This window comes from Anguilla anguilla, chromosome 9 (genome assembly GCF_013347855.1).
Source record: "Anguilla anguilla isolate fAngAng1 chromosome 9, fAngAng1.pri, whole genome shotgun sequence".
NCBI lineage: Eukaryota > Metazoa > Chordata > Actinopteri > Anguilliformes > Anguillidae > Anguilla > Anguilla anguilla.
Window position 1 is genome coordinate 44,420 of NC_049209.1, and position 72,089 is coordinate 116,508.

At 45.2% G+C, this 72,089-nt stretch overlaps 2 protein-coding genes across 5 annotated transcripts in view; both read left to right on the plus strand.

Annotated features, from left to right (window-relative positions):
* Positions 1-3,945: 3,945 nt before the first annotated feature.
* LOC118234884 (neuronal migration protein doublecortin-like) lies at positions 3,946-53,232 on the plus strand. The gene is made up of 7 exons (XM_035431721.1): positions 3,946-4,095; positions 11,773-12,188; positions 22,789-23,129; positions 46,770-46,872; positions 47,761-47,859; positions 49,937-50,034; positions 50,988-53,232. Exons 2-7 carry the CDS (start codon positions 11,825-11,827, stop codon positions 51,042-51,044), a joined length of 1,062 nt encoding a protein of 353 aa, XP_035287612.1. The 5' UTR covers positions 3,946-4,095; positions 11,773-11,824; the 3' UTR covers positions 51,045-53,232.
* A 10,717-nt stretch (positions 53,233-63,949) lies between these two features.
* Positions 63,950-72,089, plus strand: part of LOC118236416 (calpain-5-like) — a 14,740-nt gene continuing 6,600 nt past the window's right edge. The window contains exons 1-4 of one of the 4 annotated variants that reach the window (XM_035434777.1): positions 63,950-64,280; positions 65,780-65,795; positions 66,840-67,026; positions 69,081-69,212. In XM_035434777.1, coding sequence (XP_035290668.1) covers positions 66,862-67,026; positions 69,081-69,212 — 297 coding nt within the window. In that variant the 5' untranslated portion in view covers positions 63,950-64,280; positions 65,780-65,795; positions 66,840-66,861. Of the gene's footprint in view, positions 64,281-65,303; positions 65,796-66,839; positions 67,027-69,080; positions 69,213-72,089 lie in introns of all 4 variants that reach the window. The other 3 variants (XM_035434774.1, XM_035434775.1, XM_035434776.1) reach the window with 3 other exon arrangements.

Here is a 72,089-nt window from a genome sequence, read left to right on the forward strand (position 1 = left end):
TCCCTAACTGCTCTGGCGAATGAGAGGCATCAATTGTAAAGCGCTTTGGATAAAAGCGCTATATAAATGCAGTCCATTTTAGAGGGAAGGGCCACTGCAAATCAATACAGAGTTATTCTGAGTGATCGCCTTTATCCTATGAAAATCCAGATGAGTGATCGCCTTTATCCTATGAAAATCCAGATGGGAGTGGTCTCTTCCAGGATGACAATGCCCCCATCCACAGGGCACGAGGGGTCACTGAATGGTTTTATGAGTATGAAAAGGATGATGGTGAATCATGCTATGGCCTTCACAGTCACCAGATCTTAACTCAGTTGAACACCTATGATTGGTTGGCAGTTCTTTCCAGCACTTGGGAACTAGACAAGAACTACGTCAAATAGGACAGAATGCCAAGAGGGCACTTCTGAGTCTGTATTAAGCTAAGTACACTTCAATAGTTTGCACATTAATTGTAAAAATGTGTGTGATGGTGATTGCTTGGCTGAGACACATGCTGGATGAGTGACTCCCTGGCTGTTAGGAACTGACTCAGCTCTTTACGGGCAAATGAGCTTACAACCCCAGCAGTCATCAGCTTCGGCTCCCATACACCCCATACACACCCTATACACCTCCATACACACCCTATACTCCTCCATACATATCCTATACACCTCCACACATACCCTATACACCCCCACACACACCCTACACTCCCACACAGCCTATACACCTCCATACACACCCTATACACCCCCACACACACACTATACACCCCCACACACACCCTATACACCTCCATACACACCCTATACACCCCCCCCACACACCCTATACACCCCCACACACACCCTACACTCCCACACAGCCTATACACCCCCACACACACCCTATACACCCCCCACACAACCTATACACCTCCATACACACCTTATATACACCCCCACACACCCTATACACCCCCCCACACAACCTATACACCTCCATACACACCCTATACACCCCCCCACACAGCCTATACACCTCCCCACACAGCCTATACACCTCCATACACACTCTATACTCCTCCACACATACCCTATACACCTCCACACACACACTATACACCCCCACATGCCCCCATACACCTCCATACACACCCTATACACCCCCCCACACACCCTACACTCCCACACAGCCTATAAACCTCCATACACAACCTATACACCTCCATACACAGCCTATACACCTCCATACACAGCCTATACATCTCCATACACACCCTATACACCTCCATACACACCCTATACACCTCCATACACACCCTATACACCTCCATACACACCCTATATACACCCCCCCACACACCCTATACACCCCCACACACACCCTACACTCCCACACAGCCTATAAACCTCAATACACACCCTATACACCCCCACACACACACTATACACCCCCACACACACCCTATACACCTCCATACACACCCTATACACCCCCCCCACACACCCTATACATCCCCACATGCGTGATATATGCACACAAATTAAATGTCTGAATGAGTGCCATTCCTGCCAAGGTGGAGCTCAGACAACAATCCGGTAGCTTTTAATGGGGGAGGCATATGTGCCCTGAATTTGAAGACACTTCCAGTCACACAACACTCCAATGACCGTAAATCCACCCCCCCCCCCCCCCCAACCGGTTGGCTCAGGGCTCTTCTCTGGCAGCTGGCCGGTGAGGAGAGGAGGAGCAGAGAGAGCGGGTGAGTCAAGCAGCGCTATGTCTGATATGCGCAGCAGGAACCACAGAATCCTGCAACAGCTGCTCTTTCAGACAGTCACACAGCATCATCTTTCTGCTGAAGAGTGCTGAGCATGAAGCGCTGAACATGGAGAGCATGGAGCACTGAGCATGGAGAGCATGGAGCGCTGAGCATGGAGCACTGAGCATGGAGCGCATGGAGCACTGAGCATGGAGCGCATGGAGCACTGAGCATGGAGCGCATGGAGCACTGAGCATGGAGCGCATGGAGCACTGAGCATGGAGAGCATGGAGCACTGAGCATGGAGAGCATGGAGCGCTGAGCACGGGGAGCATGGAGCACTGAGCATGGAGCGCATAGAGCACTGAGCATGGAGCGCATGGAGCACTGAGCATGGAGCGCATGGAGCACTGAGCATGGAGCGCATGGAGCCCTGAGCATGGAGCATGGAGAGCATGGAGCACTGAGCATGGAGAGCATGGAGCACTGAGCATGGAGCGCATGGAGCACTGAGCATGGAGAGCATGGAGCGCTGAGCATGGAGCACTGAGCATGGAGCTCATAGAGCACTGAGCACGGAGCGCTGAGCATGGAGCATGGAGCGCTGAGCACTGAGTATGGAGCGCTGAGCACGGAGCGCTGAGCCTGATTTCAGCCAGTAAACTAGGGATTGGGCTACACATCTTAGCCTCTCACAGCACATGTGGGGAGTGTGCAGTATGAAAAGCGTATGCCCATTGATATTACAGCCCCCCCAACAGGAAGTGTGCCCCCCCACCCTGTCACAGTCAACCTGGATCTGCATCCCACTAGAAAGACTGTCAGTAAAAACCCATCTGTTATCATGTGGAATTATGAAAATAAGTGTCCCACAGTACAAAGCAGAAAGGCTGGTCTGGAGGATCAGGTCCCAGGGGGTGGGGGGCAGGGCCAAGCCTGCAGTGCACTGACCGTCCCCCTCACCCAGGTCTCTGGGGAGCAAACGCAGCCCCTCACCCTAACCCCGGTCTCTGGGGAGCATCAGGGACCTGCATTGAGGATTGTTTGTATTGTCTTTGCCATTGTTTTCCATCAGTTTCCAGTGACACAGATGTGTTATTCAGAATCCTGAGAACCTGAGAGTGAGATCCTGAAATCCTGCGGGTGTTCTGAGTGACAGCACAGCTCAGTGCTCCTGTTGGGAGCTGACCCTACTGTTGCACACAAAGTCAAAACAATTACCAAAATTTTCCAATCGTTCATACACACAGCATGTTTAAGAAATACTGCAACTAGTGACTCATTGTCTAAATTTATACATAAATATAATAACGCATTTCTCACATTATTGACTGGCCTTTGCACTGCAGCAATATAGTTTATGAGGTTGAAATGAGAGCAGTTTTGTGATTACCCCATTGTGTACGGTACTATACTGATCATGTTGTCCTAAATTAGGTTTTTCTCACTTAAGTCAAAGCAGTGAAACCGGGCCTTTGGTTTAGAATTTTTTCTATAAGCAGAACACACAGATACAAAAAGACGATGTGTCTTTGAATCAGACACAAGGGGGAGCTGCAAGGAGAAATGGCTTAGAGTGACAGAGAGAGTAAGCCTTTTATCTCCCCCAAATAGCCCAAATTAATCATGATTAATCTCACAAAGGTACATTTTTTGTTTAGATTCTGTTCAGTGCATTTGGGGTGAAATAGAACTATGTTGGGTGGGCGGATTATTCTAAAGTGCTCTGAGCCGAACACTGAGTATGGAGAACAGCCTGAACACTGAGTGTGGAGGAGAGCCTGAACACTGAGTGTGGAGGACAGCCTGAACACTGAACAGAGGAGAACCTGAAAACTGAGTAGAGGAGAGCCTGAACGCTGAGTGCGGAGGAGAGCCTGAACGCTGAGTGCGGAGGAGAGCAGTTATATAGCTGATAGGTACATTCATAAGTGTCATATAAACAACTTTTCCTGAAGAGAAAGAGGCATTTAGTCATTTTTGGTTTAATTTGTATACTTACTAGCTTATTATATTGCAAAAATATTTAAACGATTAAATAATGTAATAATGTAAAAAATGTATAAATAGAAACGTATTTAATATATTAAATTAACCGTCCCAATTCTCACATAATTAGTGGTATATAAATGTTTTATCAGAGTGTAATGTATATGTAAAACAGGAACTCTTTCAAAATGTGCGCATAGTCTCCTGTGTGTGCCTAGCCTACTGGATGCCGTCATCCTGAGGCGTGATAAGTGGGCTTTAGGACCCAGCAGGCACCTCTGATGAGCAGGCAGAGCTCGTGGACTGAAGCACAGACAAAGGCAGAGACCGTCTCGCTGTCCTGCAGCCTCCACACCCACCTTCAGCTCACACTGGTGAGTACCTCTATGCTTCAATCAAACACTCTCTCGCAATAACCTTTATGACAATGTGTGATCGCTGAAGAACTCTAATCAATCTTTACTATGTGTGATGTCATAGTATAATTGTATTGAAATATAAGACTTTTGTGAATGAAAGCTTTGATGAAAGAAGCAGGTGGTTGGAAGTCTGCTGATGCTGGGTCTAAAACTTCCATTTAGCAGATCTATATTCGCAATACCAGTGATTAAGTTTGACTTCTCATAAATCATTTTCTTTGAATATGGTTAGGGCAAAGCTGTGCTTTGATACTTTTTTCTTTCTTGAATTATCTATGAATGAAACTATGGTCAAATTTTATTTTCTGAAGACATACAGATACCAGCACGTTAAGGAATTTGTGGGCTGTGGTGGCTGGGTGTGACAGGCTCAAGAGTCAGCGTGCTGCTGTGTGTGTTGAACGGATTTCCATTGTGCTATGTGGAGCTGCGTTGCTGTAGTACGGTCTGGGTGTCAATGTGACACAAAAGAACAAGCTGCCACTCCCTCAGGCAGCCCCACGCAGCCCAACGCAGCCCCACACAGCTCAACACAACCCCACGCCACCCCACACAGCCCAACGCAGCTCCACACAGCCCAACGCAGCCCCACGCAGCCACACACAGCTCAACGCAGCCTCACGCCAGCCCACACAGCCCAACGCAGCCCCACGCCACCCCACACAGCCCAACGCAGCCCCACACAGCTCAACGCAGCCGCACGCAGCCCCACGCAGCCCCCCGCAGCCCCACGCAGCTGCACGCCACCCCACGCAGCTCAACGCAGCCTCACGCAGCCGCACGCAGCCGCACGCAGCCCCCCGCAGCCCCCCGCAGCCCCACGCAGCCCCACGCAGCTGCACGCCACCCCACGCAGCTCAACGCAGCTCAACGCAGCCGCACGCAGCTACACACAGCCCAATGCAGCCCCCCATAGCCCCACGCAGCTCCACGCAGCCCCACGCAGCCGCACGCAGCTACACACAGCCCAATGCAGCCCCCCCGCAGCCCCCCGCATCCGTACACAGCCCAATGCAGCTCCACGCAGCCCCCCATAGCCCCACACAGCTGCACACAGCCCCATGCAGCCTCACGCAGCTTCATACAGCCCCACACAGCTCCACGCAGCCCAACGCAGCCGCACGCAGCCGCACGCACCTGGCTTCGGTCTCTGACCTTGGGAGCCATATGATTCTGTATGATTTTTATTCTGTGGGGGATTCAGGGGGATGGGGTTGTGGCAGCCTTTTGTCTGAAACAATAGTATCAGGGGGCGATGTCTGTGGGGGGTGGGGGGGGGGTCAATGATTTACCTAGTCCAGAGAGGAGCAGATGGACCCCAAGCCAGCCTTCTTCAGCTGGGGAACACCCCCCTCCCCCCTGCCCCCTGCCCCGACTGCCTTCCATAAAATGAGGACTTGTGTGTGTGTGTGTGTGTGTGTGTGTGGGTGTGGGTGTGGGTGTTCTGGTGAGAGGGGTTTCAGTAATCCTGCCTGTTTCACAAGGCAGGAATACTGAGTTAGCTGGATAACTGCGCTGAGTAAAACCCTGTATCACAGAGCAGGGTTACTGAGTTAGCTGGATAACTGCACTGAGTAAAACCCTGTATCACAGAGCAGGGTTACTGAGTAAGCTGGATAACTGCGCTGAGTAAAACCCTGTATTACAGAGCAGAATTATTGAGATAGCTGGGTAACTGCACTGAGTAAAACCCTGTGTCACAGAGCAGGATTACTGAGTAAGCTGGATAACTGCACTGAGTAAAACCCAGAACAATCCCAAATCTGGAACATGGAATAAAGTGAAAAGAACTGTTCTGGTTTTTACACAGTTTTCCATCAAGCAATCCTGTTCATAAAATACCCCCAGAACCTGTTAACTCTGGTACTTTTGACCTGTTTGTGTTTGTTAGCTCAAATCTTTGCTTGATACTCCTTGGCCTATCAAACACATAGATTTCCAATAACCCAGGTAGTGGTAGTTCTAAAGGTAGGTGGAGATGTCTTGTACTGAGTAAAGACATGAGTTAATGAAAGCTCATCATGTAAGCCAGAGTAGCAGCAGGATAAAGTCATTATTTTCAAATGTGTATCACACTCCCCTCCCCTGAACCTTAAACTTAGCAGCCTCTAATGTAAGAGGCTCTTAATGTAGAGTGGCCAGTCTGTGGAATAATAAATGTTATGTAGCTCAGTGAGAATTTGTGGTTTCTACTTTGGAATGGGAACATCAGCAAAAATAAGGCTGTCTCACTTCTGCCTGTCAAAATGACAACTTCAGCTGGATCATACTGCAGTATTCACCTCGAGAGAAAGGAGGAGGCCACAGACATGGGGCAGCCGAAGGGAAGGTTATTGAACTGGGATTACTGTGCTAGGCCAAGCAGCAAGGCCAAACCATTACTTTCACTGAATTGGGATTACTAAACTGGCCTAGTGCAGTGTCAGTGCTCCATAAGTAATGTGTGCAGCGTTTATCACTGTGCAGCGTCAGTGCTCCATAAGGAATGTGTGCTGCAGTTAGTGCTGTGCAGTGTCAGTGCCCCATAAGGAATGTGTGCTGCGGTTAGCATTGTGCAGTGTCAGTGCTCCATAAGGAATGTGTGCTGCAGTTAGCATTGTGCAGTGTCAGTGCTGCAATTAGCAGTGTGCAGTGTCAGTGCTCCATAAGGAATGTGTTCTGCAGTTAGTGCTGTGCAGTGTCAGTGCTGCAATTAGCATTGTGCAGCGTCAGTGCCCCATAAGGAATGTGTGCTGCAGTTAGTGCTGTGCAGTGTCAGTGCTGCGGTTAGCATTGTGCAGTGTCAGTGCTCCATAAGGAATGTGTGCTGCGGTTAGCATTGTGCAGTGTCAGTGCTGCAATTAGCATTGTGCAGCGTCAGTGCTCCATAAGGAATGTGTTCTGCAGTTAGTGCTGTGCAGTGTCAGTGCTGCAGTTAGTGCTGTGCAGTGTCAGTGCCCCATAAGGAATGTGTGCTGCAGTTAGTGCTGTGCAGTGTCAGTGCTGCGGTTAGCATTGTGCAGTGTCAGTGCCCCATAAGAAATGTGTGCTGCAGTTAGCGCTGTGCAGTGTCAGTGCTACAATTAGCATTGTGCAGCGTCAGTGCCCCATAAGGAATGTGTGCTGCAGTTAGTGCTGTGCAGTGTCAGTGCTGCGGTTAGCATTGTGCAGCGTCAGTGCCCCATAAGGAATGTGTGCTGCAGTTAGTGCTGTGCAGTGTCAGTGCTCCATAAGGAATGTGTGCTGCAGTTAGTGCTGTGCAGTGTCAGTGCCCCATAAGGAATGTGTGCTGCAGTTAGTGCTGTGCAGTGTCAGTGCTGCGGTTAGCATTGTGCAGTGTCAGTGCCCCATAAGGAATGTGTGCTGCAGTTAGTGCTGTGCAGTGTCAGTGCCCCATAAGGAATGTGTGCTGCAGTTAGTGCTGTGCAGTGTCAGTGCTGCGGTTAGCATTGTGCAGTGTCAGTGCCCCATAAGGAATGTGTGCTGCAGTTAGTGCTGTGCAGTGTCAGTGCTGCGGTTAGCATTGTGCAGCGTCAGTGCTGCGGTTAGCATTGTGCAGTGTCAGTGCCCCATAAGGAATGTGTGCTGCAGTTAGTGCTGTGCAGTGTCAGTGCTCCATAAGGAATGTGTGCTGCAGTTAGTGCTGTGCAGTGTCAGTGCCCCATAAGGAATGTGTGCTGCAGTTAGTGCTGTGCAGTGTCAGTGCTGCGGTTAGCATTGTGCAGTGTCAGTGCCCCATAAGGAATGTGTGCTGCAGTTAGTGCTGTGCAGTGTCAGTGCTCCATAAGGAATGTGTGCTGCAGTTAGTGCTGTGCAGTGTCAGTGCCCCATAAGGAATGTGTGCTGCAGTTAGTGCTGTGCAGTGTCAGTGCTGCGGTTAGCATTGTGCAGTGTCAGTGCCCCATAAGGAATGTGTGCTGCAGTTAGTGCTGTGCAGTGTCAGTGCCCCATAAGGAATGTGTGCTGCAGTTAGTGCTGTGCAGTGTCAGTGCTGCGGTTAGCATTGTGCAGTGTCAGTGCCCCATAAGGAATGTGTGCTGCAGTTAGTGCTGTGCAGTGTCAGTGCTCCATAAGGAATGTGTGCTGCAGTTAGTGCTGTGCAGTGTCAGTGCTCCATAAGGAATGTGTGCTGCAGTTAGTGCTGTGCAGTGTCAATGCTCCATAAGGAATGTGTGCTGCAGTTAGTGCTGTGCAGCGTCAGTGCCCCATAAGGAATGTGTGCTGCGGTTAGTGCTGTGCAGTGTCAGTGCTGTGGATAGCACTGTGCAGTGTCAGTGCTCCATAAGGAATATGTGCTTGTGGGTAAGGGGACCAGCCTAGAAGATACAAATACCAGCCAAACTACAGGAGAAATCTGAACATCACAGGAGCAAAAGTTACAAAGGAATCTTCATAAATCTTCTCCAGCTGATCTTGAGCATTCTCCTATAGCACCATATCTCAAATGCATTTATCCTTCTTTTTGCTTCCTCTGTCAGTGTCCACGTCTCTGATCCATATGTAAGAACAGAAAAATATTTATATTATTAAAATATTTCACTTTATCGTTGACTTAAATTTACATTTGTAGCAGAGAAGTTTATATAGTGCTGAGCTGTGATTGGTAGGTTTGGTTGGGCAGATCCTCACACTTCACTCTATGCCAGGGATCAGCAACTCACGATCCTCGAGGGCCGAGAACTGCTGGTTTTCCACCCTCCCTTTGCCTGGGAGTCAGGTGTGAAGACAGTCTGGCCAATCAGTAGCGCTAATTACCCAGGAGAAAAGAAAACCAGGGCTGGATTTGGATTTGAGGGCCAGAGTTGATGATCCCTGCTCTATACGGTACTTGACACAAAATGACACAAGGCAGATGGAGGTGAAGGCCTGGTTGATGTGGTTAGCCCTTAAGAAATCAATCACATGCAACCATATGGCCTTAAAAAATGAAAAATGAGTGGAAAAATGGTCTTGGTTTTATTTTGCTGTTTCTTGACATGATATTAAAAAATTAGACAGAGACATTAGTTTGTCTCAAATGTTCAGATCAGCATAAATAAATGGAGCAGCGCCCCCTGGTGTTTACATCTGTTTTTGGTCTGTCGGGGTCTGGTTGTGCCACAAGGTTAGGCTAAAGCACACTGCTTGAGCTGATGTCTGCGTCCACTACGCGCACAGATGTAGACCTGTGATTAAAAAAATCTTTTGGGGTGCTCTTAGTCTTTCTTTGGGCTGATTCTTCCAACTATTGGCCTGAAGTTACAATTTCTGCAGGGTTTTAAACACTGGGACGTGCTTCTTCAACCGGCACTTTCTGGAACAGACCTGTTTGTGTTCAAAAGGAGCAGATGTTTGTGGAGAGTTTGGCACAAGAGAGCAGTGCTTTTCCCCCCATGCAGTGTCAGACAGAAATCTGGCCTCCGTTTGTGTTTTTAAGGAAAAAGAGACACTCTAGCAGTCCTGGAACAAAAGAACACAAAAGAAATATTGCCTTTCAGTGCATGTCCTCCTTATTGTACAGATCAGGTAGTGATAAAGATGAACATGCATAGACGGGCTTTGATGCACTGATAGTTCTCTTATTTTCTTTCATTTGCATGCCCTAATTTGTGTATAACTATTTTTTTAGGCGCAACCTGATTTGTAACTCAGATACGACAACACTAACATGAATGGTTTTGTCCTTGTGGCTTGTGTACTTTCACATAAAATAGTGTTAGACCCTTTATAAGTTTTCAAATCTCATGCAAATTTGTGCAAACAGCAGATGACTTTGTGCAGATATCTTTCCTGTATGTGGAGAATAGGACTTGCTTTACTATACTAAGACATTACCAGCACATTACTTTTCACTGCAGACAAAACTCCTTGTTTATGGGTTAACAACATCAGCTAAAATATGAAAAATCTATTGTTTTCTGGTACTAAAATGCACTAGAGATGTGGGTTGAGGAGTGTGAGGAGTGTTTCATTTCTGAAGCACTGCTGGAGTGTTGTATATTTAGAATCAGCTGTCAGGAATAGCATATCAGCTTCTCCTCTTGGTAGAAATGTTCTGTGGCTTGCTGCTGGCATAACTGTAATGCCAACCTCCAAAGCCCTCCAGGCCACTTTCTGATTTAGGAAACAAACCAGTGTCAATTTAAAAAGGCAATTGTGGTCTCCATGTATTCCATTGAGTCTATAGTGGTAATAAAACATTCCCCAAAACTGCTTTTGCTTATTTACATGGATTTTCTTCTGTTTTCACTTTTTATATGGAGTTATTGCCATGGACGCATTGTGTTCACATAACCATAACATTCAGCAGTCAGCTTAGAGAGCAATGTATTAATAAGGAACTAACCATTCCCTAAAAGGGATATATACATGTATTGTATTGTGATGTAATTTTGTTGTGATTTGTTGTGTTGTATTTTAGTGACTGGAAAGCACTTTGGTGCAACTCCTGTTGTTTTTAAATGTGCTATACAAATAAAAGTGACTTGACTTGACTTGATATACTTGCAACTGCCCTAGAAGGTGAATGGTAGGTGACAGGTAGGCATGTTTAGATACCTTGTTTTGGCCTTACAGACACGGTTTTAATGAGCCACTCTATGCATACTCTTCCAGTCATGAAGGCTGGATAAGGCCAGGTTTTTAATAAGCAGTGTTCTGATGGATAGAGGACATTTTCAGCATTGTACACTTTCAATTACATTTAATTGGAAAGTGTTTTGTTTTTGGATTGCCTTCCTTTTTCATGTATTTGCAAAAACAGTCATTTCTTGCTACACTTTAAAGTAGGGATTTTCTCATTGTTTGTAAAACTGATGATCAACAAACAATCTTTACAAAGTCTGTGTGTCTGTCTTTAACACCCTGAAATTCTGTACTGAATGAGAAATATTAATAAAATATAAATAACTTATACTGTCACAGTGCTGTGTTGAAGATTCTTCATTTCCATAGGACACAGGTCTGTGAAAATTTCAGACTAGATTTCAGTCTCATAAAAACATACAAACTAGATTTGACTTCACTAGATTTATAAATATATGTCGGTAGCAGTTTAAAAATCACAATCTGAATTACAAGCCAGCAGAAGCAGGAGAGGGATTGGGCACCAGTAGCCAAGCACAGCAGTAAATTTACCCCTCAGCTACCAGTCAATGGTGCCACTCGGCAAAGTTTGCAAGTTAACATCCGGAGTGGCAAACAGCTAATCAATCACAAATCAGTTAGTACCTGCTAGAACTTTTCACTCTCATTTAGTAGAAGTTCTGCGAGTTCAGTAGGCGGGAGCTGAGCCTGGGGTTCTGGTGGCCCAGGGCCTGTATTGAGTGCTTGTGGCAGTGGCTGGCTCTGAAGGAAGGTTTTGTGATGCAGCTTCACTCTGAATTAAGAGCTCTGGAGAGACAGTGATGGTAGGCTGACATGGTGCCTTGTGTTTCAGAACCACACATTGTAAAGAGCGAGTATTACAGAAACTAGCAATCTTCACACACATGGGCTGTCCTATCGTAAAAAGTTTCCAGATTATTGTATGTTGCCTTAGGTATATATTACTCACAATGCTTATTTATCTGTATATTTGTTACAGCAATTTATTAATGAATAATGACTTACTATTAATATGGTTAATATTACTTACAGCTCTTCCCATTTCCCACTAACATTTTTCATTGGCAGATTCTCCTGACCTCATCACCAGCCAGCCAATCACATTCCCCTGCCTGCCGCCATGGAGCTGGACTTCGGCCACTTTGATGAGCGAGACAAGATATCTCGGACCCCAAAGGGGGGGCGCCTGAACGGGCTGCCCAGCCCCACCCACAGCGCCCACTGCAGTTTCTACCGCACGCGCACGCTGCAGGCCCTGACCAATGAGAAGAAGGCCAAGAAGGTGCGCTTCTACCGCAACGGCGACCGCTACTTCAAGGGCATCGTGTACGCCGTGGCCACCGACCGCTTCCGCACCTTCGACGCCCTGCTGGCCGACCTGACGCGCTCGCTCTCTGACCACATCAACCTGCCGCAGGGTGTGCGTTTCATCTTCACCATCGACGGCGACCGCAAGATCAGCTCCATGGATGAGCTGGAGGAAGGTGAGAGTGCCCGGGTCCAAGTGGAGCTTGCAGGTTCACATCATTGCTGTGCCACATGTATTTAATCTGGTTATCAGCTGATCAGAACATCCCTGGGCTCTCGTTGTGTAAGAACAGACCAGGTAAGTATTTTGTATCCTTGGTGTGTTCAAGCTAATGGGACTTATTCACTGTTACATGATATAAATGGTAATTTAATTGACAGGCTTATTTACATCATAGGAATAAATGATATATCCACTGCAGCCTGTTACTCTGTGCCATTAACTTTTTTTCCAAGCTGTTGGATTTGTGTTCCTAATAGATGTCTGTGTGCATCTGATTGTGTCGTCGCTTCTGCCGTCCCCCGCGATTCAGATAAGCGTATCATAACTTAATTTGTTTCTGCTGTTGCTAGTTAGCGAACATAGTTGTGTGTAATTTAGGTAGCCTAATCTTTTTTAAAAACTTGTCTCAACTGTTGCTAGTCAGCAAGCTTAGTTGGGCGTTAGCTGAGAATATCTGTAGTTGACTTGCTGTTGTTAGTTAGTTAAAGGCGTTAGTGAAACTGTGTGTGGGGATTGGTGTTTAACTGCCCCGTATTGTTGAGCTAATTTCGAGGAGCTTCACCTGGTGCTATTTAAGTGGTGTTCATCTGTGGTTCAACAGTGTGCATCTGATTGTGTCGTCGCTTCTGCCGTCCCCCGCGATTCAGATAAGCGTATCATAACTTAATTTGTTTCTGCTGTTGCTAGTTAGCGAACATAGTTGTGTGTAATTTAGGTAGCCTAATCTTTTTTAAAAACTTGTCTCAACTGTTGCTAGTCAGCAAGCTTAGTTGGGCGTTAGCTGAGAATATCTGTAGTTGACTTGCTGTTGTTAGTTAGTTAAAGGCGTTAGTGAAACTGTGTGTGGGGATTGGTGTTTAACTGCCCCGTATTGTTGAGCTAATTTCGAGGAGCTTCACCTGGTGCTTATCTGCCCTAATGAAGCTAATGCAAGCACGTAATTGTCACCCGATATTTATAGTTTCAGCAGAGGCTGCCATAGGCAGCCTCGTCGTCAGTTTAACATGTTTTTAAACCCCATTCCCTTGTGCGCGCTGCCTCGCCCCAAATGGTCTGTTCACCGCAGGCGTAATTTAACCAACTTGATCTACCCACCCTTATCCACACCTCAGGAATTCACTGTCACAGGTGGATTATGGAACTGCCAGTCAGCCGTCCAGAAAGCTGACTTCATTACTGCCTTTGCTAAGACGAAGTCTCTTGACTTCCTGGCTCTCACGGAAACCTGGATCACTCCCGATAACACCGCCACCCCAGCTGCACTGTCTGCGGGATACTCCTTCTCGCACACCCCCAGGGCCTCTGGCCGAGGCGGGGGTACCGGTCTACTCATTTCCTTGTCCTGGAAGTTCTGTGTCCTCCCCAGTCCTAACCCTACTTTCTCCTCCTTTGAATTTCACGCGATTACTGTAACTCATCCCTCTACATTTCACGTTATTGTTCTGTACCGCCCTCCAGGTCCACTCGGCTCATTTCTGGACGAGCTGGACACTCTCCTGAGCTCCCTCCCCGAGGATGGCACTCCTGCTATTCTACTGGGAGACTTCAACCTCCCACCAGAAACCTCCCAACTGTCCAGGGTTGCCTCACTCCTCCAGTCTTTCGCCCTATCCCTGTCCTCCTCCCCCCCCACACACAAGGCTGGTAACCAACTAGACCTTGTATTCACCAGAGGCTGCTCCATTCCCCAACTTGCAGTGACTCCCCTCCATGTCTCAGACCACTTCTTTCTTTCTTTCTCCCTCTCCTATTTACTCCCCCTCAATTCATCCAATAGCTCACCCACAGTAACTTTCAGGAGAAATCTCCCTACTCTGTCACAATCCTCCCTCATCTCCACTGCTCTGTCTACACTTCCCCCTCCTGCGTCTTTCTCTAACCTGCCAGTTGACCTTGCCACCTCCACCCTCAACTCCTGCCTCTCTCAGTCCCTCGACTCACTTTGTCCTCTTGTCTCCAAACCAGCACGCTCCTCACCCCCCTGCCCATGGCTGACCGAGTCACTACGCTCCAGCAGAACATCACTGCGGGCTGCAGAGAGAAAGTGGAGAAAATCCCGATCCTCTGATGACCTGACTGCATACCATACCCTGCTGGCGACTTTTACATCTGCCCTCACGTCTGCAAAAGCCTCTTTTTTCCAATCCAAGATCAGCGCATGTGTCTCTAATCCACGTAAACTGTTCTCCACCTTCTCTTCCCTCCTCATTCCTCCTCCACCCCCACCTCCCTCTTCCCTCTCCGCAGATGACTTTCTGGCCGCCTTTGAAGGAAAGGTGGCTACAATCCGGAACTCCTTCACCCATCCAGTGAGCCCCCCAACCCCCCAGGACAACCCCACAGCCACACTGACCTCCTTTGAAATGCTGGAGGACTCCGATGTATTACAACTCATCACCTCTCATCGCGCAACCACCTGTCCACTTGACCCCATCCCATCTAAAGTTCTCCAATCTATCTCCAGCGAGCTCCTTCCCTATCTGTCTTCCATTGTTAATTCCTCTCTCTCCTCTGGTCATGTTCCCTCTGTTTTTAAGATGGCTCGTGTCACCCCACTACTCAAAAAACCCACCTTAGACCCCTCCGATGTAGCAAATTATCGACCCGTATCCCTTCTACCCTTTCTGTCCAAAACCCTTGAACGAGCAGTTCTTAAACAATTAACCTCTTTTCTCCAGCAGAACAACCTGCTAGACCCTCACCAGTCTGGCTTCCGATCTGGGCACTCAACAGAGACTGCACTCCTAGCTGTGACGGAGGCACTTGCCACTGCAAGAGCCTCACGCCTTTCCTCTGTCCTGATCCTTCTTGACCTGTCTGCAGCTTTTGACACGGTCAACCATAAAATACTCCTCTCCACCTTGGCTGGGATGGGAATTGCCGGGACTGCCCTGTCTTGGTTCGCTTCCTATCTTGCAGATAGGACCTACCAGGTCACCTGGAAGGGGTCTGCCTCTGCTTCTCATCCACTTGTTACGGGAGTGCCGCAGGGATCTGTACTGGGTCCTCTGCTGTTCTCCTTATACACCAGATCTCTTGGTTCAGTCATTAATTCACATGGTTTTTCCTATCATTGTTATGCAGATGACACACAACTCTTCTTTTCTTTCCCCCCCTCGGCCACACTGGTCAATGATAAGATCTCTTCCTGCCTGGCTGACATCTCCACCTGGATGGCCAGCCACCATCTGAAGCTCAACCTCAACAAAACTGAGCTGCTCTTCTTCCCGCACAAGACCTCCTTGCTTCGTGAACTCTCAATCACGGTTGATGGCACCACAGTGACTGCCTCTCACTCTGCCAAGAGCTTGGGGGTGGTCCTGGATGACCAACTGGACCTCAAGGAGCACATCAAGGCAACATCAAGGTCCTGCAGATTCCTCCTATACAACATCAGGAGGATTCGACCATACCTGACGACGCACTCCACCCAGCTGCTCGTCCAGGCTACGGTGACCTCTCGCCTTGATTACTGCAACTCTCTCCTTGCAAACCTGCCAGCTTGTGCCATACAGCCACTACAGATGATTCAGAATGCCGCTGCCCGGCTCATCTACAACCTCCCCAAATTCTCCCACGTCACTCCTCTGCTGCGATCGCTTCACTGGCTACCGGTCGCTGCCAGGATCCGATTCAAAGCCCTGACCCTTGCCTACACTGCCGCCAACAGGACAGCCCCCATCTACTTGCAGGACATGACTCAATTCTATGTGCCTGCTCGACCACTCCGCTCTGCAGCAGCAGGGCGTCTTGTAACCCCTCCCACCCGCCCAAAGGGATCACAGAGCTTCTCCACCCTAGCTCCCCAGTGGTGGAACGAACTCCCCGTCCCTCTCCGAACCTCCCCCTCACTATCCATCTTCCGCCGTGGCCTGAAGACTCATCTCTTCAGACTATACCTAGAATAACCACCACCATGCTGTGTATATATATATATATTAAAAAAAAAAAAAAAAAAAAAAAAAAACCCTTTTTCCTTGTCACTTGTTACATGTTGCCCCATCCCTGCACTTCTTGGTAAATTGTATTTGTCCTAATATTCTAGCTTAATCTTCTGCCTAGTTTGGCTTTGCAGATGTTAGACCAGGATAGTGTTCATTGTTCTCAGCTAGAAATAGCTGTACAAAATAAGTAATTGTACCTTACTGAACCCGTGTTCAGCAGTTGTCTACGATCATGAAAATGCACTTCTTGTACGTCGCTTTGGATAAAAGCGTCTGCCAAATGAATGTAATGTAATGTCTGAATGGGACCTGATGTACTGAATGGGTTCAAACTAAGACCTGAAGTCAAACACCCTCGCGGATGCATAATCTGTGTTCATTGATTTCTCCCCAGACACATTTTCACAAGTTTAGCCGTCATTAAAAGTAATTCTTCAGACTGAAGAAAAAAATAATGCATGCATTGATTTGAGTGAAAGTCATGTGACAATTGAGTACAAATAGATTAGATTTAATACAGGCCTGGGTCTGTTTTTCCAGATTCCCTCTGTAGAAAGACTATATCAGGCAAGCTTTTCTTTATCAGCACAAAAGGTCAGTGATTTAGTGGTGATGTGCTTTTAGCTGCCAGAGCAGTGCTGGTCCTGCTGGCCAAACTGCAGGGATTGGCATGGGGAGCTCAAGCTCTCTGCGCCTCATTAGTACAGCTGGTAGCATGCCAGTGATGGTAAATGGTAAATGGACTGCATTTATATAGCGCTTTGATCCAAAGCGCTTTACAATTGATGCCTCTCAGTCACCCATTCACACGCACACTCACACACCAACTGTGAAAGGCTGCCATGCAAGGTACCAATCTGCTCGTTGGGAGCAATTAGGGGTTAGGTGTCTTGCTCAGGGACACGCCAGTCACCTGTCTTTCCAGCTCCGCCCTCTCAGTGTACCTGACTCAGCTCTGCTGTGTGTACCTGAGCCAGCTCTGCTGTGTGTACCTGAGTCAGCTCTGCTGTGTGTACCTGAGTGAACTCTTCCTACTGTTTTTAGTTTTTTAGTGACTCCAGTTTTGTTTTTTAAAAATGACTCTTATGGCAGACTTTGTCCCCCATCCTCCAAAAATGATTTAGTGTGATATGGGTTAGAATTGTTAGCAAATCTTCAGGGTTAGAGAACTCGTAAACATCACAACTAGCTGCTTTCAGTTTCTGGGTTCCAAAGTACAGCTACAGGACGGAGGTAAGATGGTAGCTATCGTCAGAGTGCATTATACAGTATATGTGCAATAGGAATGCAGAGAGACTGTTTTTGGTGTAAATGACCCGTATTTTTGGCCTAATATAGTCAACAATGCAGTACTTTCATTAGTTATTTTGCATTTGTTTCCTCATGAGTTTTTCGTATTTGTAAATTTATTGTAATTGCATTAGTAGGCCTTTAATTTCAAATGAACCTCCCCGGTAATCGACGTAAATGCAAAAAGGAAGCTGAGACGTGATGCAAGATAATTTAAAAACTATTTCCAAGCGAAGAAAACTATTTATTGTTTATTTAGCACCTAGCTGATATGGGCACAAGGTTTGTAAATGTTTCGTTTCATACTTTGTGATTAATATTGCATGACATTTATAACTTTAAAGTAATAATCTCGAAGATTTTCATTAAAATAAATCTGTTAAATTACTATCTCGCTAAATTAGGTAACACAATTGTGATTGAGCCTATTATTATATTAATTTATATGACTATTATTATTATTATAATTTATGATTAAAGAACTGGGTGTCTGTGGCGACATTCCCGGGAAAAAATCACAAGCGGCGCATAGTTAGTGACACATTTTCCATCACCCATTAGTGGTTGGTCCGCCAGAGAGGGTAGGCGGAGCTAACGCAACAGGCTCGCTCTTGAACTCACTTTTTTTCCGGTGTCCGGTGTAGCGTTACAGAGAAAGGGGGGGTGGGGTTATGGAACCCTAATAAGTTTTTGTGTAGCATGAGAGGGCATTATTTGTTGATGTAGTTTTGTATTACATTTGATGACAATGTAACGTTACTAAATTACATAGCTAGCGTTAGCTGTGCAAATAGCTACCGGACCATGCCAAGAAAGGCAACATTAGTTTAGACAGCGTTGCGCACAGTATCCTTCTCTCATATCAGGTAACGTTGTGTTGCCTAGCTAGCCAGCTAATGTAATTAACACAATCTAATGTCAGCTAACAATTAGAAAAAACGCTAGCTAACGCTACCGACCATTACCGACCTCGCAAACCGTCTATCGAATGCAATGCTACCTTGTTGCAACCTTGCAATGTAGCTAACTAAAGGCCAGTTCAGATAAATGATTCGCAACGAGACTGGATGCAACCTGCAAAATTCCAAGACGTCTGATTGTAAATGTTCTAAAACTGCACTTAGCGATTTGACGAGGTGGGTCTTTTGAGACCCCAGGCAACGGCTTCAGACGCTCTGCAACTAACCAGTTCACATCGCCGCAATTTTCTCTGCAACATTCTGAAACCATTTCGTCTCGTTGCGAATCATTGATCTGAACTGGCCTTAACGTTATCGTTATTTACATTGCCATCAAGTTCATCAATATATTGATCGGAATAAAGCCGGGGTATAGGTGGAGCAGAGCGGGTCTGATTTCTGTGTAAAGATGTCAAGCCTGAGAAAACTAAATAAAAGAATATGGCAGTAGGGATTAGCGTTATTATTTTATTATGCTTCCTCATGTTCCTTCAGCCTTGATGCTCTTTTTTTATGAAATCTCCGTTGTTTTTGTTTTATTCTTCTTGTTCTGATTGCTAATTTAACACCCAGCTCAGCTTTATTCTCAAAGTTTAGCTAGCAAAACCAGAAACAACAAGGCAGTTATTTCAAAAATATCACAACAATCATTCACAAAAAAGACTGTTTATTGTGCACGATACATAATTGCACGAACCACAGCGAATCCCGCGAATTCTTCTCTGCAGTGTAAAGATGTTCATACCGAGCAAAAGGTGGATAAAGAACATTTGTGGAAATTGATCATCACTAATTCTACCCCAGGTCTGCTACAGCATTTTAACCCGGCTCTGCAGTGTAAAGACAGCTTAAGTTAGCCTAATGTTAGACAATGAATGAGTATGTACATAACGTTACTTGTATAACAACTATTTTTTATTCAGTAAATAATAAATGTAATAGTTGGCGTGGCCCAGGTGCCAACTGACTGACGTCACACAGGCGACACTGGTAGGATCCGGTTGGATCTATGAGAAGTGAGGTCCAAAAACACACCTGCAATTACCGCTTCTCGCCATTGGTACCGCCAAAGAGAACGAAACGGAAATTTTTGAGATTGTAACTTTAATGTATAGTTTTGGTAGATTTGTATGCGAGTGTTTGTAAGCTACTGAGCTGTAATAGCTCATTGCATTGCTGATAGGTATGTGCGCGCTGTTCACAAGTGATTAACATTCCATTGCTTAGTTTAACTTGGCTAGCTACGCGGGTTTGTTAAATGTTGAATTTTTAAAATGTGTATTTCAGTAAATGATGCTAAGCATGTTTAAAAGCTAACTTGCAAACGTGCGCTACATGTAGGCTACAATTTATAATGATATTTATTAGGTTCTGTGCTAACTGGTTTATTTAAAGGTTTTTCATAAGGTAAATAGGCCTCCCTACATCAATCTGATCAGAGATTATTTTGTTCAGAAAAAACAGTTGGAATTCATGAGTGAAATGTAAAGTGATTCATTATCAGTGTAAGGTTTATAGCCTACGTGATTTTGGCTATTGAGATCAAATGTTTTTTTTGTTATTACAGTATTGTAAGACTACAGTTTGTGTTTGATTTTACATAGGAAATTGTAGTAGATGGTAATGGTTTTATTTGCTTTTATCTTTTAGTTCTTACGGTGTGTTTATGAAGCTACAACATGTTCAGATTGTTCACAAAGCTTTTATTTGAATAATCAGTTTGTAGAGATGGACCATCTTTCAGCCGGGGATGCTGTATTAGGTGAAGTCTTGCAGTTAAAGTCCTGATTGATTGTGCATTTTTATATCAGTAAAGCTTCTCTCCTCCTTCTCCCCTTACTGAGTCTGTTGTGTAAGATTTCAATTGAACAGCAGCACAACTCTCCAGACAGTTTATATTTATTTCATGTTTGACTGAGTGACAGTTCTGACTGATTCTGCTTATACTTAATAATTCACCAGGGTTTTCCACTCTCGACTCACTGACTCAGATCTTCTCAGGTTTGGCTTCTTTCAGGACACTGACAACCTACAGACCATTAATGCTGTAAAAAAATGGCAGAACATTTTTCTAGGACAACATAATTGCTTGAAAAGATCTGGAAAAGTCATTGACTGAAGGGAAAGCTATCATTAAGGGAACAACTGGCAGCACTCATTGAAATTAGACACTAATTTATCACTGTGATTGTGGCCAGGCATTACAAAACAGTCTTTGTCATCACAATGGAAAGACCCATATGGATCTGAGGAATTCTGATAGCTAAAATGATGCAATCGCACACTTTGTGTGCTTGATATTATTATTACATTCAGAACAATTTCCAAATTATGTCTTTTCTACTGAAGGGATCTTACTCATTCCAAGCCATAGCACTTCTCTACCAACAAGTTCCCAGAGTTATGGCTTCATGAGCTGACTCGTGAGCTGAGCATTGCAGTGGATTTGTATTTACTAACACTGTAGACTCAGATTTCATGCATGTGTGGAATTGCAGTTCTGCTGTGGCATTGCAGTTTCACTTTAAATATTAACCCACCTTGCTCTACGTAAAACTCCTGTTATTTCCATGTCTGGGAGCTCTTACATGGTCTGAATTGTGAAATATATCATGGAAACCCCCTGGATATAAGATTGAGTGTGACAAAGTCCACTCCCAGGGGCATGATGCTGTGGAAATGGATCTTTTCTGTTGGAAGTGTGGAAACCAGGCAATAAGATAAACGAACACTGCTTTTAGCTCAGAGCAACCAACACTGCTTTTAGCTTAGAGCAAGCACACTGCCCTCAGCCCAGAGCAACCGACACTGCTCTGAGCTCAGAGCAACCAACACTGCTTTTAGCTTAGAGCAACTGACACTGCCCTCAGCCCAGAGCAACAGACACTGCCCTCAGCCCAGATCAACCGACACTTCCCTCAGCCCAGAGTAACCGACACTGCCCTCAGCCCAGATCAACCGACACTGCCTTCAGCCCAGATCAACCGACACTGCCCTCAGCCCAGATCAACCGACACTTCCCTCAGCCCAGAGTAACCGACACTGCCCTCAGCCCAGATCAACCGACACTGCTTTTAGCTCAGAGCAAGCAACACTGCTTTTAGCTTAGAGCAAGCACACTGCCCTCAGCCCAGATCAACCGACACTGCCCTCAGCCCAGATCAACCGACACTGCCCTCAGCCCAGAGCAACCGACACTGCCCTCAGCCCAGAGCAACCGACACTGCTCTAAGCTTAGAGAAGCCGACACTGCTCTCGAACCCAGATTAACTGACACTGCTCTGAGCTTAGAGCAACCGACACTGCTCTGAGCTTAGAGCAACCGACACTGCTCTGAGATTAGAGCAACCGACACTGCGTGTGTTGAATGATGAGATCAGTGATCAGTTGTGAGCTTGTCAACAGTATTCCACTTTAAAATAGATGTTTCCTCATGAATCCTGTAAAGTCTGCATTTTAACGTTATAAGTAGGAGGATAAACTGAAGCAGAGGCAGTGAGCTGAAGGTAGAAAATGAGATTTCTGCTGGTTTCATTGTGGATAGTTATTAGGTGGATACTTATTATCCACAGTGTGTTTTGGTGCTGAAATTCATGTCTGTCTATAGCCTCCCTCTCTGTGCTTGTGCTGTTCGGCAGTGGCAGGGTCATCTCACATTCTCATGGAGAAATGTGGTCCCTCAAGATTCTGCTTTCCCACTGGGAAACAAGAAATGATATGGCAGCGTGTGTGTGAGCATGTATGTCATTTATCTTGTGTGTTATGTTGAGCACCAATTTGCATTGCTACCCCCAGGTATGGTTGCGTAATTAAACAATTTCTCTTCCCAGCATTCAAGCACAATTAATTTTATCTATGAAATATTTGTCCTTTTCTCTTACACCATAAGGAATGTTTTGGACAAGTGGGAAGGTGTGTGTTTGAATATCATAAATAACATCTTATTTTCCTTTGTTCCTCTCCTATTTGAGACGATAATTATAGGCTTATTTGCATTCACATTCTGCCTTAGATACACTGTTATTTGTATCTGAATAGTGCATCTTACCTCATTTCTAAATGTGCTTATCTTGTGCTAAATAAATTCTGCAGTTTAGCATGTCTGACTGTAATTCCATTTAATTAGGAGCACAGATTGTCTGTCGGAATAAGTATTTTCACTCTTGTCTGTTGTGTGCTGTTATTATCCAGGGACCTTGTGCTCTAACCTGCAGCCTTCAAATCCCAGCCCTTTCCTCCAGGCACACTCATGGGAAATAGATTTTAGAGTGATGCTGAGTATGGTTGAGAATGAGCTAAGTTTTAATATCAGTCAGCATCACTGAAACCCGACTGAACTGTGCCTGGTCCTGCCTTACAGGCGAGAGCTACGTCTGCGCTTCAGAGAACTTCTACAAGAAGGTGGACTACACCAAAAACGTCAACCCCAACTGGTCGGTCAACGTGAAGGCCTCGGCCAGCCAGAAGAACCTGCAGTCCCTGACCAGCAAGGGGGGCGCGGAGGCGCGGGAGGGCAAGGAGTTTGTGCGGCCCAAGTTGGTGACGGTGATGCGCAGTGGCGTGAAGCCGCGGAAGGCCGTGCGGGTTCTGCTGAACAAGAAGACTGCCCACTCCTTCGAGCAGGTCCTCACCGACATCACCGAGGCTATCAAGCTGGAGAGCGGCGTGGTCAAGAGGATCTACACACTCGATGGCAAGCAGGTACGACCCGCTTCACGCCCCTAACCCTAACCCTAACTCTAACCCTGACCCTACCATACCTGAACCTACACCCTAACCCTACCCAAACCCTAGCACCAACCCTACCCTAACCTAAACCTAACCAGTCCAATGTCTCTGCAGCCTGGCTGCATGACCAAACAGCAAATGCATGACGTTTACTGGTCCCAGGAAGATCCAGATCACTCTTTACATTAGACTTTCATTTGCCGCATTTAAATGGCCACCCTGGAATACTAGAGACAGACTGCATCACCTGTGTTTACATGTCCCATGGCTCCAATAAGCTTGTCATGACTGGACTATAGAACATGGCTAATATCCTCTTAAAATGAACATCCTTTTAAAAAGGAAGTTAATAAAACAATCTGGCAGGTTATTGATATGAACTGGCTGCCTTGGATGGATTAATATATGACCAGAGTAAGCAGCTTGATATTTTAATACACCTGCTGGACATTTAGCATCTCATTGCGGAGCTGTTAGCAGAAGCGGATCTCTGAGTATCTGAGTGCCAGAGCGAGGAGTGATGGGTCCCGTCAAACCACCATGTCATTGAACTGGTTCCAAACCAGACAGCTGTCTGCTATCAGTTTCTTAAAATGTAGCATAGTCCATATATAGTATTAAAAATCTGTCAGGGCATCAAGACACCCACACATTCTTATAGCGCTAGATTATCAGCACAAACAGCACTAAGTCATTTGCCTAAAGGTGACATTTAGTGGATCTGTTGTTTAGGAAACATGTAAATTTAACAAGTAAATTGATATGTGAAAAGAAACCAACAAAGCATTATGCCAAAAGCACAGTGTCACCTGCTAATCTTTGAGGCACGGAGGTAAGCAGGAAGTAGAAACACATGCACCTGAAGCTTATGGAAAGCAGTATGGTAAACTGATCTAAGGACCCTCAGCTGCATTGCGTGATTCCATTAGAGTTCCCAGTCCCATGGACGAGGTTCTTGCTTCAGTCCAGGCGACAGGTCTTTGTTAAAATGTAATGTGATACAAGGTCATACACTGGTGTGGCTCATTCATGGTTTTAGATTCTAGCTACAGGGAGAACCACAAGTCTACCTGCAGTTGACAGCACTGAGAACACAATCTCTTGTGTGTTGCATTAAAAATCCACACTCCCCTCTCGGCAGGTGAGGCTCTGAGAGCGCAGGTGAGGTCTTTGCTCTCAGCAGGTGCATCTTTGAGAATGCAGACGAGGTCTTTGCTCTCAGCAGGTGCATCTTTGAGAATGCAGACGAGATCTTTGCTCTCAGCAGGTGCATCTTTGAGAATGCAGATGAGGTCTTCGAAGTGACCAGCTTAAGGTGGAGGTCTTTATGGCTCCAATTCAGCAGTTGCTCTGGTGCTGTCAGAATGCCACACCCTGCATTGGCCTTTGTCTGGCTGTGTCTTAGTGGTGGCATTCAAAGGTGGTTCCAATGACAGGACCAGAGTTGGTAATTTATATGCTATTCTTTACTCTGAATGATCAGCTGACAGTTGAGAAGTTATGGTTGAGCTCAAACATGCAACTCTCCGATTTGCAGTCAGGGCTCCTAACTCTAGTCATGCTGTCACATTAATCATCTTTCCTCCCCGAATAAAGCAAATGACCCCTCACTTTCTCAGTTTCTCTGGTTCTGTCTTCTCATTCTCAAATTTGCATGTAAGTTGTGATGAAGAGCAATGCCTTACCTGTCAGCGTTGTTAACATCCCCCCTTTCCGCCACTGTCAGGATATGAAAGCTATTTTAGAACAGCGATCAGAGAAGCTATACTGCAGACTTATGTCAGAACACGTTTAATGAAAGCAAGGAGAGAAGAGTGAAAGGCATTTACATTACATTTAATATTGCTTTTCTATTTCCTGCATGATTATTGACTGATAATTAATTTTTCCATGCAGTTTTTCATTCTGTTCAGCTTTGCGGTGCATGCTGATGAATAGTTGTCTTATTTCTACTGATGGAGTGTGAGGGTGAAGGGTATTAATATCTCATTCTGTCACGTAGACCGGCCCCAGGTCATTTACATATTCTATATTAGAGAACAGTGCATTTATGTAGCTTGAAAACACCGCAAGGTTGTTGAAAAAATAATTAAAAGCAATCAGTGTTGTCTTTGTGCTGCTGCACAGTTCTAATGCATCGCTCTTAGATTATTGCTCATAGAGTATTGCTCTTATGCATCTCTCTTAGATTATTGCTCGTAGAATATTGCTCTTGTGCATCTCTCGTAGAGTTTATTTTGGAACTGATACATGAAGCATTTGTGGTTTTTGATAGTAGAGCAGGGAAATGTTAGAGCTGATATGAACTTTGAGGTAATTCCTGAAGTGATTGTGATGCTGATGGTGTTTGAGTTTTCTGTGCAGTATGTAGGCCAGTGTGGTCCCACATGGCTGTTCTATTTGTGAGGAGGGGAATGGTGTCATTCCAAGCAGATATCATTGCACAGGTGATGGAATCTATCATCTAGAGAGCTACTTAAGTGCAGAAGGGCATTTGTTATCTGATATGAAACTCAAACACCTCAGCCCTGTCCCAGGACTTATCCAGAGTCCTTCCAACCTGGACTAAGCAGACAGGAAATGACATCATCATCATCAGCAGCAGCTGGCCACTACACCAGGCCGGGCAAAATATGCATCTAATGCCCCTTTGGATCCATGCATGCACAGGCACAGATGTGTATGAAGCCCGTGAGGTGGGCCCGCCCGGCAGGGGATGCTCCTGCCAGCCATGCTGCTGGTTTTTGGGAAGCTTTAGTGGACAGCAGCAGTCCCTGAAAGGCAGGAAGTGGATCCACCGTGGACAGGACAGGGCAGTGAGGCCCCCACACCCATATGCCCTGACCAATCACACAGCCCCACTGCGGTGTGTTCTACTCATTCTTCTGATTCTGGCAAACCCTGCTTCCTGCAGAAAAACCGCTGTGATCAGTCATGTGGGAGAATAGATTCCTCTGGCACAGTGTATGAATGCATGTAGTTTCACCTGGTAGTCTGTGTACTACCCGGCACTACTGAGGTTACAGTGGAGCTCTCTCTCTGCTCAAGGAAAAAGGTGTGGCACAGACTCTATTTACATTGCATTTTTAAAAAGCTGACTTGAATGAATAGCCTGAACTCAACAGTTTAACTTTCATTCTTCCAGTTTTAAGTTCTCATGAGAGACATTTAAAGAGGACTGATAAAACCTTAGAAGAACACAAGCACAAATTCATACACACCTCAAATTGAAGGTCAGGAGATGATTATTACTATTGTGTGGTGCTGTATAAAATCTTTTAAATGTGGGGTTGAAAGGTAAAGATAAGTTTCTTGGATTAATCATTCCACGTTTGTAGCCATGGAATCATATTTCACATAACGTTGTTTCTAAATGTTTGTTTTTATATTTTATTTTCATATTTTGTTTGTCAAGTGTCTTAATATTTCAGTAGTTTAGCTGTGCAGATAGATGCGTGTGATGAGCAGTTCCACATATTTGTTCATGTGGATGGGAGTCGGAGCTGATTAAAGAACATTAAGCAGCTTTGTCTTGAGGCTTTTAATTGCCTGTAGAATTAGAAGCGAAGAACCCTTAAGTGCTCTATAGAGATAACGGGGACTAGTATGACTGCTTGCCCAGCCCAAAGGACCCTGCTCTTGTCCGGGGGAGGGGGGGGGGGGCAGCTTATTGGACGGATGCTGCAGGACAGGTGGAGCTACAGGGACCACTTATGGGCTGCTCTAGGGAGTGACATCAATAACCGAGTCAATCAGAAACACTTTAGTTTTAATATTAATGCCATTAATGTTTAAAAGTGCTTAGCTACTGCTAATGTACTCACTCTGGTCTGGACGAGTTCTTAGGACTGTGCGAGCATGGCTCCTTCACGCCATTGTGTTCCTGTACAAAGCCCCCAAATAGCATGCACATACACCAGGCCTGAGCCTACATTGACCTTTGAACTCTTTACTATGAGCACTGCTGACCTCAGCAGATACACACTGTGTGCTTGCTTCAGAGCTACTTTGGGTAGCTTTTTCTGTGGTTTGTGAGGACTGTGTCTGTTGCTATTGATTATGCTGGGGGTTGAAGTCAGATATAAAGTGCTATTCAGCTCTGTTGAACAAAGGGCACATGACAGGTGGCTTTCACTATAGAATAAAAGTGGAGTTATGCTGTTTGTTTTAAGACACAATTGGACTGATACTGTGATATCTGTGTTACTCAATCACATGCAGTGCAGAAGAAGCCATTTTCCTTTGTTGATCTCTCTCAGGGCAGAGATAACTAAGACATGCAGAACAGGGTCTCAAAGGCCAGTCCTGGAGGGCCCCTGTCTGATGGTTTCTGATTTCCTTTCAATCAGTATATAATTTAGGCCTTGGAAACATAGTGTGCAGACTCCTTAGCCAATCAGTGACTTAAATTAAGCACTTAAGTGCAGGAACACATTAAAACACCATCTGACACTCCCTCCAGAATTTGAGTTTGACACCTCTGATGTGGAGTATGTGGGAAATAAAAGTACTGAGACCAAATTTGGCCGCCCTTTGTGGGGGTGGATGTGAGAGTGTGCTTCCGTGCTTATGGAAATAAAGGTGTGGCTTATTGTGCCAGCGGCACTGTGGGAAAGACCAGGAGCTCATGGCCTTTAGCAGTTTAGCAGAGCCCCTCTTTCATATGGTTAAGTTGTCTGCTAGACTCCGACAGCATCAGTCATTGCTAATGCCTCTTGGGGCCATGAATGTTCACAAAGGAAATGGCATTTACTGCTTCTGTGGATGTTCATCAATGAGGAGGAAAGGCTTATCATGCGGCAGCTGCGTCTGTGCACTCTCATCCGTATGAATATCCTCTGGGCTCCGGTCATAGCCTGGAGGATGAGAGAAAGTGTTCCCGTTGGGGCTGGAATTTGATTCAGGACTTTTTCCCTCCCCAAGCCACTCTTCCCCTTTCTAACAGCAAAACGTAAGTCGTGTGTGTGCGTGTGTATGCATGTCTGTGCATGTGTGTGTGTGTCTCTCTGTGTGTATGTGTCAGTGTGTGTGTGTGTGTGTGTGTCAGTGTGTGTGTTTGTTTGTGTGTGCATGTGTGTGCGTGTGTGTGTGTGTGTTTGTGTGTGTCTGTGTTATTCCTGTAGGCTGATCTCTCTCTCTCTCTGACTGATCTCTCTCTGCCAGACCTCTCTCCTGATGCATCGTGGTTAGGGTTTGGGACATTAAAGGGACTGTGTAAAACCAAGGAAACAGATGAGCCATTCTGCCAGAGAACTGGCATCTCTTAAATCAGACCCCCAAAGCACAGACTCCCCAGTGGGGGAAATGAACCGTTCAGCATATGACATCATATCTGCATCTCCAGAGTCAAACATCAGGGTTAGAAAACAGTACAGCTGTGTGCCTCCGTGGATTTCTCATTGTTCCCCAGATAATACGATGATAGCCCCTGGTCCCATATCCAGCCAGAGACCTCAGTCTCAGTCTCTGTCTGTTTTCTGTTTGGGTGAAATGTTCATTTTATTATGTCACTTCAGACACCAGCAGTGTATTTAAACAAACCAGGCGGGGGCCAACAGCACAAACTTAATTGTCTAGTTAATACTGTTGGGAGATCAAGTCCCCTCAAAGGATCTCTCACATTAGTTTTTTCTCTCTCTGTTTCCCTGTTAAGCCTGTGTCATTGTTGCACATGGGGCATATGGGGGCACATGGGGGCATATGGGGGCACATGGTGGCATATGGGGTATATGGTAGCATATGGGGGCACATAGGGCACATGGGTTATGGAATTTGTGTTGCACCAGTCAGTGTTTGGGTTATTAGTGTTAATAACGACATAGCTCAGGAGGTAAGAGCGGTTGTCTGGCAGTTGGAGGGTTGCCGGTTCGATCCCCCGCTCTGGGTGTGTCTAAGTGTCCCTGAGCAAGACTCCTAACCCCTAATTGCTCCCAATGAGCTGATTGGTACCTTGCATGGCAGCCTTTCACCGTTGGTATGCGAGTGTGTGTGAATGACAGGCATCAGTTGTAAAGCTCTTTGGATCAAAGCGCTATATAAATGCAGTCCATTTACCATTTGCTCTAAAAGGTTTTGCACCAGTTAGCCGTCTTAGAAAATCAGGCCCTTAGTATTTTAGTTTTGACAAAAACATGTTGCAGTGAAAACATTTTCAAAAATATAATTTTATTTTTGTTGAATGTCCTTTGTACCATTGGTTTCAGTAGAGTATTCAGTTCTTGCGATGAAGGCCAGAGACTCATGTCCCAGACCGAGGACATTGTCGGGTCTTAGGAGGATTTACACACAGTACTACGGAAATCCATTAGATTCTTTTTGATGTGAGTCTGTTCTAACAACATTACAGTTGTTAATGTTACTGTACATGTCCTTGAGATTTTATATACAGCTGTGGAGTATAGTTCAGAGTACTGCATGTATTTCCTTGTGCACATGTTTTATGAATATACAATAAAACAACCATTTATGCTGAGTTTAGATTCTGTCTCCTGCCAATTGGTCTCTTTGTCTGAAGCCAGTTGTAGGCGTGTGGTAGTGATGCGGTAGAGTGAGTCTGAGTGCAGTGGTGATGTGACAGAGTGAGTCTGGCTGACAGAGTGAGTCTGAGTGCAGTGGTGATGTGGCAGAGTGAGTCTGAGTGCAGTGGTGATGTGGCAGACTGAGTCTGGGTGACAGAGTGAGTCTGAGTGCAGTGGTGATGTGGCAGACTGAGTCTGGGTGACAGAGTGAGTCTGGGTGCAGTAGTGATGTGACAGAGTGAGTCGAGTGCAGTGGTGATGTGGCAGACTGAGTCTGGGTGACAGAGTGAGTCTGGGTGCAGTAGTGATGTGACAGAGTGAGTCTGGGTGCAGTAGTGATGTGACAGAGTGAGTCGAGTGCAGTGGTGATGTGGCAGACTGAGTCTGGGTGACAGAGTGAGTCTGGGTGGCAGAGTGAGTCTGGGTGCAGTAGTGATGTGGCAGAGTGAGTCGAGTGCAGTGGTGATGTGGCAGACTGAGTCTGGGTGGCAGAGTGAGTCTGGGTGCAGTAGTGATGTGGCAGAGTGAGTCTGGGTGACAGAGTGAGTCTGCCCCCCCCCCCCCCCCCCCACTCTGTAGTGTTTCTCCTCTCATCATCCCTCTGACAGCTGGTGTAACTGGTTGCTAGGCAACCGTATCCACAGCACAAAGAGAGCCCAGTTGGAGTAGACTGGTATGTCCCTGAATGTGTGTGTGTGTGTGTGCATGTGCGTGTGTGTATTTATTATTGTTTGAATAATCATTACCCAGGAGGACTGCATTCTGTTGCAGATATAGTTGACTCAGTGTGTCTTTATTCTTCAAAGGTTAAGCAAAAAGAGGCTTTCCTGTTGTCTGTCACCCTGAGCAAATAACACCAATTTTACTGTCAACAGACAGAAGGGGCATGTGTGGGTGTGTGTGTGTCTGTCTGTATCTGAGTGTGTGTGTGTGTGTGTGCGCGTTGGGTGGTTTCATTGTGCTCTACCAAATCTGAATGAAAGAAATGTCAGGACTGAAGTATCTGCATGCTGCTGGTGTCGAGTGGAGCACTGTTCACTGGCGGCCATCTTGTCTCTGCTCCTGTAAGCTGAGGAGTGGCTGTGAGGGGGGAGCAGGTGGCGGGGGGGTGGGGGGGGGTGGGGGGGGGGTGGCAGGGGGGGGAGAGGGGGGGTAAACCCTTTTTTGGCTTGAACTTAAGTGAGTGGGTGCAGTTGGCAGATATAACAAATGATTTCTCAGTTATTTACAAATGAAATTGCGCACACTTCATTCTCATGTCTGTGTTGTGGATGCATACTTGCTTAGCTGATGTGTTGTGGTTGCATACTTGCTTAGCTGATGTGTTGTGGATGCATACTTGCTTAGCTGATGTGTTGTGGATGCATACTTGCTTAGCTGATGTGTTGTGGATGCATACTTGCTTAGCTGATGTGTTGTGGATGCATACTTGCTTAGCTGATGTGTTGTGGATGCATACTTGCTTAGCTGATGTGTTGTGGATGCATACCTGCTTAGCTGATGTGTTGTGGATGCATACTTGCTTAGCTGATGTGTTGTGGATGCATACTTGCTTAGCTGATGTGTTGTGGGTGCATACTTGCTTAGCTGATGTGTTGGTAATGTGGGAGCTTCACAGAAACATACAGTTGGGGGACTGCTGTGGAGGCAGTTGCTATGGCAATGCAGTCCACAGCACCGCAGTCAGTTTCCCTGACAATAGCACTGTGTGAGTGTGCTGAGTGGGCTCTTTACATCATCCCCAGTGCAGGGGAGTGGGGGGGGGGGGGCGGTGATGGTGGATAGACACTCCACCCCCCCAACAGCAGAGTTTTCCTGGTGGAATGAATCCTTGTGTGGGTGAAACTCCCTCGGCCAGGAGTGTGTGTGTGTGTGTGTGCGTGTCCGTCCTGCAGCCTCTTTCCCTGCAGACGCGGGAAATGAAACACCCTCTCAAACGCTGATGGAACACATTTGGGGGGGGGGTGTGTATCAGCCAGAATGTGATAATAGCATCAGCTTCCCCCCCCCCCAATTGAAGCGACAGAGCTGGGGGTTGAGCGAAGTTTTAATCACAGCACCATTAATCAGAGCAGTGTGGGCCAGCTGTTTCCCTGGTGATGGCAGAATGGTGGAGCCGCAACCGTCAGCTCGTCGCTGACAGCAGCTTCCTCTCTCTGTGCAGCTGGCCCCAACTCCGCTAGCCAGCTCAGATAACTATACGCCATCCTACTCCGCTAGCCAGCTCAGATAACTATACGCCATCCTACTCCGCTAGCCAGCTCAGATAACTATACACCATCCTACTCCGCTAGCCAGCTCAGATAACTATATACCATCCTACTCCGCTAGCCAGCTCAGATACCTATACGCCATCCTACTCCGCTAGCCAGCTCAGATACACTATACACCATCCTACTCCGCTAGCCAGCTCAGATAACTATACGCCATCCTACTCCGCTAGCGAGCTCAGATGCACTATACGCCATCCTACTCCGCTAGCCAGCTCAGATAACTATACGCCATCCTACTCCGCTAGCGAGCTCAGATGCACTATACGCCATCCTACTCCACTAGCCAGCTCAGATAACTATACGCCATCCTACTCCGCTAGCCAGCTCAGATGCACTATACGCCATCCGACTCCACTAGCCAGCTCAGATAACTATATGCCATCCTACTCCGCTAGCCAGCTCAGATGCACTATACGCCATCCTACTCCGCTAGCCAGCTCAGATGCACTATATGCCATCCTACTCCGCTAGCCAGCTCAGATACACTATACGCCATCCGACTCCGCTAGCCAGCTCAGATGCACTATACGCCATCCGACTCCGCTAGCCAGCTCAGATGCACTATACGCCATCCGACTCCGCTAGCCAGCTCAGATGCACTATATGCCATCCTACTCCGCTAGCCAGCTCAGATACACTATACGCCATCCGACTTCGCTAGCCAGCTCAGATGCACTATACGCCATCCGACTCCGCTAGCCAGCTCAGATGCACTATATGCCATCCTACTCCGCTAGCCAGCTCAGATAACTATACGCCATCCTACTCCGCTAGTCACCTCAGATAACTATACGCCATCCTACTCCGCTAGTCACCTCAGATGCACTATACGCCATCCGACTCCGCTAGCCAGCTCAGATACATTATATGCCATCCTACTCCGCTAGCCAGCTCAGATAACTATACGCCATCCTACTCCGCTAGTCACCTCAGATAACTATACGCCATCCTACTCCGCTAGTCACCTCAGATACACTATACGCCATCCGACTCCGCTAGCCAGCTCAGATACACTATACGCCATCCTACTCCGCTAGCCAGCTCAGATAACTATACGCCATCCTACTCCGCTAGTCACCTCAGATACACTATACGCCATCCGACTCCGCTAGCCAGCTCAGATACACTATATGCCATCCGACTCCGCTAGCCAGCTCAGATACACTATACGCCATCCGACTCCACTAGCCAGCTCAGATGCACTATACGCCATCCGACTCCGCTAGCCAGCTCAGATAACTATACGCCATCCGACTCCGCTAGCCAGCTCAGATACACTATACGCCATCCGACTCCACTAGCCAGCTCAGATACACTATATGCCATCCGACTCCGCTAGCCAGCTCAGATACACTATACGCCATCCGACTCCACTAGCCAGCTCAGATGCACTATACACCATCCGACTCCACTAGCCAGCTCAGATAACTATACGCCATCCGACTCCGCTAGCCAGCTCAGATAACTATACGCTATCCGACTCCGCTAGCCAGCTCAGATAACTATACACCATCCTACTCCGCTAGCCAGCTCAGATGCACTATACGCCATCCGACTCCACTAGCCAGCTCAGATAACTATATGCCATCCTACTCCGCTAGCCAGCTCAGATGCACTATACGCCATCCGACTCCGCTAGCCAGCTCAGATACACTATATGCCATCCTACTCCGCTAGCCAGCTCAGATAACTATACGCCATCCTACTCCGCTAGCCAGCTCAGATAACTATACGCCATCCGACTCCGCTAGCCAGCTCAGATACACTATACGCCATCCTACTCCGCTAGCCAGCTCAGATAACTATACGCCATCCGACTCCGCTAGCCAGCTCAGATAACTATACGCCATCCTACTCCGCTAGCCAGCTCAGATAACTATACGCCATCCGACTCCGCTAGCCAGCTCAGATACACTATACGCCATCCTACTCCGCTAGCCAGCTCAGATAACTATACGCCATCCGACTCCGCTAGCCAGCTCAGATAACTATACGCCATCCTACTCCGCTAGCCAGCTCAGATAACTATACGCCATCCGACTCCGCTAGCCAGCTCAGATACACTATACGCCATCCGACTCCGCTAGCCAGCTCAGATACACTATACGCCATCCTACTCCGCTAGCCAGCTCAGATAACTATACGCCATCCGACTCCGCTAGCCAGCTCAGATAACTATACGCCATCCTACTCCGCTAGCCAGCTCAGATAACTATACGCCATCCGACTCCGCTAGCCAGCTCAGATACACTATACGCCATCCGACTCCGCTAGCCAGCTCAGATACACTATACGCCATCCGACTCCGCTAGCCAGCTCAGATACACTATACGCCATCCGACTCCACTAGCCAGCTCAGATGCACTATACGCCATCCGACTCCGCTAGCCAGCTCAGATAACTATACGCCATCCGACTCCGCTAGCCAGCTCAGATACACTATACGCCATCCGACTCCACTAGCCAGCTCAGATGCACTATACGCCATCCGACTCCGCTAGCCAGCTCAGATAACTATACGCCATCCGACTCCGCTAGCCAGCTCAGATACACTATACGCTATATATGGGCTGATAATGGAAAAGAGTCCCACACAGATGTGTATTTATTATCTGCGTTTGGTTTTATTAGGTTTGCTGTCTCTGAGCCTTCCCTTCACCTTCTCAAGTTCCTTAATTTTTATTAAAATGAAAATGAGAGCACAGATTTTATGGGACTGATTTGGGGGCCCTTTGGAAGCCCTGTAAGGCAGCCTTTCGTTCCTCTCTCTCCTGACTGTACCTCTGGTGTATATGCAGCAGAGAGGTGAGGAATAAATAGATTTTGTCTTAACTGTTTATATGAACTGACCTCAGTTTTGATAAGGGCTCCACTCATATTGCCAGCCTGTGTTCAGGCACTGCTGGGATATTGAGTCTATGATAATAAATAAACTGGGTTTGTATGATAATAGAGAGACTGGATGTTTAGGATAACGGAGAGTGTGTATGTCTATGATAATGGGGAGACTGGATGTTTAGGATAACGGAGAGTGTGTATGTCTGATAATAGAGATACTGGATGTTTAGGATAATGGAGAGTGTGTATGTCTATGATAATAGAGGCTGGATGTTTAGGATAATGGAGAGTGTGTTTGTCCATGCCAATAGAGAGGCTGTATGTTTATGATAATTTAAAGTGTGTAGGTCTGTGATAGAGAGACTGGGTTTCTATGATAATGAAGAGGCTATATGCCCCTGTATGGCTCATTTATCACTGGTTCTATATATTCTCAGTGCTATTGCATATTCAGTAATAGGAAGATCAGTGGATACTGAAACAGGCTGTATACATTTGAATTTAAAAATATAAAGGCGCATATCCCAGTAAATAATGTCCCTGTATCATTTTCCATTTAAGCATGCGAGCAATGCAATACAGCAGGCTTTGGTTATTGCCATATTCTAATCTTTTTCAGCAGACCAGTGCAGAGACTGTAACCATAGCAACACAGGTGCGCTGGCAGACAGCGTGCTAACTAGCTGTACGGGTGGGACCCGCCTCTTCCTGGCTTACTGAAAGAGGCACTGCTTCCTCTTGCGTACAGTTTTGCAGGAAATGGGATCCCTGTAAAATCTGCCGCTCGTACAGTAGTTCCTGCTGCAGGACACATGTATGCAGCTGCATGGGGTGTTCCTACCTTTCAGAAATACAGTTCCTTATTTCCCAAAAGCCATATTTAGAAAGCACTTAAAAGTTGTTCCTCATGAAAAGAGGAGAGAGGGAATTTATCATTACATTTTTGCTAAATAAATCACCTCACAAAACTAAAATAGGCATTTATTATTTTACTGACGTGTACAGCTGACATTGCGTAGTCTGCATGTGACCATATGAAAGTTCTATGTAATAACCCCACTGCAGATCTTTATCAGGACATGTGCTCGAATCCGCAGGTGAGCTGGAGCTTTGTCTTGCTCTGTTAGTGTCGTTGCTGTAAGAACCAAAGCTCCATCCCCTCTGTCTCTTTCCTGTAGCCTCTCTGTTTGCCTGTAATCCTCAGCATGGCCTGGCATGCTTCCCCTCTTGTCTGTTTTAAAGTTCATTGTGGTCTTCCAAACCGCAGTTTTCATTCTTCACATGTCCTCCAGAGAATAAGTCAATTAAAAACCATTAGAAGAGGTGGTGAACAGGCTTACCACATCAGTTGGATCCAGTGTTCTTTGTGTTCACCACCATTGCTTCAGATCTTATTTTATCTCCTGTACAAATGATGACTTGAAAAGGAACATTCTGCATTACCCAGCAGTTTGAAAAGCAAGGCTGTTTCCGACATCTGTGTTTCACTGTAATCTGCCCCAGGTGAAGTCTGTCTGCTTGTCTCTACATTTTTTGTTCTTTGTTTAAATAAAATATTGGAAAGTATAATGCTATGAATAAGCAACACACTGAGTGATATGTGCATTGCGTATTATCAGGGCTGTAAACCCATGGCAGAGTGCTGTCCTCTGGCTTGCTTTCTTTAATCAGAGGCCCTGACGCAAGCCTGCATCCTGCTCCTGTAATAACACACACCAGTTAGGGAGGGTTCAGCAGGGGCACCTCTATAGCAGCTCACTACCCCAACCATAGAGACAGGGACAGGAGCCCTTCTGGAATAAACACTGCAAGAGCAGCAGGGGGGATGTTAGTGGCTGAGCGCATCGTGGGGTGTTTGGGTATGGAGCCTGATGGGGGTGTGTGGATATGGAGCTGATGGGGTGTGTGGATATGGAGCCTGATGAGGTGTTTGGGTATGGAGCTGATGGGGTGTGTGGATATGGAGCCTGATGAGGTGTTTGGGTATGGTGCTGATGGATATAGAATCTGATGGGGTGTGTGGATATGAAGCTGATGGGGTGTGTGGATATGGAGCCTGATGAGGTGTTTGGGGTGTGTGGATATGGAGCCTGATGAGGTGTTTGGGTATGGAGCTGATGGGGTGTGTGGATATGGAGCCTGATGAGGTGTTTGGGTATGGTGCTGATGGATATAGAATCTGATGGGGTGTGTGGATATGGAGCTGATGGGGTGTGTGGATATGGAGCCTGATGAGGTGTTTGGGTATGGAGCTGATGGGGTGTGTGGATATGGAGCCTGATGGGGTGTTTGGGTATGGAGCTGATGGGGTGTGTGGGTATGGAGCCTGATGGGGTGTGTGGGTATGGAGCTGATGGGGTGTGTGGGTATGGAGCCTGATGGGGTGTGTGGATATAGAGCCTGATGTGGTGCTGATGTTCAGTATTTTAAAGGTAATCTTTAAAAGGCACTGTGCAGTCACACAAAATCAATTACTGAAATGGTGGAATCAGTTTGTTTCAGCTGAATGGAAATTGGGTCACTGTGCAGGGATCTATGCTAGTCGTTGTTGTTTCATCTGTACAGTATTGACTCTCCCCTACAGAAGAGAATAACCTCATAACCACTGTGCATAACTGAGCATGGGCACCACCCAGTGCTCCCACAGATTTAATATAGCCCTGTAAGAGCACCACCGTACGGGCAGCAGTATCACTGTGGAAGTGAGGTTCTTATTGCTGTCTGTTCCCCAGAACAGCATGTGTGCTGACTGTGAGAAGCACATGCTGCTGAGAAACATGTCGAGGCCAGAGGTCAAAGGCTAGAGGTCAGAGACCAGAGGCCTGAGACCAGAGACCAGGCAGACCACTAGCATTGCTCTTCTGGGCCTTGTACTCCAGTCATGTGATGTTTCTCCCTTTTATCCTTTGCCTTCCTTCTCTGTATTGCAGTCTGTAAGGACATTCTTTCCCTACAAGCTCCGGATTAGCTTTGTAAACTATGATTGATTAGTGTTGTTGTATTAAGTGAGATGGGAGAAAAGGCTAGTCCATTGATTGGGATTTTTCATGCATATTCACAGGCCTGCTGTGATATTGATCACAAGGCAGTAAATGATTTGCTCTGACAAAGCTGTTTGCCTCATTTGAATAGAGTGCAGTTTTACTAGCAATGAGCTTTATACTTATGCTAATATAACACATGATCTTTGATGTGAGTTTTATGTTTTTCCTAATTAATGAAGAGTGGTACTCTTCTAATTACCATTGGATTTCTAATGTTGCCATTATTGGGACAATTAAAGGCTTATATTAAAGTCTTCATTGTTGCTGCTCCTGGGGGGCCACATGGGGGGGCAGCTGGTGGGGGAGAGATTAGGAGGTGTTCTCTGGAGTATGGGGGCAGGGGGGTCCCAGCAGGACAAAAACAATTAAATTCTGCAACAGTGTAGGCCCTTAGCTCTGACTGTATAATGCCCACACAGGCCGACAATTATTCAAATTGGACTTCTGTTACTACTATTCCTGTTTTTAGCTCACCTGAAAGCTGCGCAAGCTGTTTTATTTGCTTGGTTTGATCTCTTTTTATATTTCTGTTACATCCATTCTACCGCTACTTTACACCAGGCCAGCCAGTGGAGGATGGGTTCCCCCTCTATAGCTGGGTTGCTCCCGAGATTTCTTCCCATTGGGGAGTTTTTCTCACCATCATTTGAGTTTTTTTTCTTCTGCTATATAATATCCACACAGACCAGCAGCGCTGGATATATAATATCCACACAGACCAACAGTGCTGGATATATAATATCCACACAGACCAGCAGTGCTGGATATATAATATCCACACAGACCAACAGTGCTGGATATATAATATCCACACAGACCAGCAGTGCTGGGTATATAATATCCACACAGACCAACAGTGTTGGATATATAATATCCACACAGACCAGACCAGCAGCGCTGGTTACTCTTCCAGTTTAAGGTGGAAAGATACAGGGAAATGTACAGCATGTTTTCTACGGACCCATCTTCAGCTGTTACTGCCTCTCGCCCAATGCATGCTGGGATAAGCTCCAGCACCCCCCACGACCCTGCCCAGGATAATCAGGTATAGATAATGGATGGACATCTTCAGCTGCTGTTGCTAGGTGATTTTGTAAAAAAGACGAGTTGACCTTTTCAGATGAGTGTTTGCGTAATGCCCTTCCTGATAAGGATGGTCCCAGGTTTGCAGACCGTTTATAAGCCAGCTATGAGCCTTTGTTAGCCTGCTATGAGCAGGGAATCTTTCAGTATGTTATTTTCTATAATGGGAAACACTCACCTGTCCTGCTGTTCCTCTGTCCTCAGAGTGGAGGAGTGGAGGAGTGAAACAGGTGGTGGGTTCATTTTGAGTATTCCCTGCAGAACACATTTAGCTCACTCTCGCTCTCTGTAAATTACTCTGTCCTATGGCCATATGATGTGTGTTCAGCTCCCTGACAGGTACTCTCCTCTGAGAGATGTCACACTAGAGCTGACAGTTGTATAGTTCCAATGGGGACAGTAGTGGGACATGTGGAACCTTTAAGAGTCTCATACCGCCTGTGTGTTTCACAGGATCAGCTCAGTCTCATACAGCCTGTGTGTTTATCACAGGACCAGCTCAGTCTCATACAGCCTGTGTGTTTATCACAGGATCAGCTCAGTCTCATACAGCCTGTGTGTTTCACAGGATCAGCTCAGTCTCATACAGCCTGTGTGTTTATCACAGGATCAGCTCAGTCTCATACAGCCTGTGTGTTTATCACAGGATCAGCTCAGTCTCATACAGCCTGTGTGTTTATCACAGGATCAGCTCAGTCTCATACCGCCTGTGTGTTTCACAGGATCAGCTCATTCTCATACAGCCTGTGTGTTTCACAGGATCAGCTCAGTCTCATACAGCCTGTGTGTTTATCACAGGATCAGCTCAGTCTCATACAGCCTGTGTGTTTCACAGGATCAGCTCAGTCTCATACAGCCTGTGTGTTTATCACAGGATCAGCTCAGTCTCATACAGCCTGTGTGTTTATCACAGGATCAGCTCAGTCTCATACAGCCTGTGTGTTTATCACAGGATCAGCTCAGTCTCATACAGCCTGTGTGTTTATCACAGGATCAGCTCAGTCTCATACAGCCTGTGTGTTTATCACAGGATCAGCTCAGTCTCATACAGCCTGTGTGTGTTTCACAGGATCAGCTCAGTCTCATACAGCCTGTGTGTTTATCACAGGATCAGCTCATTCTCATACAGCCTGTGTGTGTTTCACAGGATCAGCTCAGTCTCATACAGCCTGTGTGTTTATCACAGGATCAGCTCAGTCTCATACAGCCTGTGTGTGTTTCACAGGATCAGCTCAGTCTCATACAGCCTGTGTGTTTATCACAGGATCAGCTCAGTCTCATACAGCCTGTGTGTTTATCACAGGATCAGCTCAGTCTCATACAGCCTGTGTGTTTATCACAGGATCAGCTCAGTCTCCTACAGCCTGTGTGTTTATCACAGGATCAGGTCAGTCTCATAAAAGGTGCAGCCATGTCAGGAGCAGATAGGGTGGATGATGGCATAACGCCATTCAGTAGCGCTAGCTTAGCGCTTCACCACTTCTGCACTTGGCGGATAAATGAGGGGGGATAAATGATAGTTGTCAGGTCTCATGATTCACCATACTGTACATTGAGGCAGACAAGTTTGCTTCTGTGCATAAAGCAGAAAGACTGGGGGTAAATACTTCTAATTGTTGTTTTCAGAGTTTAAGTAGCCCCCTTAATAAAGTTCCCAGTTTCCAATCAGTCACATTACTAGACTGTGGACTATCAGGCAGAAGCGAAAACGATCAGTACTACTGACTCTGAGGGCCAGATCTGAGGATGCCTGGTTTTGGGGGACAGTCTGAGAGGAAATGCTCACATATAAATGAGAAAAAATGGGGAGTGCTCGCTCTGGAACTGTGGGAGTGGCAGTTTGAAATGCAAAGAGTGAGATTTGGTAAGAATGGAGATTTTTGCATGTTTCTGTGATACATGTCTGCTTCTCTCCCAGCACCCTGCTGCTGTCCTGCAGGAACACACTGGGGCGGGACGTCCCAGCGCCCTGCAGGAACACACTGGGGCAGGACGTCCCAGCGCCCTGCTGCTGTCCTGCAGGAACACACTGGGGCGGGACGTCCCAGCGCCCTGCTGCTGTCCTGCAGGAACACACTGGGGCGGGACGTCCCAGCGCCCTGCTGCTGTCCTGCAGGAACACACTGGGGCGGGACGTCCCAGCGCCCTGCTGCTGTCCTGCAGGAACACACTGGGGCGGGACGTCCCAGCGCCCTGCTGCTGTCCTGCAGGAACACACTGGCTGCTGCACAGGGCAGGCTGCTTGCTCACAAGAGAAAAAAACATCAGTTTTGTATTTATAACCCTCTTTAGAGTTTCTGTAAACATTGTGCTGATTACATTTCTGTCCTCCAGTTGAGGACCTTATTTGGCAATGGAAAGCTGCTCCCTGGTCCGTTTAAAGACACAATGGCTCAATAAACAGCATGCTTGTCTGCTTGTGCACTAGAGGGGGCCTGCAGTGTATATGGACTGCGCCTCAACAGGACGCTCATTGTGACTATCAGCTGGTGGCCTTGTTGTCTGCGGGGCAGTCCCGTGTATTTAAGCTGTTGGAGACTTCATCTCTCTCAGGGATCGGCAGTCTGGCCGTTTTCACCACAGTGATCAGAACACTAAAGCAGAAGCTCCAGCGAACTCGTGGCGTCTCCAAGGTCTTTCTGTGGAGTCCCCTCTAGTAATGCTGAGTCGTCATATCTATGGTCAAAACATGAAGAATCACATCAAAAAAAAAAAAAGACTTTCAGTAATGCAGTTTGTGAAAGATTATTAAATTCTTGGTTGTGTTGTTAATTATGGTGAATACCTGGATTTAAATGTTGGGTATGCTGTGTGTGATCAGATCATGTTTTTTTTGTCTAACAGGCGATTATCACATCAGATATGTTTCACTCTGCCTCTGATTGCCTGCACTCTTGAGGGACAGAGCTGTGATTCAGGGTTTGATTGACACATGGAACATACATGGAACTGAAGTCTCATACTGACTAAGTGTATGGATTCTTTACCTAATATATAAACATGTTTTGTCATTTTAATCCCTGTGTATGTCGAAACTTTAAATAAATATTTGCAACATATACCTATTTTAAGGTTATAGAAATGTGTCTCTGAAGTAACATTTAAAAAATATATTTAAAAACTATTGTGCATTTCATGTGTCTCTGACTAAATAGATGTAGACATATTTAACTATTTGAGACAGTGGTTCTGGTGTGCCATGCTTTATATTTAGGAAATAATAAAACAGAAGCATTGAGACACAAAGTACAACAACTACCTACCAGTCATTACAGAATGTGGTTTTGTAAAAAAGGTTTTAGGCTAGTTTTAAAAGCATAGACTGTATCAGCAGACCTTATATTGTATGAAAGGCTGTTTCAGAGCCTAGGGGTCATTGCAGCGAAGGCTGGATCACCTCGTGATTTTAATCTGGACTCTGGAACAGCCAAAAGCCCTGGGCTGGCAGATCTGAGAGGCCCCTGGGAACAATAAGGAGTTCACAAATATAATTGGATGTAATTGGATAAACCGTGTAAAGACCTTGTAAGTAATTAATAAAACTTTCAAATTAAATCTAATTTTACAGCAGATACATATTGTGTAAATGTCAGTCTGCTACTTTAGTGAGGGTTTGGGCTGGTCATGCCAAAATGGGATTAGGTAAAAAGGCTGTTTTGAGCATAATAATGAATGTTAATGTCAAGATGAAACACATTTGGATGGGGTGCTATCCAGCTAACATGCCTGCAGTTTGATTATACATCCCTGAAACACCCTCCCTGTAACACGCCCCCCCCCCCCCCCCCCCGACTCTACTCCTGATCACCCCCTCTGTTACATCTCTGATATTATGCATTGTACAGGGTGGGGCAAAGTCCTCACTAACAAAACAATGGAGCTGGGATTAGCCCTAATTGGATTACAGACATGGCCATTGTGTGGGGTTTGGTAATGGTGGTGGTGGTTGGGGGGGTGGGGGCAGGTTTGATGACATCATTCAGATTCCACATGCATTTCCCCTCAGCCAAAGCATGCTCTGATCCTGCTAACTGCTAACAGGATGACCTTGAGAAGCCACAGCCCTGTCAAAAGACAGAGAAAGGATTCCCCCCCATAAGAAACGCAGTGTAGCTGAGTGTAACCCCCCTCCCACCCCTACTGTGCTCTTGTGTGAGCTGCGGCCCCATGAGATGGGTCTGGGGAACGCTCCAGCAGAGAGCTGCCTGCTCTGGAAGCTGGGGGGTGGGGATGTGGGTGTGGGAGGGATGGGGGGGTGGGGGCTGCATTAGAATGAGATCAGCATCAGCAGAGACACCTGAAACCTGGGGCAGGAGAGTGTACTGGGACAGAGGGGTGTACTGGGGCAGGGGGATGTACTGGGGCAGGGGGGTGTACTGTGGCAGGAGGGTGTACTGGGGCAGGGGGGTGTTCTGGGGACCAGGGGGGTATACTGGGGCAGAGGGGTGTACTGTGGCAGGGGGTGTACCGGGGCAGGGGGGTGTTCTGGGGACCAGGGGGGTATACTGGGGCAGAGGGGTGTACTGTGGCAGGGGGGTGTACCGGGGCAGAGGGGTGTACTGGGCAGGGGGGTGTACGTCGCTCTGGATAAGAGCGTCTGCCAAATGCCTGTAATGTAATGTAATGGGGCAGAGGGGTGTACTGTGGCAGGAGAGTGTACTGGGACAGAGGGGTGTACTGTGGCAGGGGGGTGTTCTGGGGACCAGGGGGGTGTACTGTGGCAGGGGGGTGTACCGGGGCAGAGGGGTGTACTGGGCAGGGGGGTGTACGTCGCTCTGGATAAGAGCGTCTGCCAAATGCCTGTAATGTAATTTAATGGGGCAGAGGGGTGTACTGGGGCAGGGGGGTGTACTGTGGGATGATCACAGCACTGTTTCATTCTTTGGCTATTATTCGGTACTCTTGAGTTTCAGGGGAGCAGCAGACGTGAGGCACTTGTAGGACACAGCCATGCAGCCTTCGGTCTTAAAGGGAATGAAATGGAATTCAGGCAGGATGACTTTCATCGGGGGTGACGCGTGTTCTAAAACACTCTCCTTTTGATCCGGTTTCATTTCGTTAATTTGGGTTCAGCTGTGATTCGGTCCTGCTGTGTGCAGAACGCAGGGTTGTGCAGAACATTGGGTTGTACAGAACGCTGGGTTGTGCAGAACACTGGGTTGTGCAGAACGCTGGGTTGTGCAGAACATTGGGTTGTACAGAACACTGGGTTGTGCAGAACGCTGGGTTGTGCAGAACACTGGGTTGTACAGAACATTGGGTTGTACAGAACGCTGGGTTGTGCAGAACACTGGGTTGTACAGAACGCTGGGTTGTGCAGAACACTGGGTTGGCAGAACACTGGGATGTACAGAACACTGGGTTGTGCAGAACAAGGCCTTTTTCAAAAGGGTGTGACTTTAATGCTGCATAGACTGGAGGTGATTAAATTGATAATCACGTCTTGCACAGAACTCTTATTTTATGGAAATCAAATTATGGCTTTTAGTTTTCTAAATTCAAAACCACATCAGAGATCCAGCGATGGTGTCCTTGGTGACACAGCAATCTGACCCACTTGCAGTAATTGATCTGAAAACCCTTGCTTTGACCTTTAGAGTCAATCACTTTGCTGTTGCACACATGACCAGATATCATGAATGTAGATTTTTTTAATGCGATGCCCCTGATCGAACATGCACGGCCTCTCAGAGGAGAACGGCCGCAGCCAGTTGCGATGGACACTGATACAGTCTCTGATCTAATGTACTGTAAGGTATGCGGAGGTGATGCTGATGGATCTACCTGTCCCCGGTCTACCTCCTGTTGCACTGCACTAACGCACATGCAGGAGGGAAGTGCTGCAGGGACCTGCTCTCTCTCTGCCCTGACTGAAACAGTTGGGACGGAGGAAGCTGTACGCCGCCATTAGCATAAGAGCACATCTGATATCCTGTCTCTTACTGAACTGGGCCAGATCTGTTTGCGTGTGCAAGTACTATAATAGGAACACAGATCGTATCCCCTTTCCCCATGTGATCAATTAACTAATTCAGACATCATTGTGCTCTATTATAATTACTAGCCAAATTAAATCAGAGTTCAATGATTTATTGACCTGGGCCTCTCAGAGCAGACAGAGTTGAGTGGGACATCCCTCTGCCAATAGATCGATCCCCTATTGTAATCAGCATTTCATTTGCAAAGCGGGAGCTTTCAGACGCTGCCCTGTCCGCTTGCCTTTGCCCCCGGGATTGGGCATGGTTTGTAGATGCAGACTTGGCTGACGCAGCCTGGCTGAACAGCGATGGAGCAGACTGCTGAGGGTCTAACACCTTATTTCCCCTTAGCATTTCCCTTAAAGTACCCTTAACCTTAAGTGAGCTGCGTAGTACTACTTTATTTACTTAAGGATGTTCTTTACTTTAAGTATTCCAACACCTAAAACACAGCACACCTAAAACACAGCACACCTAAAACACAGCACACCTAAAACACAGCACACCTAAAACACAGCACACCTAAAACACAGCACACTTAAAACACAACACAGCTAAAACACAGCACATCTAAAACACAACACACCTAAACAGGTCACAGATGAAGTGTAAATTGTGACTGAAAATACCTCTAGCAGTGCATTGCTTCCACTGATCAGTGCGTCTCAATCATGTTGTAAATTTCAAATATTGTTCATTTGTCGAGCAATCAAAGAAATTGCCCTTTAGGCACGTCAGCATTAAATTCATTCATAAATTCAGGATTCAATGCCGTGTGCATTGTTGTTGGTGAAGTAATCAAGACATGACATCAGGTTAAATATATTCATGCCACACCCCACCCCTGTCCCCCATGGCATTTAGGGGGGTACAGAATGGGCCCAGCTGCCTGACGCCATGGTGACGGCTCCCTCCTACGCTCATCCCTGCAGAATTGCAGCTGCTGGGCTGGCCTGGATTAGCTCTGCTTCACCCCAGAGAAATAAGACTTAAAGAACTGCCACACTGGGGGTGGGGCAGGCCTGGGGCTGGGGCAGGGCAGGGGTAGGGCAGGGCCTGGGGCGGGGCAGGGGCTGGGGCAGGGCAGGGCAGGGGCTGGGGCGGGGCTGGTGCAGGGGCAGGACAGGGGCAGGACAGGGGCAGGGCAGGGGCAGGGGCGGGGCAGGGCTGGGGCAGGGCAGGGCTGGGGCAGGGGCAGGGGCGGGGCAGGGCTGGGGCGGGGTTAGGATGCCACCAGAACCAAAGTTTAGTTTCTCCCCTGTCTGGCCCAGTCACCAAGACTGGGATATCTGAAGAGCTGACCCTCATTCCTGTAAAGTAACATGGTTCTGGAGGACTGGTTCTCATTTCTGTAAAGTAACATGGTTCTGAAGAGCTGACCCTCATTACTGTAAACTAATATGGTTCTGGAGGGCTAGTTCTCATTCCTGTAAACTAACATGGTTCTGGAGGGCTGGTTCTCATTCCTGTAAGGGAGACATGGTCACAGTTTTCCCCCACAAATCTGTCAATGACCCATGAGCAAATGGTTGAGATTGGATTATGTGTGGATAAGCTCAGTAATGCTACATAATTTAGTAAATGTATTTGTCATATTCTGTGTGATAATTACATATGTGAGACACTGATGTCTTATTTTTGCAATCATGTTCTTGGGAAAACACTTTTCTTATGGGCACTCTCAAGACAGCACAACTGCTCCTGATTTTTATTGTTTTTCTAAAGGGTCTTTGTTCAACTACCAATGTTTTATAAAAATGGAGAAATGTGACAAACATGAGACTTGTGAAGAGGCGTTGCATTATGGGTCTGTTTACTGCAGAATTTATTGAGCATTGCTTCCCTAACCCCACAACCTTCTGTTGTCTTCGATCTGAAGGTCACATGTCTTCAGGATTTCTTCGGAGATGATGACGTGTTCATCGCCTGTGGCCCTGAGAAATTCCGCTACGCTCAGGATGATTTCTCCCTGGATGAAAATGGTGAGAGAAAGTCTGTCTTTCTGACTGAGAGCTAAGAGCTGACTTTATTAATCTCATCCTAACAAACCATCTACAGAAGAGTGGCCTTTTACAACAGTAATATTTATATTTATACAGTTAAATGCAAAAGTATTGGGACTGTGACACAATTTTTGTTGTTTAGGCTCAACACTCTAAGGCATTGTAGGGCGAAAGTGTAGTATAATGGGTACGGAACTGGGCTTGTAACCTAAAGGTCACAAGTTTGATTCCCAGCTAGGACATTGCCATTGTACCTTTGAGCAAGGTACTTAAACCTGCATTGCTTCTGTATATATCCAGCTGCATAAATGTATGCAATGCAAATGCTATGTAAAAGTTGTGTAGATCACTTTGGATAAGTAAATGCCTGTAATGTAATCTAAATAAAACGATGAACTTGAGGTTAAAGTACAAACTGTCAGCTTTCATTTGAGGATAGTTATATACATATTTGGTGTCACAAACTGGAGTCTGTGTTTAGGCTGATTAACTAAGGTGTCATTGAACAGCAGAGAATGTACTATGTATGTACTGTAAGTACTAACTCTAACCTTAACCCCAACCATGCCCCTCAATGTGATGGGTGATCAATCAATCAAATTTTATTTGTATAGCGTATTTTACAACAGTTGTCACAATACGCTTTACAGACAACCCTAGCCTAAACCCCCAACAGTAATATTTATATTTTAAATATTACTGTTTGGTGATGGGTGATGAACTGTGTGAGGTTCTGTGCATTTCTATTCATTCTCATGTGGCCTGTTTCTCACACACTTGGTGTGTGCATGTGTGTGTGTGCATGTGCATATGTGTGTATTGTGTGTGTGCGTGCATGCATGTGCGTGCGTGTGTGTATTGTCGCAGAGTGCCGGGTGATGAAGGGGAACCCTAAAGGCAGTGCCCAGAAGGGCTTGGCTAAGAGCCCTGGACCCATTCGCCGCAGCAAGTCTCCCACTGAGTCAAGTAAGGCCATCCTGCAGTCTGCCCATGCACAGCCTGCATGCACAGCACACATACACAGCCACACATGCACAGCCTGCATGCACAGCTCACATACACAGCCACACATGCACAGCCTGCATGTACAGCACACATACACAGCCACACATGCACAGCCTGCATGCACAGGGTTATGGGAGATGACCGAAGGGGAGGAGAGTTATGGGAGATGACCAAAGGGAGGAGGGTTATGGGAGATGACCAAAGGGAGGAGGGTTATGGGAGATGACCAAAGGGAGGAGGGTTATGGGAGATGAGCGAAAGGGAGGAGGGTTATGGGAGATGACCAAAGGGAGGAGGGTTATGGGAGATGACCAAAGGGAGGAGGGTTATGGGAGATGACCGAAGGGGAGGAGAGTTATGGGAGATGACCAAAGGGAGGAGGGTTATGGGAGATGACCAAAGGGAGGAGGGTTATGGGAGATGACCAAAGGGAGGAGGGTTATGGGAGATGAGCCAAAGGGAGGAGGGTTATGGGAGATGAGCCAAAGGGAGGAGGGTTATGGGAGATGACCAAAGGGAGGAGAGTTATGGGAGATGAGCCAAAGGGAGGAGGGTTATGGGAGATGAGCCAAAGGGAGGAGGGTTATGGGAGATGAGCCAAAGGGAGGAGGGTTATGGGAGATGACCAAAGGGAGGAGGGTTATGGGAGATGACCAAAGGGAGGAGGGTTATGGGAGATGACCAAAGGGAGGAGGGTTATGGGAGATGACCAAAGGGAGGAGGGTTATGGGAGATGACCAAAGGGAGGAGGGTTATGGGAGATGACCAAAGGGAAGAGGGTTATGGGAGATGACCGAAAGGGAGGAGGGGAGGGTTGTGCAGGATCTTCCAGCTCAGTGCACAGACAGTTACAGGATTTCTGTTGTTAGGTAGAGTTAAATGCAGAATCATTTAACATGCTTTTCTTCAGGGAAATTAGGTATAGCCTCTGATGCTCACACTACAGACTGGATCCTTCTTTCTAGTTCCTTCATGAACTCTGCAGGAGACTGTGTATGTTGTGATCCAAGTTCAGACAGGAAACCCAGAGGAAAAAACCTCTCCTTATAGTCTGCAGTAGAAACACAAGTATGACTGCAGCATTGTGCTAGGTGTAATTGAGGCTGGAATTGAAGCAAGTAACAGGTACTGAGGTCTCTCTGGCCTAGTGGAGACAGTTTGCAGGGATGTCAGTAACCTGAAAGGCAGTAAATAGGTATAGGGTGGTACGGGTTTGTATAGTTATCTCTTGATGTGTTTTATTATGATCCCCTGCAGATTGTTGTCTATTCTCTGATGCAGTTTTGTATGACACGGTGGAAGTTTCTTATTGGCATGTATATTTAAAAGGATAGTCTTTGGTGATCTGATAAAAGGTTTTGCACATTGCTTTTGAAAAGAAGACATTCTTGTGAACCTTAATCTTTTGATTGAAAAGAATGGAAGACTTTGCAACAAATAAACCCAATTACTCCAGGGCTGGCAGTGTCTATAAAGGATTTATGTATAAAGCATTCTGGGAGAAAAGAAGACCTGCCATCTGGTTTAGGGTCTTTGCCGTGGGATCTTTGTCTCTCAGACAAAAAGCGTCTTTAAAACACTTTCTGCACAAGCTCCGGCACAGTCAGCACGCCCCACATCACACCACTCTGTGATGTAAACAGTCTGGCGGTATCCCTGGCAACTCGCTCGTGCCACAGTGTAACGAGCGACTGCCCCCCAGCAGAGGGGAACAGTTAAAAACACCGCCCGCCAACTGAGGCCATGGCCTGGCTACGAGTCCCTCCTGGGGGAGCTAAGAGTCTGGCTCTGGCCAGTGGCACTCTCTAATCTTACTGTCTCCATCTCTCCCTCTCCGCGCTCTCTCTCTCTGCTCTTTCTCCCTCTTCACTCTCTCTCTCTCCGCTCTCTCTCTCTCGCCCTCCCTCCTTCTCTCTCTCTCCGCTCTCTCTCCCTCTTCACTCTCTCTCTCTCTTTCTCTCTCTCTCCCTCTCCGCTCTCTCCCCCTCTCTTTCTCTGTCTCTCCACCCCCCCTCTCTTTCTGTCTCTGCCTGTGCAGCCAATGGGACAGGATCCAGCAGTCAGCTCTCTACCCCCATCTCTAAGCAATCTCCCATCTCTACACCCACCAGCCCTGGAAGCCTTCGTAAGAACAAGGTACAGCCACACCCCGACCCCAAATTGTGAAACGACCTCCCTCTGCGTGTGTGCACTAGCATAGGCCTGCTCACCTGGACAAATACACCTGCCTCTAGCAGCTCCCATTTCACTTCCGTATAGTTAGACACTCCCTGTGACAAACACTTCAGTCCCAGACTGTTTGCATTACTGTTTTATCTGGTTGTTTGTGTTTAAAGGCTAGAAAATGGCATCCTTTCAGTCACAACACTGTTAAGAATGAATTTGTCAGTGTCTGTTACTGGGAGTGCAGCTGTATGTATGTCAGCTTGAAGTTGTCACATCATTTCACACATCAGACCACACATAAGAGGCCACACAGCCATGTGGCTGACCAATCACTGAACAGGACCCAGCACAGACCACACATAGGAGGCCACACAGGCGTGTGGCTGACCAATCACTGAACAGGACCCAGCACAGACCACACACAAGAGGCCACACAGGCATGTGGTTGACCAATCACTGAACAGGACCCAGTGCAGACCACACATAAGAGACCACACAGCGCTCGCGATGCTGGCAGTGGCCATGACCTCCCAGCTAAAAGGAAGCACCAAATACACTCTTCAATCAGCTTATTACAAAAAAAGTAATAGGAGATTCAAACTTTTTTAAACTGACTACCTAGATAAAATTTATTGGAATGATAGAGCAAACAGTGGTACAATAGATAGATTTTCCCCACAAAAAAAGATGTTACGTCCATCACCATGGAGAAGGCAAAGAACTTTCAGAAGAAACAAGCAGAATGCTATCGACTTTCACAAGTGCTCCCAAGCACTGAAACCACTTTGAGAAACACAGATAGACAGACAGATGGATCGACCTAAACACATAGTACCCTGGTGACTGTAACACTCTCTCTTTCTCCCTCTCTGTCTGTCTCTCTCTCTCTCTCTCTTTCTCCCTCCCTCCCTCTCCTATGAAAGGATCTGTATCTGCCACTCTCTCTGGAAGATGAAGACTCTCTTGGGGACTCCATGTAGAGTCGAATCTGAGCCATCATCCCCAGCCTGTCCTGTCGCAACCTGACCTGTCCTGTTCTTCTCAGAGGTGTCCGTGGTGCTGCCCATCCCACCACGCTGGGTCCGGAGGTCCTGTCCACACGCTCTGTCGCCTGAGCCACATGGAAAACATCCTTCTCTCGCAAGCACTGGCTGCTTCGCTCTGCTGCTGCTTCAGAATTCACAACTGAACCATTTACTTTCTCTCTCTTTATATCCTGTCAAGCTAAATTACATATACTGTGTAGTGCCCCAAACATTGCAGAGATGCAGTGAGGGATTTGCATTTTATGCAAACTTGCCCAGTTGTACAATTAAACTTTTAACTGTTAACGATGACAGTGTAGGCCATCCAGTAAGTTAATTGTCAATGTCAATGTTATCTGTGTATGTGTGTTTACATATCCACACACGTGCTTGTGCATGTGTGTTTTTGTATGTTCGTGTGTGTGTGTGAGTTTCATATGATTAGTTTGAATGATATATTTATTCAACCATAACACATTCCTCTCTACAATGTTTGGTTACGTCACAAATAATTGAATCTTTGTGCAGTTGTAGAATTCTGAGCAGCAAACATATTTTCAGGGGTGTGGTGGTCTGACTTGAGTTGTTGCAGTAGCAATTCATGATATTTTATTTCTGTTCCTTTTGTGAGTACACTTTCTATCAATTCAAAGCTATAAAATGAAACTGAGACTATTCAAAAAGATTTTTCCTGTGTACATATTGTATAGTCATTGCTTCATTCCTGTTAAAGCATGAAGTTCAAGTCATGCCTTAGCACTATAACATCAAAAAGCATCTAATAAACCACATGATCTTAGCTGGAATGAGATGGATAGAGGCTCACTTTACAGCATGTGTTATATTTAGTGTATTGCAATGAATTATGAAACTGCTGGGCTCCTTCCGATTGGCTGACACCCTGCAGATCTCGTCAAAGCCCAGCAGAGACTCAGAGATGTATCATTTCAGTGGTTTATGAATGAATGAATGGCCCAGAGTTCATTAGAGCTCCTGTGATGCTCAGACCCTGGCTATTTACTATGATACCATAGTAACCATAGAACCCCAGCACTGTCGCCTGGTAATGGATGATTCTGTACCCTCAGTGGCTGGGATGGCAATACATTCTCCCTGTATCCAAAATCACAGGAAACGGATATTTGAATAGCACACAGTAGAGGTGTTTTAATATATACACAAGCTATTATTACATTATTACAGAACATGTGGCCTAGCAACACCATTTATTAAATAAACTTATAAAATTCTAAAATTCTGTTTAAGAAATGTAAAAAAGCATATGAAATATTTGTGTTTCAATTTTAATTGAAGTCAATGGTGTATACATGATAGAAATGGTCCAGTAGGAAAGGTGAACTAGCTGTAGGATTTTACATGCTTATACGTGGATGCAAAGCAGGCCTCTTGGGTATTTTAGATTAGTCGGGGTCACCCTCAAAGATGAAAAAATGAACCAGACCGCACATTTAAGGATAGAAGCTAGAGATTACAGTGCATTGCATTGCTCGGTTCTACAACAGTAAAAGCAACAAACAGGCTTAAGTCTTTCTACTGCACCTCTGTGCTCTTCCTTGAGAGCACTGCAGTGTCTACAATTGTGCGTTCCAGTGGCAGGGTGCTTTTTTAAACATGTAAAAAGGTATTTGTCAGTTTTTTGGGGAATTTCAGAACTTTTTATCCAACTTGTTGTATCCTGTTTTTTGCCCTACATTTTCTACTGTGTAACAATAACAATGTCAGTTGTTTCTGTAAAAGCTCCAAGCATCACAAGAGAGAGACTGAGGCTGACTCACCTCCTGTGGTGCCTTTTTTTTAGATTGTGCTCTTTTGATAAAGTGAACAGAAACACAAACCCTTCGTTTTGCTGATGAAAGTTTGTAGCCGTTTTTATTGTCTGGACTTTTTGGACTAACTTCAGTGCAGTGTAAACTTTTATGATCTGTTTCTTTACAGGTTGTTTTAACAGGATTATAGAAAACAATTGTGCAGGACTGTGTGTTTTTTTCAGCTTTTATTAGTTCATGCAGTTTGGGTTGACTGGGAAAATCACCTCAAATGTCCTCTTTTAATGCTCTTTGCTAAGTGGTTTCTATCTCTGTATTAATATAACGCATTTTGCTATTAAAAGAATTGTATTCCACTTCCCTTTGACTGTATTCATCTGAAGTCTAATATGTCGTATTACAACCCCCTGCACACCCCTAACCCTGACCCTAATCCCCTGCACACCCCTACCCCTGACCCTAACCCTGCACACCCCTACCCCTGACCCTAACCCTGCACACCCCAAACCCTGACCCTAACCCTGCACACTCCTGACCCTGACCCTAACCCTGCACACCCTGACCCTAACCCTGCACACCCCTAACCCTGACCCTAACCCTGCACACCCCTGACCGTAATCCCCTGCACACCCCTAACCCTGACCCTAATCCCCTGCACACTCCTAACCCTGCACACCCCTAACCCTGACCCTAATCCCCTGCACACCCCTAACCCTGCACACCCCTGACCCTGACCCTAACCCTGCACACCCCTGACCCTAATCCCCTGCACACCCCTGACCCTAATCCCCTGCACACCCCTAACCCTGACCCTAATCCCCTGCACACTCCTAACCCTGCACACCCCTGACCCTGACCCTAATCCCCTGCACACCCCTAACCCTGACCCTAATCCCCTGCACACTCCTAACCCTGCACACCCCTGACCCTGACCCTGCACACCCCTGACCCTAATCCCCTACACACCCCTAACCCTGCACACCCCTGACCCTGACCCTAACCCTGCACACCCCTGACCCTGACCCTACCCCTGCACAACTCTGACCCTAACAATGCTGCTCTTTTTGGAATATGTAGAGACAAATGCGCACTTGCATATATCTATTCTGCCATATTTTCACTATGGTTCAGCTCAACAAATTTCATAAATATAATCAATTTTATATTTTACACCCTGTGGTATTGAGGCATGTGGCTTTCTTCTGACTATGATGAGTTTAATCTCTCCTTGTAGCATGGAAAGACCTAAGACTCTTGGTTTTGCACTCATTTAAATTTTAAAAGCCATAACTGCAATTGGCTTTTTTTTTTTTGTTTGCTTTTTTAAAAACCTGGCCCTACTGTTGAAGTTGCCATGGCAATTGCATAAGAACCAGGCTCCACTTGTAGCCCAGCAGAGTGAGGGGTGGAGGGAATGCAAAGTGTCTTGCTGGAAAAAAGAAAAAAAAAACCCAGACACAGCAAAAAAGGTATTATTATTCTAACCATGAGCACATCACCGTTTAGTTCTTCTCGTTGCCATGGCAATGCAGGGGTCTATCTCAATGGTACACATTAATCTCTGGTATAAACAGGAATGGCTGGGGAATTAATTGCACTGTAAGGTGATGGCTAGCAGTTCCTTGCTTATTTTAGCATTTGGAAGGCGTGGTCATAAGATATGTTGAAATTCGTGCAGGATGTTTGCATTTTACAGCTGTCACATTGTCAGGCCACTTATTGTATGGATCGGATGACGTTCATCCGCTTTCTGTTGGTTCAGTCCCAAAGTGAAAGCATGATGTCATCCTGCAGGGGCACATATTGCATTAATGTGCATGAAGAAGAAAGCATCGGGGAAAGCCTTTCCTAGATCGTTCTGGAATGAGGAGTGGAAATGTTTCTATTCTGGAAAAAAACAGCTGAACCGTTTTAGTGCAGCATAATGTTTACACATGATGAGTGTGGATGGTTATTGATGGTTATGGTGCTGAGCTAAATACTGACCTGAATATGAACCTGAATCATATGAAATGCCGGTTCAGTCAATCCAAATTCTACAACACCTGTGCTCACCAAAATGCAACCTTGCAGATATGATTCTCATGTAACTATCGTATGTCCTTCACAAAATATACCAAGGCACTGGTGGTGTGCAAGGCAATTATATTGCATTTAAATATTGTGCTTACTTCCTGGAAATGTTCATATTCTGCCATAAGTACACTGTAGCAGTGAGTCTGTGCACACACAAGCATGCACAGCCCAAACTGTTTCTAGCAGCTGAGCTGCACAGCCCAAACTGTGTTTCTAGCAGTAAAGCTGCACAGCCCAAACTGTGTTTCTGAGCTGGTCAGACTCTTAAGTGCATAATCAGGTGAATGAAGCCTTTCCTTCTGGCGCTAACCAGAAACATGTAAGTGTGGAAATCCAGTGGAACAGTCATACAACTCAGAATTCCTAGTAGGAAACCCAGACATCCTTTCTAAGACAAAAGTTTCCAACATGCAGTTATCTGACCTGACAGCAGTTTTGCATTCTTCACAGTGCATGGTAAACCAAAATTATTTTGAATGCATTCTTAAGCTTTTGAACAGTTTCAATTTAGATTTTCAGCACAGCATGCTCTTAATTAAAATACAAGTCGTAGGTTAACTGTATTAAATTGAATGGTAAAGTTACTTTATAAGCTTTTTCTGTTGCTCAGGGTCTTTTGCATAAACCAAATAATAGCCAAACAAGCTAGTTTTATATGAGCATTCTTGTCGGAGCTCAAGCACTGGAACATGCCAAGGCCAAACTCCTGAGTTTGTAAGCCTGAACCATGAGACATTGAGTTTGTCTGGAATGCATCACACTTATGCATGACTCCACAGTACTTCCACCCAGTCATGTTTGTTTATATAGTCACATGACCATAGTCTTTGGTCCCGCACTCATGAGTTAGGTGACCATAGAAAGATGTGGCCTAGAAGGTTCCAAGACTCTTTAGATTTAGACTGACCTCAATATTGGAAGAAGAACTCGCTCAATTAAAGCAGTAATTAGCAGGTGTTTTAATACTAGCATGGAAATAAAAAACCTGCACTGTGCTCCAGGATGAGGACTGGACAGACGGGGGATAGATAATGTTGGAAGATATGGCAATGGTGACCCCTAACGGGAAAACAAGGTATTACTGACAGGTGCTCAATACACTGTATTGGTGGGGGAAAAACGTCTGTGCGGTTCTGTTAGACCATGGAGCTGTTGAAGCAGGAAGATTAAAACTGAGAACATGGAGCATTTAGTCAGCAGCTCCGATTCCGTTATGAGGCTGAATGTTATGTTATGAACAGTAACATTATCTCAATGTGAAATAACATTGTCAGAGGTTGTCTCAAGCTGACCCATTTAACACATCACTAGAAGCTAATATTTGTATTGTAATTGTGTGGGGCAGAATTAAAAAACTAAAGACCTTACTGTTCCTGGATAATATGTTAAGATTAATACCTTTTTGATATTTTGAATTTAACAGTCAAGCCTGAAAGACATTTAGCTGTCAATGGTTAATGTATTGTAAACCTTGACCATCCAAGGGGTGGGGCACACCAGAGGCTAACTCTAGTCCAAATGTTAATCCCAACACAACCCTAATGTTAACCCTAACACAACCCTAACATTAACCCTAACACAACCCTACCATTAACCCAAACACAACCCTAACTTTAACCCTAACACAACCCTAATGTTAACCCTAACACAACCCTAATGTTAACCCTAACACAACCCTAACTTTAACCCTAACACAACCCTACCATTAACCCGAACACAACCCTAACTTTAACCCTAACACAACCCTAATGTTAACCCGAACACAACCCTAACGTTAACCCTAACACAACCCTAACGTTAACCCTAACACAACCCTAACACAACCCTAATGTTAACCCAAACACAACCCTAATGTTAATCCGAACACAACCCTAATGTTAACCCAAACACAACTCTAACTTTAACCCAAACACAACCCTAACTTTAACCCTAACACAACCCTAATGTTAACCCGAACACAACCCTAACGTTAACCCTAACACAACCCTAACACAACCCTAATGTTAACCCAAACACAACCCTAATGTTAACCCTAACACAACCCTACCATTAACCCAAACACAACTCTAACTTTAACCCAAACACAACCCTAACTTTAACCCTAACACAACCCTAATGTTAACCCGAACACAACCCTAACGTTAACCCTAACACAACCCTAACGTTAACCCTAACACAACCCTAATGTTAACCCAAACACGACCCTAATGTTAATCCGAACACAACCCTAATGTTAACCAGAACACAACCCTAACGTTAACCCTAACACAACCCTAATGTTAACCCGAACACAACCCTAACGTTAACCCGAACACAACCCTAACGTTAACCCTAACACAACCCTAATGTTAACCCAAACACGACCCTAACATCACCCCTGACAAAACCCTAAAGTAACTCCTAATACAACCCTAACGTTAACCCTAACATAACCCTAACGTTAACCGTAACACAACCCTAATGTTACTCCTTACACAACCCTAAGATTAACCCTAACGCAACCCTAACGTTAACCCTAACACAACAGTAACGTTAATCTTAACACAACCACACATCCCGGTCTATACTACTACGCTTTTCTGCCATATGATTTGACACTGGCAAGGGATTCAGGAGGCCCTTATGGAGCTAATAAGCCATAACCTTTAAATGGGTTTGGAGATGCACAGACAGTGAGGAGTTCACTAAATGCCTTCACAAAGCCATAACCTTTAAATGGGTTTGGAGATTCACAGACAGTGAGGAGGTCACTAAATGCCTTCACAAAGCCATAACCTTTAAATGGGTTTGGAGATGCACAGACAGTGAGGAGTTCACTAAATGCCTTCACAAAGCCATAACCTTTAAATGGGTTTGGAGATGCACAGACAGTGGGGAGTTTACTAAATGCCCTCACAAAAACACTGCCAGTCACTCCTGCATAGCACATTGCTCACTCAGACTATTCCACACGGCTGTTCCTCACTGACATCCTTCATACCAGCACAGAAAGAGACAAAGACCCCGCATAGAGAACGGTGGGGTGAGATGAGCCACCCACAGTCAGATCAATAACTCAAATCTGGTCACACAATTAGAAAGAGAACAAAAGGACAACTCCCCCTCCCAGAGACACTGAGCTTGCAAAACTGGGTCATGAGCAGAAACTAGGTTATAACCAGCACAGCATGTTCTTACAGCTCTACAGGGCTGCTGCACATATAGCCTAATAACAGGCCTTATCTGGCCATCATAAAGCAGTCCTAATAACAGGCCTTATCTGGCCATCATAAAGCAGGCCTAATAACAGACCTTATCTGGTCATCTTCAACACAACAGATTTTGGTGCCAAAATCACCAAACTGACATACACCCCCTGACCCGCCCTCTTCAGCGCAGGTGGTCCTAATCACCAAAACAATAAGAAACGGTGGATGAGAGACATCCCACTAAATTGAGCACAAATACAGTTCCCAAACTATGCCCCCTTCCCCCAGGGTACTCCAGGTTCTACCATTTTAAACAGAGCACCACACATGAGAGCGATTGTCTCAGTACATAATGCTTTCAGCAGGCAAGTAACCACAGCCAAGAATGCCCCGCCCTCTTAGCACACACTGACAGCGCTGGGAATACGTGAGCACTGTGTCATACCCAACCCCACCCTCCTTTACACCTCTGGCACCATTAAACTCCATCTGGCAGCCACCACTGATTTCACTTTCTCTCTGTGGGAAGAGTTTGAGTTCTATGTATCTGATGCATATCTCCCAAAATATAGGAGATACCCTGTGTAAAAACTATTATACAAAAATAAGGTGCATGTTCCTTGAGCTTCAAACCAATAAGGAAACATGACCACCAGATGGCAGTCTTTGACAACCTCTGATTTAGAGTGTATTGTTGTCTCAAACAGAATACTGTTCAGAGACCCAAAGCCTTCTATGTCCATGCAGTGCTGCTGCTTAACAGCAGAGCCAGCATCCTTTAGAAGCTCTATATGAAGCATTAGATAAATTACATTACATTACATACATTACATTACTTTACAGACACTACATTACATTACTTTACAGACACTACATTACATGACACACTACATTACATTACATACATTACATTACTTTACAGACACTACATTACATGACACACTACATTACATTACATACATTAAATTACAGACACTACATTACATGGCATACACTACATTACATTACATGAAGCATGAATGAGTGATTAACTACAGGTCTGTGAAGGAAAGTGACATCATTACTTTGTTGAGCAGGATGGAAGGTGAGAATGATGATTTCAAACCTACAGCACATTTGTCTGCATTGCATAAATATTGTTATAAACTGAAGAAATTCTATAATAATGGGTTCCCTTCAAATTGATTTGTTCAGGTCAGGCCACTAACTCCAAAGGAAATTTGTTTGTCCTCTTCTTTTACACATAATTGTACTTAGTTGTTAAGCTAATTTTGACATTTTGGCAAACATTTTAATAAAAACATTTTTATGCATGTTAAAGGAGACACTTTTCATCAGAGATGGATAAAACTGAACTCACACAAGTTTACAGCATATTTACTGAGTAGGGGAATCAGGGAGGAACTCACACAAGTTTACAGCATATTTACTGAGTGGGGGAATCAGGGAGGAACTCACACAAGTTTACAGCATATTTACTGAGTGGGGGAATCAGGGAGGAACTCACACAAGTTTACAGCATATTTACTGAGTGGGGGAATCAGGGAGGAACTCACACAAGTTTACAGCATATTTACTGAGTGGGGGAATCAGGGAGGAACTCACACAAGTTTACAGCATATTTACTGAGTGGGGGAATCAGGGATTTACAGCATGTTTACTGAGTGGGGGAATCAGGGAGGTGTGAGGGGGTTAGGTTTAGGGTTTCGGTTGTGATGAATGTTCTGATTGGCCAGAACATGCTGTGCACCCGGGACAGGACCCTGAACATGAGTTCCAGACCAATTTAAATTTCATCCAGCCAGCAGCCAAAGCACTCCACAAGAAAAGCTTCTGAAATCCATCTTCACTGCAAGGTCATCCAGTTTTTATTTAATTGGTGAAATTGGGAGCTTGAAAGTTTTAAGAGTCCCTGGAGTGAACTCAGCATTGGTTCATGATGGGTCGTGTCTGAGAGCTGTGGTTCATGATGGGTCGTGTCTGAGAGCTGTGGTTCATGATGGGTCGTGTGAGAGCTGTGGTTCATGATGGGTCGTGTCTGAGAGCTGTGGTTCATGATGGGTCATGTCTGAGAGCTGTGGCTCATGATGGGTCGTGTCTGAGAGCTGTGGCTCATGATGGGTCATGTCTGAGAGCTGTGGTTCATGATGGGTCATGTCTGAGAGCTGTGGTTCATGATGGGTCGTGTCTGAGAGCTGTGGCTCATGATGGGTCGTGTCTGAGAGCTGTGGCTCATGATGGGTCGTGTCTGAGAGCTGTGGTTCATGATGGGTCGTGTCTGAGAGCTGTGGTTCATGATGGGTCATGTCTGAGAGCTGTGGCTCATGATGGGTCGTGTCTGAGAGCTGTGGTTCATGATGGGTCGTGTCTGAGAGCTGTGGTTCATGATGGGTTGTGTGAGAGCTGTGGTTCATGATGGGTCGTGTCTGAGAGCTGTGGTTCATGATGGGTCATGTCTGAGAGCTGTGGCTCATGATGGGTCGTGTCTGAGAGCTGTGGCTCATGATGGGTCATGTCTGAGAGCTGTGGTTCATGATGGGTCGTGTCTGAGAGCTGTGGTTCATGATGGGTCGTGTCTGAGAGCTGTGGCTCATGATGGGTCGTGTCTGAGAGCTGTGGCTCATGATGGGTCGTGTCTGAGAGCTGTGGTTCATGATGGGTCGTGTCTGAGAGCTGTGGTTCATGATGGGTCGTGTCTGAGAGCTGTGGCTCATGATGGGTCGTGTCTGAGAGCTGTGGTTCATGATGGGTCGTGTCTGAGAGCTGTGGCTCATGATGGGTCGTGTCTGAGAGCTGTGGTTCATGATGGGTCGTGTCTGAGAGCTGTGGTTCATGATGGGTCGTGTCTGAGAGCTGTGGCTCATGATGGGTCGTGTCTGAGAGCTGTGGTTCATGATTGATCGTGTTTGAGAGCTGCTACGAGGATTTCTAGCTGATTCCTATGGTTCTGAAACTGATTAATGGTTTAAAAACCGATTCTGTTGCATCCATAGCATAGAAATGTGTGAATGATAGGCCCTTTTAGATACCTGAACACCACTGTTTTATAAAACCATACGTTGAGTGCATACATGCCTCTGTTCAATAAATACTTTGGTTGGTGCTTAAGCTACTGTATACTGTATACAATTGGGGTAATCTGAGGTAGAGGTAAGAGACCTGCCTGAATGACTAGCACTAGGGCTGGGCAATATATCGATATTATATCGATATTGTGATATGAGACTACATATCGTCTGGGATTTTGTGTATCGTAATATCGTGATATGGCACAAGTGTTGTCTTTTCCTGGTTTTAAAGGCAGCATTACAGTGAAGTGATGTAATTTTCTGAACTTACCTGACTGTTCTAGCTGTTCTATTATTTGTCTTTACCCACTTAGTTATAACATAGGCATTACTGATGATTATTTGCCAAAAATCTCATTGTGTAATTTTGTGAAAGTACGAATAGTCATCCCCACACTATCATCACAATATCGATATTGAGGTATTTGGTCAAAAATATGGTGATATTTGATTTTGTTCATATCGCCCAGCCCTAACTAGCACCTTTACTAGAACCACACTCCCTACAATAGACCCAGAATCCCTCAGTCCAGGTTATCTAGAATATAAACTCAGTTTAACTCCACAGGCACTAGAGTACTCTGATTATGTCATCAGTTCAGCCAAATAAAATGCATTTCTGCCATCTTCCATGGGCTTTAGATGTTGGAATTAGAGCCCCCACTCACATTTGACTGGTAGTTTCAAGTCAAGTCATGTCAAGTAAAGTCAAATAGAACTTTATTTCAAGGGTTATGATTTCAATTACCCAACCATTCAATTACCCTAACCCTGACCCTAATCCCCTGCACACCCCTAACCCTGCAGACTGCAGAGATTAAATAAAATAATGTTGGACACATTTCCAGGATTTCCACAGAGTGCACATTTAGGCTCCTGAGAGAGAGAGAGAGAGAAAACATGGACAGCTTCTCTGTTTCTGAGCTGCATGCATTTGTGCTGGGTACTGAGATAAGCTGAAAAGCCCGAAAGGCCCTTATACACATTTATCATATCTGTGCAGGTAGAGAGTGAGGGGATTCCATAATGTGCCTGTATAATATCTGTGCAGGTAGAGAGTGAGGGGATTCCATAATGTGCCTGTATAATATCTGTGCAGGTAGAGAGTGAGGGGATTCCATAATGTGCCTGTATAATATCTGTGCAGGTAGAGAGTGAGGGGATTCCATAATGTGCCTGTATAATATCTGTGCAGGTAGAGAGTGAGGGGATTCCATAATGTGCCTATATAATATCTGTGCAGGTAGAGAGTGAGGGGATTCCATAATGTGCCTATATAATATCTGTGCAGGTAGAGAGTGAGGGGATTCCATAATGTGCCTATATAATATCTGTGCAGGTAGAGAGTGAGGGGATTCCATAATGTGCCTATATAATATCTGTGCAGGTAGAGAGTGAGGGGATTCCATAATGTGCCTGTATAATATCTGTGCAGGTAGAGAGTGAGGGGATTCCATAATGTGCCTGTATAATATCTGTGCAGGTAGAGAGTGAGGGGATTCCATAATGTGCCTGTATAATATCTGTGCAGGTAGAGAGTGAGGGGATTCCATAATGTGCCTATATAATATCTGTGCAGGTAGAGAGTGAGGGGATTCCATAATGTGCCTGTATAATATCTGTGCAGGTAGAGAGTGAGGGGATTCCATAATGTGCCTATATAATATCTGTGCAGGTAGAGAGTGAGGGGATTCCATAATGTGCCTGTATAATATCTGTGCAGGTAGAGAGTGAGGGGATTCCATAATGTACATATATAATAGATCACAATATTACCAAATTTTATACAGACAGGTATCTGTTTTCAGATATTTTGTATACATAATTTGATTGATGAATTGATTCTATATTGGTAGATTTTGTTAAGTTATTTAACCAGACAGACACACTCATAATTATGTGTATGCCTGTATTCACCCTCTTTTAGAAATTTTATACTCAGATCAATTTTGATGGATTAATTGTAACCAATCCTTACAGTGGCCTTTCTGAATAATCCATTTCAAAATTGTGAAAAACATTTTTATTTCTGAAAATTGGAATAAACTACAAGATTATTTCACATTTTCATGTCAAAATGAATACACACCTAGTAAAATTCTGCCCCAACATGATTTATGACAGCTGATTAAAAAATGAAATTGCGGTAAACCTGCATGTGTGGTCTTTAGTGCAAACAGCAGTGTTCAGTAAGAGGGTGTTCAGGTCTTTAGTGCAGACAGCAGTGTTCAGTCAGAAGCTGTTCAGGTCTTTAGTGCAAACAGCAGTGTTCAGTCAGAGGCTGTTCAGGTCTTTAGTGCAGACAGCAGTGTTCAGTCAGAGGCTGTTCTGGTCTTTAGTGCAAACAGCAGTGTTCAGTCAGAGGCTGTTCAGGTCTTTAGTGCAGACAGCAGTGTTCAGTAAGAGGGTGTTCAGGTCTTTAGTGCAGGCAGCAGTGTTCAGTCAGAAGCTGTTCAGGTCTTTAGTGCAGACAGCAGTGTTCAGTCAGAGGCTGTTCAGGTCTTTAGTGCAGACAGCAGTGTTCAGTCAGAGGCTGTTCTGGTCTTTAGTGCAGACAGCAGTGTTCAGTAAGAGGGTGTTCTGGTTACAGAGATGCAGAAATGTGGAGAGGGACACCAGTGGGTCCTCAGGGAAAAGTTCTGACAAGCTCACACCTGTCGCGGCTTGTTTTCCAGTAAAGCTTGGTTTTTTTTCACAGGAATTTTGTTCATTCCAGGAGGGTCATATGCCAGGCCTAAATCAGGTTTGGATCTAGCTGGCCAGAGGGATTGTGTGTGTTAGGTGTTGGTTTTCCTATCAAACTGCCCTGGACTGGAATGAACCTGCAGGCCCTTTATCTGCATAATATTTCCTTCTACTGGAGGGACTCGAAGGACTGGTTCTTGGGGGAGTGAGGCTCTCCTTCTGGGAGAGGGAATTTTCCAGCAGTAGTTTTGGAGTGGAAACACACACAGAAACAGGGGGGCTGGACACTGGCTTTATCAGAAGAGACACTAGAACTCCACCGTGCTGTTTACTAGCCCAGACCGCTGATCCACTGGGATTTCAGGAAGGTGGTCCGTATATGCAGAGGTAAGATCTCATGTTAAACCTTAATACTTTTAACCGTGTGCACATTTAATTATATTTTTTGACACAGGCTGTGGTTACAATGTGTGCTAAGAACTCCAGGGGTTTCATTCAGTTTACATTATATTAATAATAAGGATATTGTATGTAACATCTGAGGCTAAAATATGAGATTTAAAGACAACAAAGAACTACCATCAGGCTTCGCTGCTGGTTACGGGACATACAGACATGTTCATATTTATCATTATTTATGAGACTGTGCAAAGTGAAAAATAAAAAATAAACTTCTGTTTCAGTGTAGCACATGTAGGTGACCTCACCAGTCACACTCCAGAGAGTAAAGGTTGTTTTAGAATGATTATGAAGGTTTATTTCGATCTGTCAATCACATTTTTTATAGGAGAAAAATATATAAGATGATTTCTCGTTTAAAAATACCTTCACTTTTACAATGTCACCTGGAAAACTACTATACTGGACTTATTATACCACATGTAACATCTTATTTTCAGTTTTTGTTTTACCCTTTTTTTTCACATGTAGCCAGAATAAGTGTTTTATTTCTTACCTGACAGATTTGCCAGGTAGTTTGAGGGTGATCTGTGTATGTCAGCTCAATTTCTGTGTGTGAAACATTACCTTTGGAATCATCTCGTAAAAACTGGAAATAAGCAATGAATTCACAGTTGAGATTCACGATGTGTTATATTCTCCTTTTCCAGCAGACTCTGTAACATAAAATTGTGAGAAGGACCCAGAACTTTAAAGCACAGAGTCTTTTAAGTTACTGGGATGTTTCCCTATTTTGCAGAAGAGTAATGTGCCACAGACACTGTATTGTTTGGTCCAATTTGTAGCTGACATTGTCAACCTGAGTCCAGCGTGAATACAGAATACTAGCAAAAAGCACTGTTGGAACAGCAGAGGGTTCAGGAGCTGTATCCACTGATTATTTCACGATTATGACCTTAAATACAGAATAGATTTAAATGATCTAATTACAGTTATGTTCCTTTCTTGCAGCTTTCATTTGCATATTTTTAATGAGTCATTATAATTCTATACACACCCTACACAGTCCAACACTTCAAGAATTGTATTAACCTAAGCATCATATATTATAAATCGTATATATAAAAATATTATCAAAGCACTCAGCATTGTGCAAGGTGTACACTCCATGCCAGCAGTGGGTAGAAAGGGCTGTTCCCTGTTTCACACACTGACCTGTATTGCGCTGCTGAAACCTGTTTGACAAGTCGGGCCCGGACCAGGCATGTCACAAACACATATCTCTACAGATATATATGACTCTGAAACACTTCCCGCTCCAAGGAAATGACATCATAAGGAAGTTACGCTCAATCTGCGCACCAAACATTACTCTGTACGGGCTGTAAGGCGTGGCTGTGAGCCGAAGGTGGAGGGGGAGGTGCTTTAGCTACAGGTGACAGGGAACAGAGAACTGAGCTCTGAGCTTTCTTTACCCACCACACCAGGACAGGCACGGCAGAGGTATTTGCTTTTCATTTTCTCTTTCTTTCCCTTTCTTTTTCTGTTTTTCCCTTTCTTTTTCTACACACAGTTAACGCTGACCCTGTAAATGCTGCTAATCAGAAACTGTGGATTTGTCTGTGTGTGTGTGTGTGTGTGTGTCTGTGAGTCTGTGTGAACAGACAGACATGCATTTCACACAGTTATGAATTTACTTTAGTGTTTATGAGGAAACCACGACTCTTTGGTAACAAGGTGTATTACATGCAATTCCCCTAAAAAAGTCTTCCTTATTTTCAGGCCCTTCATACAAGTACTGACATCTAATTAATCTTCATTCTCCCATGGAAAAATCTATTTGACATTTGACCATTTATATGTTATTTTAGGAAACCATTTAAAGTAAAGTACAGCCATATTCTGTCAGTCTATCTTGCTTTAGTCTTTTGGCCTGTCATGTCATCAATTTCATAAAGGTTTTGGTCATACTCAACTACCATTTTTAAGTTACATTGAATCTGTCACAGAATGCTTAATTGCTTCAATTGCAGACAGACAACAGCTGCTTTATTCATCTTTGCTTGTGGGCTGAAAACCTGTAATTTTCCATATTCATAATAAAATGTACTGTGGAGTCATAGATCACCTCATGGAATACTACAACAAGGGGAGATGGTGAACAGAGGACTTTAAGTCAATCCTTTTTTTAATTTTTGCAAGTAAATACAGAAATAATAATAATTGTTTCCTTGTGAACAGTGGGCCTTATCAGATGGAATTCATATCTTGCCTTAATCAACTACACTGGCATCCCCTTGATAACATGTTGCATGTTTTGAATGAGAAACCATAATGTTCACAAAGTCCTGGCCTTTTCCAAGGATGACTGGGGGATCAGTTTTAGAAATTAATACTAAACGGAATACATCAACTTCAGCTCAGACAACATTGTTTCTATAAGTAACAGCAGCAAGGCTGCAGCTGGTGAACTAGCTATAGAATTTTTCTTTAAAGGAGTTAAAAATGAAATAGAAGACTAATTTATTGTACTTTCATTTTTCACAGGTTGAAGAAGGCCATCTGAACCATGTTCTCCTCACCCATTCTATACAAGAACCAGAAATACTCTCAGCTGAAGCAGGAATGTAAGGAAGCCAAGAAGCTCTTTGAAGATCCTGAGTTTCCAGCCACCAACAAATCTCTGTTCTACAGGAAGCCTCCTCCAGGCACTGTAAAATGGAAGAGGCCAAAGGTAAATATTCAATCCACATAACGCAGAATTTTAACTGAAGTAGAAAGATGGGGCGACATAGCTCAGGACGTAAGAACGGTTGTCTGGCAGTCGGAGGGTTGCCGGTTCGATCCCCGCTCTGGGCGTGTCGAAGTGTCCCTGAGCAAGACACCTAACCCCTAACTGCTCTGGTGAATGAGAGGCATCAATTGTAAAGCGCTTTGGATAAAAGCGCTATATAAATGCAGTCCATTTACCATTTACCAAAGAGAAAATGAAATCCAGCCATTGTTCATGATGTATAGGTAATGCTAATTATTTGCTACTATATTATGATACATAATTATTTTGAGAGCACATTTAGGGTTAAAAGCTACAATAAAAACATTCATACAAATCAGACATCCAGTAATACGCTTTAAAAATATCACTAAATTTAATCATTCTAGATGATGCACCTTAATACAGTGGCATCCAAAATGACTGGTACCCTTGATAAAGATGACTAAAAAAGTCTATGTCAAATAAACAACACACATAATGAGCTATATTGTATGCTCAAAAATGGTGATTTTGCATTCTGGTGAAATATTATGTTATGCTAATACAAATAACATTTTCTAGCTGTTGGCTATTGAGTAAGTGGCTAATAGATATCATAACTTATACATTTCACATATTGCTTTAATGAATGCGGAACATAAATGATACTAACACATATCACATAATCACACATTTCTTACTGTGACATCACCAGTAGGTTCCTGAGGTCGGATAAATCGGCGGTCTGAAATGATGCGTATAATTCCGAGTTCGGTGGCTGTTTGATTGGTTTTTCCACAAGCCAGATCCCATTTTTTACAAGTTCCGAGTTGTCTTGAATGCCTGCTTGATGTTTTAATGTTTTTGAAATGAAAATATGAGAACAGCTATCCAGATGCTTATCTGAAACAAAACGTTTCCTATTTTCTCCAATGGCTGTTGAAAAGATTTCATTTTCTTACCCCAGAAAAAATGCCTTTATAAGTAATACTTAAAGTAAGAGCTTTTTTTAAAGTTTTTGACCAACAAACCCTGTTGAATATATTCTGCATAGCTTCTGTAATGTAGAGCCAGAATTGGATTGAAGTTGTGAGTTCTGTGGAGTTTGGAGTGGAGTTTTTCTGTGGAGTTTTGGAGTTTTGATATTAGTTCACGTTTTTAAAACACATTATTATAAGCGAGATTTGGTCCTAAGGTGAAAACCTTTGTTGCCGTTAAAGGGACAGAGAGGGACTTTGGGACGTTGTTCGCCCTCTTGGAAGCAAATCCTAGCCGCCTCCAGTGTTAGCTAAGTGCTAACGTTAACTGTAGTCTAACTAAGCGCGTTACGTTAGAAAGTTAAAGGAGGCTTTTCTCCTCTCCAGTTTCTATCGCTAGCTGTCCAGAGCCATCTTGTGTGTTTTTAAGTTGTGGATTGGTGTTTTTGTCTCTGTAGCATATCATAACTATTGTTAGCTAAATAGTTTGCCTCCGTTGTTAAGTAGTAGGCCTACCAACGTTAAATATAGGAGTTAGTCTAGTATTATAAACGGATTCCAGATAAATTTTGGGTGTATTTTGGCCTGTGACAAAATATTACCTAGCTAGCTAAGTACAAGGGCTTCTTTTCTTTGAGTTACTGGCATTTAGCAAAAGCTAAGTTAGCTGATTATAAATCAGATTGAATCCACTCCTGGTCGTTCTTTTGTGTATGAGTGGTCAATGTGTGGAATAGCTTGCTTGGACACTTAGGGTATTCAAGGCCCGCCTTGATACAGTGTTAGATACTATCTGGCTTTTAGGTAGACTAAGCATTAAGTACAGTTTAGTGGTAGGGATAGACGAGCAGTGTTGGGCTGAATGGCCTGTTCTTGTCTTATGTTATGTTATGTTAACATTCTTAAACTTTCTGATGTGTAGATAAGAATTTCCATGACAATGATGATTAAAATTTTTATTCATAAAGAGACTTTCAGTTTAACATTAGTGTTTGCTCACATGCACACGCAGAGCGAAATAACCAAATAACCATTTAGTCCATCACCCTCTTCCAGGAAATCTGTGATGACCCTCACCTGTTTGTGGAAGGAATCAGCTCCCATGACCTGAACCAGGGTACCCTGGGTAACTGCTGGTTTGTGGCAGCATGCTCCTGTCTGGCACTCAAACCTGAGCACTGGCAGAAGGTGAGTTTAGTTTCTTCCACAATATTCACCTCAAATGCAGTCCAAATGAACAGCTCAGAAGAAGCAGGAAGAGCTGGGGGTAACAGGGCCAACGCTGGAGTCACAGCCATGGAAGCTATGAATGAGGCGTGGGTATGGAAGCATGGATGCGTAGGCGATACCCTGCTGTGTAAAGACATGCACTGACAAACGTAAGATAATAAGCAGCTGTATTACTACATATTATTTCAGCATATGTCCTGGCCCAACATAAATACAAAGTGACTTTGTTTAATTTAATTGATTCAGTCATCTATAGTATTGTTGTCCTGCAAGGACGTAACTGTCAGGGCGGGGCGCGGGAATGGACCCAAAAGCAGAGTGCCAAAAACACAAAACTCCAAAATGGGGAAAACTAGACTTTAATAAGTAAAAAGGGAACAGAGAGCCTCGCAGGGCGATACTTACAAACAAAGAAAATCCTACAAAAAGCGGGAAAACAAAAATACAAAAATCCCCAAAAACGTAGGGAACAGAACAGGCAGGGAACAGGCAACGGGCAGGCAAGCAACAGGTAACAGGCGACGCACAAACAGGTATCAAAACCGCAAACGTACAGAACCACAAACAGGCAAACAGCCAGGAACAGAACCGCAAGAATCCAGCGCCTGAGTGAGGGAAGAGGGAGACTTAAATAGAAGCGACGCAGATGAGACACAGGAGGGCACAATGAACAATCAGGCCACAGAGAGGGAAGGGAACACGAGACAATCAGTAACTAATAATGGGATAATGGAATGAAACAATTAACCGGACACAAAGCAGGGGTGCCGCCATCTGGCGGCCCAACCAGGAATAACAAGGGGGGAAGACACAGAACCCTGACAGTAACTTTATTTTGAATATTGGTCTCCTGCATTGACCAGGATAATTGTAACCCTGTAGGGGTGTCTGGGGGCATGCCGCCTGAAAGACATTCTTTAAAAGGACAGCCGTGAAATGATCATTTCTGGGGAATTCTAACGGGAAGATATTACACGTTACTGATCGATACTGATTACACTGTTGTAAGTCGCTCTGGATAAGAGCGTCAGCTAAATGCCTATAATGTAATGTAATGTAATGATCCGTAATACTGGGTGTCGCCAAAAATACTGGCCAAAGACACGGAGCAGTCATGGCAAAGTTGTTCAGAATCATAGAAAGCTAGAAAAAGCAGAAGAGTTTTTTTATGTTATTTATATCATGCGCAGCAATGGGAAACAATTGAAATAACGTGCAACTCTAGCAGCAGTAAGAGGTGCTTGAAGTTTTTTTTAAAAATGGGGCAGTTGCCGGCTTCTAGGCACAGCCTATGACTGAAATACATTGATAGGCTGGTGCATTTCAGTTGCTTTTTTGCATTTAGCACAATGTGGAGCACGCTCAAATTGCATTACTAAAATAAAACACTATACCGTATGTTCATTTTTATTTCTTTAAAGTTTTTTTTGGTTCAATATGTTATATGTGGCAAGGTCTGAGTGTTTGATGAGTAGTTACTGATGTCATACATCTGATAGCAACAGCTGACAAGAATCTGTATACATTGTTGCACTTCCACCATTTGGCAATAGGCTATTAGTAAATAGTAAATAGTAACACCATACCATACTTTAAAGTTGACGCTTACCATCCAGAACTGCCAAAAAATCTCAAAGCACTAAAAACAGAGTAAATCGCAGAAATGGGGAAAGTCATGGAATCCCTGAGACCAGAGACTTCTGTGAAAAACTCCCAGCCTTATTGATCGGTATATCCCATTCACATCATGATGCATACTTTTTTATATATTATTTTTCTCATTATCATGCTTTATTATTTGGGGGGTTGTTTGGCCTGTTTTGTAATATTGGGGGGTTGTATCGCTCCATAATTTATACCCTAGTTGTCCTTGTTGTGAACCACAACATCCCAGTAGTATATCATTGGTTAAGCTTTGCTCTCTCTTGGTTACGTGCTTGTTTGCAGTGAGAGAAAGTGCAGGCATGCAGAGGCTGTCTGTGACTGGCTTCTTCTCACCCTGTCCTGGCATTTGACTGTCAGGCTTATCAGTGGTCAGACTTTCTTACTCCCTGTTTCCACTAAGCGAATGCATCTCAGTGAGATTCATGCGTCAGGTCGGGTTAAATGAGCATTTTGGCAAATGTAATGTATTCCTTGTGTTTCTGTTCTCTCTTCAGATAGACCTCAGAAACAGTAAAAAAACTCACATTTATCTGTACACCGAACAGATTTTGTTGGGTGACAATTCACTAATGTTAACGAGTAACACACATTCTGTAGTCACTGTTAGTGAAACAGCGTGTGGATACAGAGAAATGTCTTAGGGTCATAGTATACAGCAATTAGCCAATTTGCATCCAGAGCCAATTTTGTCCTATGTTTATCACAATAGATTAATCTCCTTATGGCTCCCTTCACATGCGTAGAAATGTCAGTAACGAGGCCATCCAGTGGCTCCCTCCCACCTCCTAATGTCTCTGAATCTTTCTGAAATGAGTCCAACTCACTGAGCATGTAGCATGAGCATTGAGGAAGAGGCTCGGTCACTGCAGGCCATTAAGTTTAATGGCTGTGTCTGAGGCTGGAGAATCCTAATAAGCAGCAGTTAAATAGTGGTTTCAAATCAGAACCTCTTCAGTATGACTGCAGGAGAAGTACGTAGTGGTCTGTTTTATTTCTGGTTATAATACAGAACGTTGTTTCTCTTTTCACTTTTGAGTGCCCAATTGTTATGTTGGTCTGTCTCACTGCCGCAGTATCCTCTTCCAATCTGTGCCATAGCTATTGGGATGGAAAGTATGCCATTCTGCCAAGTTGCGCCTTGGCAGGTTGGCATGCCCCATACCTATACAG

Coding starts and splice junctions, on each gene's coding strand:
- LOC118234884 (XM_035431721.1), top strand. CDS start 11,825: ATGGAGCTGGACTTCGGCCACTTTGATGAGCGAGACAAGATATCTCGG. Junction 23,130..46,769: donor ACACACTCGATGGCAAGCAG/GTACGACCCGCT, acceptor TTCGATCTGAAG/GTCACATGTCTTCAGGATTT. Junction 47,860..49,936: donor CAAGTCTCCCACTGAGTCAA/GTAAGGCCATCC, acceptor CTGCCTGTGCAG/CCAATGGGACAGGATCCAGC.